This window comes from Pinus tabuliformis, chromosome 9 (assembly GCF_031772625.1).
Source record: "Pinus tabuliformis cultivar Carrire ecotype Pingquan chromosome 9, CPIR1, whole genome shotgun sequence".
Lineage (NCBI taxonomy): Eukaryota > Viridiplantae > Streptophyta > Pinopsida > Pinales > Pinaceae > Pinus > Pinus tabuliformis.
In genome coordinates this window covers 1591267789-1591339877 of record NC_142307.1, presented here as the reverse complement: position 1 = coordinate 1591339877, position 72089 = coordinate 1591267789, and positions in this window count along the sequence as shown.

Genomic DNA, 72089 nt, shown 5'->3' with positions numbered 1-72089 from the left:
ATACTGAATCATAATTCATCCTAAACAATACATCATTGACTAGTTCATACTGATTTGATTTCAATCTTAAAGATCGCTTTGTTTTATAATCAAGATGCATAGGAGCATATCCATGTTTTAGATAAAATTTCATATCAACATATTGTGATTGTGTCTCATTGAGGCTTACCTCTGATAATTGTACTTCATTACCTTGATCTTATTTTGGTGGTAACTGGGAAGATCTTGTTAACATCCTGCAAAAACCTTGGCCCCTGACAATTTTAGCTAACCATATTTCCACATCATAGTCTTGGAGTGCAGTTACCCAATTAGCTCTTTTCTCCCCTACTTCTCTTTGGATCAATAGTTGTCTTATTGTAGGGTAGGATACAATTATCTTTGTTTTAAGAAGAAAAGGTTTGAAATGTTTCAAGGTTTTAAAAACAGCAAATGCTTGTTTCTCTACAGTTGAATAATTTAATTCAGCACCTTGTAAGTTAGAACTGAAAAAGGAGATAGGTTCCTCAACATTTTCATCATTCAGTTGTGTCAAAACTATTGCATATGATGTATTAGATGAGAAAGTATATACTATAAAAGGTTTGAGAAATTCTGGGGTTGTCAATGAGGTAGCATTAATAATAGTATTTTAATCAACTCGAATGACTCTCTTTCATCCTTGTTCCATCTGAAAACTACTGTTTTTCTTATCATCACTTGAAAAGGAATAACAATTTGTGAAAAAACTGGGACAAGTCTTTTTATAAAATTTATTTGGCCTAGGAAATGATTGCAAGTTTTTCCTTTTGTGAGGGAAGGGAATTTTTTAAATCTCTTGGACTCTATCAAGATCAATGTAAATTCCTTTATTGGATACTATAAACCTAAGGAGTTTGCTTCTGGTAAAGAAAAATAGGAATTTTTCGGATTGAAGGAAATGTCATATTTCTTGCATCTTTTGAAAATGTGTTCTAGGTCAGCTAATTGATTGTTCCTATCCTTGGAATAGACTGTGATGTCATCCAAGTAAATAACCACCAATTTATTGATTAGACCTCTGAAAGCAATGTCCATAGCACGTTGAAATGTGGCACCCGCATTAATGAGTCCAAAAGGAATCTTCTGATAGGTATATGTTCCCCACTTGCTCCTGAATGTTGTCTTTAATCTATCATCTAGATGGAAAAGTATGTGGTTATATCCTGAGAATCCATCTAGAAAGGACATTAATTTAGAACCTGCAACTGATTGCAATATCTGTTCCATGGTGGGCAAGGGAAAATTATCTTTTTGGCAAGCTTGATTCAGGTTTCTAAAATCAATACAAATCATGATATCTCTATTCTTTTTCCTTACGGGTACCATATTTGATACCCACTTAGAATGTCTAATAGGGAAGATTATTTTGGCTTTTAGAATCTTGTTCAATTCTGATTTTATTTGACTTTGAAGGTTTGGATGAATTTTGAAAAGATTCTGTTGAACTGGCTTTTCATTTGAAGTCATCAGTATGGTATGTTGAATTATAGAGGCCCCATAAGTTTTGAGATCTACATAATCCCAAGAAAAAACACCTTTATATCTCTTCAACAACTTGATGAATGATATTCCTTCTTCAGATGATAGGCCTAGACCTAGGTTGATATTTTGAGGTTTTTCGTTTGACCCTAGGTTTACTACTTCAAATATCAAAATAGAACTTTGAGTTTTGGAGTTAGTAATTTTCTTAAATCTATCCTTTAGATCATAAAGATCTTCCATTTTAACCACAAAATTTGGGATTGGGTTATGATGATGGTTAAGTTTGATTTCTAGATCATGGTCATGTTCATCTATGATCTGTTCTTCATATGATCCCTCTGATGTAAGGAAATTAACTATATCCACATTGTTTTTGAATACTCTCCAATTTGTTACATTGTTGGGAATTGATGGCCTAAATATTAATTCTATTGAAAATCTGTCTGGGCTAAAATCTTCTGAGGGTATAAGCTTGGATGCCACATTATCAAGTAAGTGAGCACTTGTGTTTTGTAATCTAGGGACTGAAGATATGTTGAAAGAAATAAAATTAGAAGTCAATTTCTGAGCTAAAGATTGATAGTGTTTAAGGTGTCTAGAGACACAATGAATTGTATTTCTCACCTATTTCACAATTATCTCCGAATCACTATAGACTTGCAGGTATTTTACATTAAGATCGATGGCTTTATACAGTCCTTAGATTAGTGCTTCATATTCAATGACATTGTTAGTGCACTAGAATTCAAGTCTGCAGGCCAACGTGGTTTTCTCGCCTCACAGATTGATTAAAATGCATCTTGCACCTGCACCATCCTTTGATCTAGAACCGTCAAAATAGAGAGTCCAGAATAGAGAGTTATTAGAAACTTTATCTACTAAATTAAAGGATCCTAAAGAGGACTCAGCTGAGTAATTTCCAATGATATAATTTTTGAAAGCAATAGGTTTGTTGCTTCCCTCGAGGTCGGTAACCATATATTTCATGAATTTCTCTCAGTCTACCCTGATTTGGTTAGGTTTACCATTGTATGGCGACCACATGTGAGACCAATCAGTTGCGAAATAACCGTGTAGATTTTTAGACCAGTCCCTACTGAGAATTAAACCATAAAATTCAGGGACATAGACTACCAGAATATCAATTATTTGGGAAAATTTTGGATTAGAGGAAAGCCTAATTGAAACTAATGCTATTTCTCCAAGCACCCAAACATTTGTCCTATCTAGTTGAACTATGTGCACTGCAGATTTTTGAGGTGTAATGTTCAATTTAGTACACACAACCCTTGGCACTATATTTGAGGAGGATCCTGAATCAACAAGGCAGTTTTGAACGTTCCTGTTGAAAATTTCATAAGTGAGGAGAAACAGAGGAGCATGATAAATAGACCTATCACCAATCAAAACTAGATCTGAGGGATCTACCTTGTTTGAGGATGACAGAGGTTTTCCCATATTATAGGCAGCTCGAGTAACTACAGCAGATGGTAGAGGGGACAATAAAACTACTTTCAATTCCCTTAATAAAATCTTCTCATGTTGTTTGAGTTTAGTGAGCTCATGCAGCAAGATTTTAGCTCTAGTCTTTTTCATGTCTTCCACTATATTGTATTTGACCATGTCTGAGATTACCAATGTTTTTGAGGCATTTAAGGAATCTGGAGGGATAGGATCAATTTGGCTAGTCTTAGATTTATTAGTTATTGTTTTCTCCATTACACGAGTAGCAAATTTCTGCTTGTGATTTTTGATAGACATGTCAGGAGATTTTTTTCTTCTTGCAGTCACTGGCATTGCTTATGGCTCTTCTTTAGTTGGGGGAATAAAATCCCACATCCTACTTAGTTCAATTTCTTCTTCCATTTTTATTTCCTCTTCATTGGCAAATATTCATTTTCTTCATGGTTAGATTCAACATTTGAAATGGTGTTTGGGGGTTGTGATGTAGAAGAAGGGTTCTTTTTGAATGACTGAAAAGGTTTCTTAGGAGTAGAGGATTCTGCAATTTTTTTTTTTAATTTCGACCATTTCGTTGGACATTGTCTTTAACACATTTTGAAGACCTTCAAGATCAAAAGGGTCTTTTTAAGCCTTCTTCTTATAGTCATCCTTAGATGTCACTTTTTCGGTCTTCCTTTCATTTGTTTGTGATATTTTTTCCAAATATATGATTCTTATTTCTACAGACGTGGCTTCTTTCATTTTTTCTACAAGGGTAGCCTTATTGGCTCTATCTACAAAAATTACAATATTAGAAGGCAGAGATGATATATACCATTCTATGTGTACATCTACAACAGGCTTAGAGGTAGCTTGGAATTTGTTTAGCAATTTGTTAAATATGGAGTTGAAATCTTTGATCTTTTCATCTGGATTAGCTTTCAAATTACAAAGATCATTGATGAAGGACACTATGGTCCTATCATCACCAAATTTTGCAAGAAACACTTCTTGAAAAGTATCCCAGTCTCTAATTGAAGCTGTTGTGAGGGAAAAATACCAAGACCTAGTAGATCCTTGGAAAGTATAAGGAAACAGTTTGGTTACAACATCTTCATGCGCAACCCCATTGAGATTCATGTCTAACATAAAATTATTTAGATGTTCTTTGGCCAGGAGAGCATTGTCAAGATTATACTTAGGCAACCATTTTTCTGGGTTTGCTAGGATTGCATTTCGATTTGAACCTAGGACAACACCAGGATTTGTCCAAGTTTGATTGGCCATAACTTGAGTTGGGAACTAGGAAAATGGGAAGGTCAGTCCAGAAGTAGGTATAGATGGTGAAGGACTTACTACTGGATTAGTACTAATAATTGTAGTACTAATTGGAGAAGTGGATGTTTGAGAAGTCGTGGATTGGATAGAAGTGTATGAAGGAGTGAATGGATGGAAAGGTGATGTGATCTCGCTAGTATCTGATTCAGATGCTGACGAAGTGACCTTCTTATGTCATGGAGGAATGTGGAACTCGAAAGGGGTAAGCCGAAGTCTCTCACTTTGCAGTCTAGTCAATACACCATTTTTTTGTAATACAGAGGTAACACTCTCTTCAGATACTTCAGGTCTTTATGATTTCTCTACAGAAATGGATATCTTTTCCAATTTTTGTATCAAAGAATGAACTTCGGGAGACTTAGGAGTGTAATCTGGGAAGGTGGTTGCCTTACTACTTCAGGAGACAAGGGAGATGTTTCTACTACTTCAGACTTCTGATCAAGAGATTTTGAACGAGTTTGATAAGGGGTAGAAATGGTGGAGGGGTTTTCACTCTTATGAATGTTTCTCGAATGATTTTTAGCTTCATCTACCATTCACAACTAAATGCCCTCCTTCTAGCACCAAAATGTTGCGGCCTCATATTTCTATTGCCGAAACATGGGGTATAACCACCCAGTCCAGACCTTAAGACAACTCCTTTTCCATTTAAAGTGGTGGCTTCAACTGGGGATAATGGGACTAGTTTCCCAAAGTGGGTTTTAAGATAAGAGTGGCTGGTTTATGAGTGATTTACAATAGAATAATGATAATCTATGTGACCTATTCTACAATGCAATTTTTCTAATTAACTTATTCTAATATAAACCTGGGTGTTCTTGTGTGATATGCAATCTACAATGATATCTATTTAGCATGTGATAATAAAGATTAAACACAACTAAACAGAGATGATAACGTAACAGATAATCCCTTTGACTAAATAGTTAGTCAAAGGAATTTATAAAATATATCGCATATATGATGAGTTATATATGAAAATCACAACCTCAACTAGGCATCATACAAAAGTGTAATTAACGCTTAACATAAATAATAAATCTCACATATAATCCATGAAAGTAAAGTTCTTCCACTAATTAAATGTAAACAGAGTCAATCATACATGATAATAGTACCATATGTATGAAGTCCCGCTCATTTGACAAATGACATAGACCAACTTCTTTCTTCAAATCAAATTGTCTCCTAAGAATACAAAAGTGCATCAACAAAGGAAAGTAGTCTGATATCTAAAAGAAATGATCATGTTCCATCATTTCACAAAATCATTCACAAACTTACAATAGTGAATTCTTTGCAAATGTTTTTGATAAAATTCTGGACCCTTCTTTAAATGCATGAGAAGGTTATAAATATCTCTAACTAAATGTGAAAAAATAGATTATATAAAATTTGAGGATGTTTCAAACAACCCTCCTCCTAACTAGGTAACTAACTCCAAAAATAAACAGAGGCTAAACAAACAAAACTAAGAGGATGAATTATTGTCTACCAGCCTGTCCTTTAAATTGAAAATATCGTTCATCAGTTGAATTTGAGGAGGTGGCCCAAAATGAGTCCGGAGCTATCCAATGAAGATCATTGTTGGCTTGTTGGGGCCTAACCCAAGTTCGAAGTTAATTAACCAAACAAATCCCTGTACTACTGGCCTTTTTGGAAACAGTCTACAAAGTGCAGACTGAGGTCTCACTCGAAGTAGTATGGGGGGGTGTTGGAACTAGGTTTCTGCACCCTTGAGATGTCTGAGGGTTTGTTTTAGTTCAATTGTTCATCCCTGTGCATAGGTTGCTTCGTGCACTTCTCTGGCCTTCGCGCCCTGATATACTTGCCTTCGCGCAGCCCTAGGGGCTGTTGGGCTTCCGCACTGCTTCTACACTATTTCCCTTGTCTGAGATCTTACCTATCTTCCTACACCAGTTAGTTATCTTCTCGTAAATAGAATCTGTGTGTTATATTTATTTATACAGCACACACATATATCTTTGTGCAGAAAATAAACAATACACTTGCAATTTATACCCAATAATACATTAAATAGGAAAAGATACACAAAAATATGGTAAACTTATCTTTATTAACTCTTCCAATGGTTACAAACTTGATATACCCTGTGCACTCAGCTGCAAGGGTCTGCGCACTCAGCTGCGGACTACTAGGCCTCTGCACACTTAGCTGCAGAGCCTTCTCCTACTCTATGACCCAACGACACACTTTACACTTCGACTCAATCTCTTAGACTCATCCTGCTTCTTGTCTATTCCTTCTCTATATGTTTTTTTCTACTTAGAGCCTCACTCTATTTATACAATCCCATGGTCCGTGGACCATGGGTAGGTCTATGAAGCTGACATTATATTACAAAAACAAGGGTGGACAACCCTATGACTCTATTATGACTTTGCGCTCCACATCCCCAATTCGCAAAGCTTTTATAAAGGAGTTGGTCAAAACTTGGGCTTTAAGCCCAAAAACATGCCTTGGGGGGGATTCCATGCCCAACAGGTCCCCAACACAAACATCGTGACTCGCCCTCGAGTCACTCTATCGGCGTGGAGTCCCTCCAACTTTGTTTGAACTGCTATAAGGTCGACAACGCATTGAGCGGTTCCCTGCTAGATTTCCTGTAACTGCTTCTACGTCACCTGCATTTGTTTATAGTCCTGCGCCTTCGTCCCGATACTTGGAGCACGTAGACTATGCTTCTTCTGACTAGTCAAATAGCTGGGCCACCTATGTAGGCTTTATTCGGTTGCCATTCACTTTGCCTGGGAAAGGTTCTCCATTTAGCTTTACCAGCTATACCGTGCCTTTGTCTATGACTTCCTTAACAACATATGATCCCAACCAATGCATTCTGAACTTTCCCAAGAATTTATCGAACTTACTGTCATGCAGTAGCACTAAATCATTTACCTTGAAGGTGCACAACTTAATATGGAAATCATGCCAGGGCTTCTCACACTGCTTCTATACTTGTTGATGGAAACTAGCCAGGAATCGTTCTTCTTCAAGTTATTCCAACTGCACGAGCCGCTCTTCTAGAGCTTCGCGGTTTTTCATACCTATGAGCACTGCCATGCGCAGACTAGGCACAATATACTCCATTGGCATGATATCTTCCACAGCATAAACCAACCAGAAAGTTGTCTGTCTCGTCAATTTCCTGCATGTTGTCCTATAATCCCATAATACTGCAGGTACACGTAGGTGTCAATCACTTCGATGTCCATTGCATAATTTGGTCAGTGTAGTCTCCAATAGTTTTTCAAATGCTTCTACTGTCCCATTGGCTTGTGGGTGATATGGTGTGCTTTTCTGATGATGCACCTGAAACTCTTCTGTTAGCGCGTTGATGGTGCCTTTCAGGAAATGTGTACCGCGATCACTCATAAATATTTTTGGACATCCAAATTGATTCAACACGTGTTCAAACAAAAACATCGCAGCCGTAGCAGTTGTGTAGTCTTTGATCGGCTGCACTTCTACCCAACGAGTCAGGTACTCTGTCGCGGTGATAACATATCTCATGCCCACCTTTCCCTGCGGTTTGATAGGTCCTACAAAGTCGATTGCCCACTTTTTGAAGGGTTGTAGAGTCATTTGTGGATTCAAAGGAATCTTGTCCCTCCACGATGGTTTACCTATTCTTTGACATATATCACAGGCCTTACAGTGTGCTTTTGAATCTTGATGAAGTGTTGGACACCACAACCCTGCGTGGAGAATCTTTTGCACGGTTGGTCGCCCTGCACAGTGTCCTCGTACAGTGCCCCATGTGCTTCCATAAGGATCTGACTTCATTTAAATTTAGGTACATACCTTCACAATAACTCATCATTGCCCATCTTATATAAGTGCCCCGCGATGACAGAAAAATCAGCCATGTGCACCACCAGTTCCTTCTTCTGCTGGACGGAATATTCTTTCAGCATAGTACCCGTTGTAAGAAAGTGGATTATATCTTCAAAGTGGTCGTCCATTACATGCATAGAAAAGAGTTGTGAATCACGTAATCCTTCCTCCAAATTAGTAGGTTCTTGCCCATCTCAATTTGCGACAAGTGATTTGGTCCTTTGTTTAGGCGTCCAGGCTTCACAATGACCTCAAAATCATATTCTTGGAACAATAAGAGCCACCTACATATGCGCCCCCCCAAAACAGGCTTATTAACCAAGTATTTTAGCGTGGAATGGTATGTATACATCTTGAAGTGTCCCCCTAGCAAATAGTGCCAGTATTTTTGGAGCATGTACAGCATAGCCAACCCCTCGTGTTCTGTTGTGGAGTAGTTATTTTCTTCTTTAGACAACCTGTGACTTGCGAACGCGATAGGGTGATCCAAGCCCTTTCCACCCTCTTGTGTTAGTACCGCTCCCAACACTATACACAACGTGTCAACATGGACATGAAACTCCACATCCCATTTTTGGAAGACTAGGACTGGTGCAGAGGCCAATTTCTCTTTTAGTACATCCAGGCTCTTCATGCAATTATCATTCTAGCAGAACATGACATCCTTTTTCAACAGTTTCTCCATTGGCATGGTGATCTGGGCGTAGCTTTTGATGAACTTCCTGTAGTACCACGTATGTCCAAGGGTTGCATGCAACCGTTTAACACTTCGCGATGCTTCCAAGTTCAAAATCACTACAATCTTCCTAAGGTCTACCATTAGTCCCTGTTTGTAGACCACATGTCCCAATAGGCTCCCAAAGGGAATGAGGAACGTACACTTCTTGAGGTTCAACATGATTTGGTGTCATTGGAAAGTATCCAACATCAAGCGTAACCTCACTACATTGTGCTTAATGAATCCAAATACAATCCAATCATGCAGATAGACCTCCAGGAATTTGTGGATATATTCTTTGAATGCTGCAAAAAGTATGTCTGAAAAGATGGCTGGCACATTCTTCAACCCAAACGGCATAATGGTGTATTGAAAGCAGCCCCACTTAGTTGCGAAGGTGGTCTTGCTCCTGCCTTCCGGTGCAATTTTGATCTTGTGGTACCCTAAGAATCCATCCGTAAAAGAATATGATTCTTGCTCGCTGACATTTTCCAATACTTCATCTGTGAACGGTGTTGGGAATGGGTCGTGCAAACATGCGTCATTCAATTTTCTGAGGTCCACGCATATTCTTATCTCACCTTTTTGCTTCTTTTCATGTACTACCATAGGGCGTACCCAATCAAATTCTTCCATTGGCTCAATGGTTCCACCTGCAAGAATTTTGCCTAGCTCTACGCGGACCTTTTCCTTGTACTTTGGATTCAAGCGGTAAGTCCTCTTCTTAACCGGCTTCACTCAGGTTTTAAGGTGATCTTCATCATCCCTAAATTACCAACGATCCCCTTTAAGTCTATGATCTTGGTTGGGAATAAGTCATGGTACTCGCGGAGTAACTCAACGACCTTATCCACCGTTGCGTCATCCCAGTAGTTGTCAAGCGTTGCATACTTAGGTTCGACCTCCGTACCAATGTTCACCTACTTTGTCTTTACTGGTGCAGTTATGTCAGGGTCTTCAATCAATGGCCCTTGAACCTCGTGATAGCCTTTCATTTCTGGAATGTTAAATTTTCATGGATCTTCTTCATATTCTTTAGTATTCACGTTGTAACACTCTAGCGCATAGCTTAGTTGGGTCGCCCATTTAGGCTAAAGAACTTCCATTGGTTCCTGGGGTATTTTAAAGATAGCTGCTTTTACTGCTTGTAGCACATCATCAACAGTATCCCACCAACGATCCTCAAACATGAAGGTTAATAGGAATCCTTCACGCAAGATATCCCATTCATTCATTCCATGGTGGAGCTCCATCTCTATATACCAGTTCATGGGTATAATATGTAGGGTATGACAGAACAGGTGCACCCATTGAAGTTGTGGCTCATCCCTATAGACTTTTGTCCATTTGGTGAGTTGCGTGCGCGGATCATCCCATCCATCATACTTGTCTTCTAACCGCATCTGAGGCTTCCCAAACCACATGCACATCATCCTTCCACATTCACACTAGTCCTCAAATCTTCTTTGGTGTGTACCCCACCATCTCGGGGGCTTAGCGCGTAGTACCCATTTCAAAGCTTCAAAACATTTTTGTTCTGGCACTTCACTTTCAAATCTTTTTAGGAAGTCATCTACCTCACTTAACCCATCATACTAGGCAGATCCATTTCCTCCGTCGATATGCAGTGCAATGATCTCATCATCATGTTACAGTTCAATGTGGTTACCTTGTGTAACTGGTTATGCCATCGTTCTATGTTATGAAACCAACTCAAGAAAAGATAGAAAAGATAGATCAACGCCTTAGAATTCAGCCTCTTCGAGGGGGCAACCTCCTTTACATTACATAAATGAACAATTCTTGGATGATACAAATGAAAAAACCTCCTTTCTATAAATAGGAGTCTAAGGAGTCACAATATAACCCAGACGACCTAAAAATAATAATATAAAGCCATAAAAATAACAATAGAGGGATTCTATGGAGCACAGTAATAACAATATGGGGATAACAGGGGCACAACAATATTAATAAGGGATGCAACTACAATATTGATGGGGTAATCACTAGTATTATAGGGACCCAACATGCCCCTCTCCTTCAAAAAAGTGTTGTCCTCAACGCTTGAGTAGTTCTGGATGCTTCTGTATAAAATTTTCATCCTCCCATGTAGAATCTCCAGCCGATAAGTTCTTCCACTTGATAAGATACTCCGAAATTGATAGATTTCATAGCTATCGAGTTCTTGTTTATGTGACTGCTTCCGGTTCCAATATAATTTTTCCTTCCTCGTCAAGTTCTAGCAATATTTTTTGAATTGGGAGCTTGTCGCCTATAACCTTCTTTAAACATGAAACATGGAAAACTGGGTGCAATCGAGAAGCTGCAGGAAGCTCCAATTTGTATGCCATAGTACCAATCTTTTGCAACACCTTGTACAGACCATAATACTTTGGTGATAATTTATTATCCTTCTTAGCTTGCTTGAGGGACATTTGCTTATATGGTTGTAACTGTAGGAATACCAAATCATCTACATCAAAACTTCTTTTGCTGCGATGTTGATCTGCCTGTTGTTTCATTCTATTCTGTGCCAACACGAGGTTATCCTTTAAGAGTTGGAGGACTTGTTGTTGATGTTCGATGTGATGTTCCACTGCTTGAACCTTAGAATTTTCTCTTAAATATGATGTGATGGATGGTGGCTGATATCCATAAACTGCCATAAATGGGGTCATTTTTGTTGTTGTATGGAAGGAAGTGTTATACCACCATTAAGCTAGAGGAACCCATTTGACCCATTGTGTCTGTTTATCATATACAAAGCAAGGAAGATATCCTTCCAAACATTTGTTTACTATCTCAGTTTGCCCATCAGATTGAGGATGATAAGATGATCTATGAGCTAACTGAGTACTAAGACAAGAAAATAATTATGTCCAAAGATTTCCAGTGAAAATGGGATCTCTGTCACTTACAATTTGGGTTTCCATATAGCTTTTGAATTGTTTCCATAAATGCAGTAGATATTGTACTGGCTTTAAATGGATGTGATAATGCACAAAAGTGTGCATACTTGGTAAGTCTATCAACTACCACCATGATGACACTCTTTCCCTCAAACTTGGGTAAACCTGTGATAAAATCCATTGAAACCTCCTCCCAACGTTGCCTTGGAATGGATAAAGGTTGTAATAGACTCGAGGTCTTAATCATTTTAACTTTATTTTGTTGGCAAACCAAACATTCCGCCAAAAACTTTTGAATATCCGATTTAAGGCCATCCCAAAAAAATTCCTTCTTAACCCTGTGGTAAGTTTTTAAAAATCCTGAGTGCCCTCCTAAGGGAGAAGTGTGCAATTCCATAAGAATCTTTTGTTTTAGCTGGGAATTCTTATAGAGGTATAAGCGATCTTTGTACCATAAAGAATCATTTTTCCAGCTAAATGTATCAGACATACTGGAATCTTGTTGTAACCTTCGAATAAGTGCCCACACTTCTTCGTCATTTTTCCATTCCTCCCTTGCTTCATTTATCCAATCTGGTTGGATAATAGAAATGGCACACAACAATGCTTCCATGTCCTCATCCTTTCTTGAGAGTGCATCTTCCACCACATTTTGCTTCCCTTTTTTGTAGATGATTTCAAAGTCATAACCCAACATCTTTGTGACCCATTTTTGTTGCTCTTCAGAGGATAATCTTTGTTCTAAAAAGTATTTAAGGCTATCATGATCTGTTTTTACCTTGAAGTGTCTTCCCATTAAGTAGGGTTGCCATTTCTTAAGTGCATGGAGTATTTCCAACATTTCCTTCTCATAAATAGCTTTGTGTAAAATCTTTCCCTTGATTGGACAACTTTCAAAAGCAATGGGTCTTTCATCTTGCATTAAAATAACACCAATTCCATTTCCTGAAGCATCACATTCCACAATAAAGGTTTTTGTGAAGTCTGGTGTAGCTAAGACCGATGCTTGGCACATTTCCTCTTTAAGATGTTCGAAGGCCTTTGTTGCTTCTGGAGTCCATGAAAATGCATCTTTCTTCAATAATGTTGTTAGAGGTGCTGTTATTCTCCCATAATTCTTAACAAACTTGCGATAATACCCTGTCAACCTAAGAAATCCTCGCAAATGCTTTATGGATGTGGGGATTTTCCATTCCTTAATGGCTTTAATTTTGCTAGTGTCTACCTTAACTCCTTCATGAGATACAATATGAACCAGATATTCCACCTCTTGTACTCCAAAGAAACATTTGGATCTTTTTGCATATAATTGTTTCTCCTCCAATAGTTGTAGCACCGTGTCACCATGTTCAACATGATCCTTCCAAGACTTGTTGTAGATTAATATATCATCAAAAAATACTAACACAAATTTTCTAAGGAATGGTTTGAAAACGGAATTCATCAAACCTTGAAATGTTGAAGGTGCATTTGTAAGGACAAAAGGCATGACCAAAAATTCATAATGACCCTAATGAGTTCTAAATGCTATTTTTGGAATGTCTTCAGTCTTCATTCTGATTTGATGATATCCTGAACAAAGATCCAACTTGGTGAAGTAAATTGATCCATGCAAATCATCAAGTAATTCATCAATGACAGGAATGGGAAACTTATCTTTAACAGTGAGCTTGTTGAGCTCCCTATAATTCGGACACATGCGCCATGATCCATCCTTCTTGTGCACTAATACTACTAGATCAGAGAAAGAAATTTGACTTGGTTGAATTATACCAGCCTCTAGCATTTCTGCAACCATACGTTCAATTTCACTCTTTTGGGCATAGGGATATCTGTACGGCCTGATGTTTGAAGGAACACTTCCTGGAATTAGATGAATAGCATGATCATGATCACAAATAGGTGGGAGACCTTTGGGAGTCTGAAATACCTTGGAATGATTGTTCAAGACTTTTTGGAGATCTAGAGAAATAGATGATTCCAATGTGGAAACATCTAGTGAACATAATTGTGCAATTACACCCCTTTGTTCCTTTTTTAGAAGCTTTGTCATACCATTAGAGCTGATTATCTTTCCTGGTTTCCCTACAATACCCCTTAATTCAACTTCCTTTCCTTCCATAGAAAATTTCATGAAAAGTTCTTGAAAATTAAAAGCTATTGTACCTAAGGATTGTAGCCATTGGACTCCTAGTACAACATCAACACCTCCCAATGGAATGGAAAGCATTGGGATAGTAAATACATATTCTCCCATCAATAGATTGATATTATGGCACTTTCCAGAGCAATTTATTGTTCCTCCATTTGCAACCATCACTTGACACTCTGGTGTTGGATATAAGAAGCAATTCAATTCTTTTGCTACCTTACAATCAATAAAATTGTGGGTACTTCCTGAATCAATCATCACTATTACCTTTTTCTTCTTGATTTGTCCTTCTATCTTGATGGTTTGAGGAGTGGTAATTCCAGCCAATGCATTACAAGATATGGTCGGATTCATTTCTTCTTTATCTAGGCTTTGTTCCTGGAGTATATCCTCTTCTTTTGACCTTTCTTGCTCCTTTTCTTCTTCCTCTTCGCAATCTATGTAGAATAATTTCTTCTCAGCACACTTATGACCTTTAGCGTATTTTCTATCACAACTGTAACAATGCCCTTTTGCTCTTTTTTCTTCCAATTTTTTTGGTGTCAACCTTATAGGTTATGGAAGACTAGGGGAAACAACACTTCCATCTTTATAGTTGTGAGTGGTATGCTTCCTAGTTGCCATAATTTTGCTTTCCATTTTTCTTGCTAACCTGAATGCCTTCTCTAATGAATCAGGTTCCCAAAGGTGAAGATCGTGTTGGATATTATTCTTTAAAGACCCTATGAACACATCAATCCTATGCTCCTTAGGAATATTTTTTACGATGAACCACACTAGTTGGTTCGAAACGCATTGACAAATGATATTCTATGTGATTTACGTTGAAGAATCTCTCATAAATTGATATGGATCACAGAAGCCTCAATTCGACAATATTTTTTACCCTTATGTTCAATTTTTGGAACTCCTCAATGTGCTCCATTATTGAACCCTTTTGTTTGAGACTTATCAATTGGCTAAAAAAAGTGTTTCTTTTTGTATCCTCATAATGTGTTATCAATTCTTCCGTAAAAATTGCCCAAGTGATAATTTTTTTACGAGAGCAAAGCCATTGATACCACACAAACTGATTTGGTTCCAAATATAAAGTTGCAATACGTACCTTTTGTGTGTTTTGCACATTATTGAGATCGAAAAATTGCTCCATCTGTAATATCCATGTTGCGGGATCCTTGCCATCAAACTTCCTCATATCAATTTTTGGAATATGGTGGATCTTCAATCACACATTAGAGTCTATGAAATCATGATTAACATTCTTTTTGTTCACATCATGAGTTTCCTTTACAACCTTTTCACCATTAGTAAGTATTTCTTGTAGAAAATTTGTCAAATCTGCCATGTCTGTCTTCAAATATGTCTTCAAATCTATCTTCAAATTGTCCATCTTAGCTTCCATGCCATTTATCTTAGATTCCACACCATTTATCTTATCTTCTGTTAGCTTTTGTGAGCGTGACATTTGTTGCACTTGTTCTTGTAATTTTGATATATCATGTAGCATTTCTTCCTCTTCTTCATGAGTCATGCTAGGGCTTTCAGGTTTCTTACTAGGTGTTTTCATTTTATTTCCTCAGGGCATCCATTACCGATAATAATGCTCTACTATGCCCTTTGAATTCCTTCAAAATAAATTTTAAAACCAATCTTAAGCAAAAATTTAAAAGAATCTACACACCTTTTTTCACTTTGTAGGAGCTCGATATTGCCTCTGATGTATCTCTGTAATTTTGGATCATCCAGTTCTGAAATTGTGATCTGTAGTAGCCCTCTATGTTCTCTTTCCAATGCCACCAGTCTGATCCCAATTTGATTCTCCAAGGAAGAGTTATGTCAAATCTCCCACAGTGACCTAATTATAGACTAGTTCAGTAGAGCGAACTTGTACGACGTGCCATGTGTCCCTGTTTCTACCTTTGGCCCTGAAAAAGATATACAAGAAACTAAAGTCTGTCCTCTTACTATACCTTCTTACGAAATTTCAATCCGATGCTCAGAGAGAAAGTTATGATGATTTTCCCCAGGTCACCTGTTTGGAATGTAATTCAGGAGTCTACAAAAAGACCAACTTCCTCAGATCATATCTCTGCAAATATAGCGTGAAAAGATCTAAAATTTGGACCCGAGATTCAGCGTGATTTCTTCTCAAATGCATTTTTCTTTTTCAACTTCTGAAATGTTGCAAGAAGAAAGTTATAGCAAAAATGCCACGATGACCTGTTTGGAGCAACGAAACCCTAGAATCCAAAGCTCTGATACCAAATGTTATGAAACCAACTCAAGAAAAGATAGAAAAGATAGATCAACGCCTTAGAATTCAACCTCTTTGAGGGGGCAACCTCCTTTACATTACATAAATGAACAATTCTTGGATGATAAAAATGACAAAACCTCCTTTCTATATATAGCAGTCTAAGGAGTCACAATATAACCCAGCCGACCTAACAGTTATAATATAAAGCCACAAAAATAACAAGAGAGGGGTCCTATGGGGCACAGTAATAACAATATGGGGATAACAGGGGCACAACAATATTAATAAGGGATGCAACTACAATATTAATGGGGTAGTCACTCGTATTATAGAGACCTAACATTCTATTTCCTCATCTGAATCTGATGTGGTGGAGATTTCGTGTTCCCAGGAGATTCATCCATTTGTGGTCAGATTCACCCAGTCTTTATCTCTTGTGGTTATCTTGTAGATGCAGTCCAAGTCATCATTTTTGTCATAGTTGCACACCAGCTCCATGTAGCGTGATCCTTCTGCAGGGTCAAAAGGTACAACTACACGCAGAGACTTTTTCTCAAAAATCATCGTGTGCTTCTTCAAATTTATCACCCCATTCATGTTAGTGGCCCAATCGATTCCTAATAGCACGGGGTAGGGATTGATGTCATCAACAATCTATATCACCTTGAAATCTTCTACCACACTTGCTCCTCCAATATCTACTGTGATTCCCTGCAATCTCCCCATAGGTAGGATCTTCAGCTGGTTCGCCATTCGCAGTTGGATAGGGTACCATTGCAGTGTAGTCCTTCCCATGTGCTCCCATGTCTGTTTTGGTAAGACATTCGCATCTTATCATAGATCCAGAATCACTTGGTCCATCTCATATTTCCCAATCTATGCAGTCAATCTCATCTCCCTTCCCGTTCACGTCATGTGCTTTCTGAGCTTCCCGACTACACGCAGTTCTCCTAGTGTGGTCCTAGCACATCTATTTATGAGTTCCTACAACCCCTTTACAGCCTTGCTATGGTGCAACAGCTTCATGCATGTTTCTAGGAATGTTGTGAGCATCGATGGGTCCATTTCCAGCTTCGGTCTCTCTTTTCTTCCTGAAGTGGAGGCATCAACGAAGCTCCTCTTGGCTCCCATGAAGGTTTCCTTAGCGCGCTCCAAATCAAACTCTGGTTCCTTCATTGGAGCCTTGCGAACCCAAGTATTTTCTTCAAGCTACTTTCCTTTGTCATCCCCTATCATAATTCCACTTTAGAGCACAAAATTGACATTAGGGTCTTGCTCGCGTGGCTCAAACCTCATCATTTTCAGGTTCTAGGTTAGGGGTGGTTGGAGTGCTCCTTTATCGTGCAACCTTGCTATCAGGGTGGGACAATCCTCTATTTCATGATCAAACAATGTACAATATAAGCATGATGGCCACGTTGGATTTGTACACTCGTGGGCTCAATGCCTTGGCCCTCCGCAATTGTAACATATTAGTTGTCTGCGACCTCTTCCAGGTCCTCCTCCACCTCGGTCTCGTCTGCACCCCTAAAATATGGTTCGTGCCATTACTGCATTCTATTCAAGGGGCCATGTTTCAGCCTGAGCTCTATAGGTAGGAGTTTGATCCATCATCAGTTCATAACTTCTACAGGTGCACTCATCATAGCCTATTGATCTACATAAATTACAGAACAACTATTGCAAATTCTGTGTGTACTTCTGTAATAAGTGGTAGTTGTCTGTAGCATGCTTTCCTCCTATCTAAAAAATTGCACACCATAATGTAGGCACTGTACTCGGTCTTGCTTATACCTCCCATCTCTATGGCATTGGTCCTCCTCCTGTAAGGTAATTCGTGAACACTAGGTAGTGGTCCTTGTCATGTCCCTGACCCTTGCACTTTACGCACCATACCTCATCATCCATTTCTAAGCGAGCTAGCTTGTCTTGTTTGAAACTCTGCATCTCAAGGCACAAGCTTTTCAACTGCGCGTGAATCTGCTAGACTCCTAGGTTGGGATCCTCTATCAGGGTCTCATGCAATCTCATTTTGACCTCCAAGGCCTGGCCTGAGTTTTTAGCCTCTGTTGTGACAACGTGTTCCTTAGATGCAGTGTTAACGATGCTACAAACCATTCGCAGTGTTTTCCATCCGTCAACATCATGTTAGCTTCACGAATTGTGCACTTCATTCTCTAATCGAACTCACAAGGGGTCTTGCTTGGTAGCATTGTGATTTCCTTGAATCCAATGATCGACTGCACCTCTAACTTCAACCTGCTAAATTCTTTATTAAGCACAGTTTGAATATCTACAATCCCCACATTTGGATTATCATTGGAATGCTTAATGTACCAAGTCAGCACGTGATCCTGCAAAGCACTTACCAATGTCACTTTCTTTATATTGTCATCTGTGACTCCCTGCGCTTCCCATACAGTTTTTATCATGAACCAAAACTGGTCCAAATCTTCATTCCCTACTCCCTTGAACACTGGCAACTTTAACCCGCTCGCCATATTGGTTCGCGGTAGTGGTAGAGGTGGTATGGGCAAAGATGGGGGTGAAGATGGTGAAACTAGCGGTGGTGTGGGTGGGGGTGGTATGCATGGAATCCTTTTCCTTATCAAATTGATCACACTTCTCGATGAGACCTTCGTGAGCTCTTCTTCAACCCCTTGTGGAGGTGAAATCATGGGGCTGATTTCTAGTTTTGTACTACCTTCATTTATGTATATTCTCCCACTTCACGTAGCCCCAAACATCAATTTATTCACATAACCCATTTTTCACACAGTAGCATTTTAATCCAAGTGTTCAAAGATTTAACGTACTTTCTTCACAACCCTTTGAGGAAGCATCATTCTGCCTTGCTATAGCTTACTGAAGTATCTATCGCGAACTCGGTGATGAATCCTCCTATAAGTCGATCGAGCTAGTGATCAACAATGGCACGATCTTATCCTCCAATGCTTATAATCTGCGCACCAATTCTGGAGTCCACATACTAGGTCTGTCAAGCTTACACCTTCCTTGGCTATCTGCTAGCTTTGCGATCCACTCGTATAGTTCAGTAGCGAAAGATGCGAAGAAAATTTTGTGGATCTATGTGTATAGGTAGCATTCTAACCACTCTTCTTTCGATAGTCATGGATTCCTGTTTTCCTATGTCGCAAACTTGTGAATCTTTCTATCCAACCAATCTTCAATTCCTTTCTTTGTTGGATTCTAGTGATATGACATCAGACATCTCTATGAAGATCTTGGTCCCGGCAACAGAACCATTTGTTGGATTGTTGGGGCCTAACCTAGGTTTGGAGTTAATTAGCCAAACAAATCCTTGTACTACTGGTGCTTTCGGCAATAATCCGTGGAGCGCGGATTGAGGTCTCACCTGAAGTAGTATGGGGGGGGGTGCTAGAACTAGGTTTCTACACCCTTGAGATGTCTGAGGGTTTGTTTCGGTCCAACTATTCATCCCTATGCGTAGGTTTCTTTGCACACTTCCATGGCCTTTGTGGCCTGATATACTTACCTTCACGCAACCCTAGGGGCTATGGGGCTTCCGTGCTGCTGGAGCAGCGCTCTGCACTATTTCCCTAAGTCACACCTGAGATCTTACCTATATTCCTACACCAGTTAGTTATCTTCGTGTAAATAGAAGCCTTATGTTATATTTATTTATACATCACACACATATAAGTTCACATAACAAATAAATAGTACACTTGCAATTTATACCCACTAATACATTAAATAGGAAAAGATACATAGAAATATGGTAAACTTCTATTTATTAATTCTTCCAATAGTTACAGACTTGATCTACCCTGCGCACTCAGCTACAGGGGTCCACACACTTAGCTGTGGACTACTAGGCCTCTGCACACTCAAATGCACAGCCTTCTCCTACTTTATGACCCAATGACACACTTTACACTTCAACTCAGTCTCTTAGACTCATCCTGCCTCTTGTCTATTCCTTCTCTATATGTTTTTTTCTATTTAGAGCCTCACTCTATTTATACAATTCCATGGTTTGCAGACCATGGGTAGGTCTATCAAGCTGACATTATATTACAAAAACAAGGATGGACAGCCCTGTGACTCTATTATGACTTCGCGCTCAACGTCCCCAATTTGCGGAGCTTTTACAAAGGACTTGGTCAAAACTTGGGCTTTAAGCCCCAAAACATGCCTTGGGGGGGATTCAATGCCCAACAATCGCATCGATGAGTGGCGGCAACATCCTTTGAGTTGTGTGAAGGGAACAATTGAGAGTCATAATATGGCTATGTGGCTTAACCAAATACTACCAATACGACTCCCAGGTGGTCATGGTCAGTTTCGCAATTGCCTCTCTCTAAATCCCCGCCTTTTCTTGCCAGTCTTTATAAAGAGCAATTAAATCAGGCATTTCTTTCATATTGCCTTCCTTGATGAGATTGGTGGTGAACATGATATGGTTCATTTCTTTGACAATGTTCTTCGATACTCCAGCTGCCCTTGCAACTACTAGCTCAACCTGTTTAATTTTGACATCCCAATCTGTAAATAGAATTTTTTTATGAGTTTCTTCAATCTTTGGTAGATTGGCCTTCCTTCCATCTTATTTTTCCTACCACTCAATGGACTCAGAGATTCTGGTGTTTAAATAATTAAACTCCATTCTCTAGTTGATTGCCTTGTCTTTCAGCTGGTTGCTAGTAGTCAGATAGGGAGTAATATGTGATATCTTTTGGAAAAAATACTCTTGTTGTCTCACCAGAAAGGAATTTAATTCCAAGGCCTCTTTGATGAACTCCTCAGTAGTGGGAACGTCCTTGTATCTTTCCACAGATTGTTGCATTTCCTAGAGTTGCATGTTTTTGGCTGATATATAGGCCTAATGGTTTATTTTCAGGACCTCCATGTCTTGCTACAGTTGCTTTAGTTTCTCCACCACTTTCCTGATTTCACTTGCTTTCTCTGCCTCGAGCTCTTGTTCGAGCTGTGCAATTCTCTCATATTTATCCCTTAGTAGAGTAGATACCTTGCTAGCATTGTCCATAGCGGCTGATGCGTATGCTCCAGTGAACTGTGATAGTCTAGTCAACTTCTCAGCCACATTGAAAGGAATTTCCTTCTAGACAATGACCATGGGCTCATTTCCCGATGGGAATTTAGGCGCATCTACCCTTCTCCTTTTTCTCTACCTTCTAACTACAACCTTATGGAGAGGGCTATAAAACACATCAAGTGGAGGTATTTCAGTCACTTTGAGAACAATCTCCAATGTGGGTAGAGTAGGGATAATTTCAATATGCTAGGACATTGTTGCTTGTTCCTCCAAAGGTGTAGATTGTTTGTTGACAGACTTGGGCTCTGTATCTTTATGAACATGTGGAGGAGTTTTGAATTCCTCTATTTCTTAGGCATTTAATGCTTTGGGAGTGCCTTGCAATTTCTGATTAAATTGATCCCACTCCTGCTCCAAACTACCACCTTTGGTCTCTGAATCGATTTCTATAGCCATGGTGCTCATCACTTCCTTCTCAGCTAACTTCCTGTTGGACTCAGCTATTTTGTCAGCATCTTGAGGTTTCCCTGTGTCTGGTGTCTTCTTAGTGTTTACCTAAGAGTATATTTGAGAGCTAGGGCCTCCACTATCAATAGTGATGCTTGGAGTAGACTTATCCTAGGGTTTTAATAGATGCATTGGGATCAATCAAAGCCTCTCATCTCTAAATTCCTAAAATATTTGAAAATATTCAGCTTTTAGATTCGCTTTTTCCCATTTGAACTCTTGTTCGAAGGATATAGCTGACTTTAACAAATCCTCAAAATGGTTATCATCATGGTTGTATGGCTTTGGTTTAACTCCAGTAGTGACATTGTATGCCACTTTGTTTGGATCAAATTGCCTCTTAGGCAATGAATGAAGCTTGAGGGCTTCCATATGTGTTGATTCCTTAGTGGCATGAACAAAATTGGCTTAAGCAAAAGAACCACATTTGACAAGAAAAATGGGCCATAATGACTTCTTGTCGTCTTTGAGAACTTTAGTCAAGCCCTTTCCCACAGTCTGGTAGGAAATCTCTTTTGCTAATAAATTATCAGAAACATATAAAGGAAGGACATGTGGATCAGCAATGCCACCAAAAACCCTAATATAGGTGAACTACTTTTCAATAAAATACTTGCCAACAATAAGTAGGTTTGTTGCAGCTTCTTGGGAGAACCTATGGGCTTTCTTATTGAAAATCATTTGATGTAGGGGTAACAAAACATCATGGAATATCTTATAGAAGTGAGGTATGTAATGTGACTCCCATATTTGTTTATGACTGAGATGGATTGGGTAAGGATCTTGTAAGGTCCATTTCCAACCCATGGTTGGAAATGTTGTGCAAAAAATAGATAGCATCCATAATGTAGGCACTAAAATAGAAGTGATGGAGGTTATCTGAAAAGGAGGCTTTCCTCTGTCGATATTCGGTAATGGTGGTGGCTAAGTTGTCAGATAGGATGGAATGCCAATTCATGATATGGGAATTAACATAGGAATCCATTCTATTGAGAACTTAGTATTATTGGGTAGCCCATAAAATCTACATAACATGGTTTTTGCATAATTGTAGGGATTTTCCAAAGAGGCTATAGCATAAATACCAAATTTTTCATACTTGAATTTGTTGTATAATACCCTCCAACCCTGAATTAACTTGAAGGGGTCTGGATTTTTCTTTGTGAAGTTAGCCACAAATGTGATGTCATAGATATCCCGAGGATCAAGTATGTGGTACATCTTCTTCAGATCCTTTGCTCTGAACAACTGTATAAGCTCCATCTTTGAATTATTGAACTTCCTATCTTCAATGATAAGGTTTTCAATCCCCTAGCTGATCATGTCTGGATATTATCCACTGCTCCTATCCTATGAAGGAATGAACAAGAAGCATCTCTACATTGAAGTTCTGAAGGCCTTCTTGGGTCATTTGTTGCTCTCATAAGAGTGATTTTAGGACGCTCGTCTTCTAGCCTATTGTAAATTACTTCCCAAGATGTTGCGCTCTAGCAGCATCACAAACTGTATTAGAAATGATAGGAGCCAACTCTATAAACTCAACTTTAAAAAAGGTTTATTTTCTCTGTTTCTGCATCACCTTTCTTAGGGACATGTCTTTTGTAGCTTTCCTGAGATAGAAAAGATATATCAGTGCAGACGATATCTAGTAATTAAGATTGAAAGCTTCTGTGAAATGACTTTGGATCATGATTAAGGTCTTAATGAGATACTCGATTATAACTACCCATAACCAGGAAAATAACTATCCTTCCTCAGGCTACTAAATATTTAATAACCTGTCAACTCATTTGTTTTATAATTTTTAAAACATAATTATTCCACACGTTTTACCGGACTGAATCACCCATCACGGTCTTAAGAGGGATACAATATAACATTACCAGATTCATTAAGTGAAATGTGATTGCGAAGATAGCAATATCGTATTTTGCAAATATTTTGTGTTTGTTCTAATGGCTTGGTCAAGTTTCTCGTGAACTATGCGAAGTGCAAAATGTGATTAAAAAATGACAAGGTGATGTTATCGCAGCGGGAGACCTAATTTCATATCTCACTTTTGTAAATGTTTTTTAACATGGTCATGTGGAAAAGTACGATTTGCGATCTGCGATATGGATTTTGTCATCAACTAGTTTTGCAAGGTTTTGCTAGGAATTTTCTTAGAGTTAGGGTTTTATTATCCTAAGCCTAAAAATATAAAAGGGTCCCCATTTACAATTCTAAGCCTAGCTATTGTTTATTATAAATGGGGGGGTTGTTTTGTAGTACAACACACTGAAAGAAATGAACAATGCGCCTTGCTTGACAAAGTCATGAACATGCGACTGAACCTTGCTGCATTATCCCTTGAATCTCTACTTGCATTATTGTAGGGAGTCACGGAAGAGCTCAAAATAAGAGAGCAACGAGCACTCACTGCTATCGGTGAAATTAAAGTTAATAACTAGGAACGGTTCATTGGAAGGATGTAGGATCTAAGGGAAAAGGAGGTGTTGTAGGTGCATAGTTCACATCTGGAGACAGCAGTAGTGGAGGCATGTAAGACAATGTATGAGCTTTACATCCTAGAGGAGCACAACCAGAAGCCAAAATTAGAAAAATCTTCATGGAAGGCTAAACTAGACGTTGAACGAATCATTTTCGATTTCAACATGGAGATTGTAGAGCTGCAATTAAAGTTGTAGCCCACAACTCTGCCTAAGGTTCGGGAGTAGCGTGGAGTCGCGAAAAAGGAATGCATGTTTACCTTCAATGCCACAGTCACTGACTTTGCATCACTATTCGATCAGGCTATGCAGATAGTGACCAATCTGCAAGAGGATACGAGCCTGTAGATGTTGAACATATAGGTAAGGGAGTTGCAGCACCAATATGATGAGTTCAGGGTGACTACAAACTCCTTAACATCAGCACAACACCTTGCCAAGTTACAGGAAGGAAAACTACTACTGGCACAGGTAGAGGACACGCAGAAGAAGGAGGCCTTACTAAAGGCCATGTTGTAGCCCTGGTTGGAGGAGGCTTATCAAGTCATGAATACCATTCAAGATAAGCTTAAAGGACTGCAATAGACACAACACAAGATGAGGCTGATAGTAGAAGGACCAACCACTGAGAAATTGATCGAGGAAGTTAAATAGGCAGAGACACAGAGCACTACTAAAGTTACAGTAATCCGAGTTGACCTGGGTGGTATTTGTAGTAAGATCATAGTGCCAGTAGAGTGACTCAAGGGTGAGTCATAGTCTTTGAGTCGGGGGCCTGTTGGGATGGGGTCCCCGGGGTCAGTTTTGGGGTTAGGATAACCCAAGTTTTGGTACATTTTTTGTAAATAATGTAAATTCTCTGTGATTTGTGGATGCAAAGCGTGTAGATGAATATGAGTCAAAGGGATTTAATCCCTTGTTTTCTGTAAAGTTTGAGTCAGTTTTGAGATTCATCCATGGTCCACGAACCATGGCATTGTATGAAAAACACTATAAATAGGTGTGTCTTAGAGAATCTAAGGCAGTGATAGGGAGAAGAAGTGGCTAAGATATAAGAATAAAGGCTATACAACTGAGTGTGTAGAGGCCTAGGTAGAGTCTGCAGCTGAGTGCGCAACCCATACAACTGAGTGTGCAGGGTAGTTTTGAGTCTGTAAACTTGAATTGAAGATCAATAAAGACAATTTATAAAGAATTCTTGAGTAATTTTTTTTATCTCTATTAATTTTATATATTGTCGATGAATGACTTATTTATAAAATATTAACTAAATGTTACGTGATTCTCTTGAATAAATCTTAATAATGTACACAATGCATGTTTAAGTACTTTTGCAAAGACTCTGAGGAATTCTCTGATGTTTATTAATAACTTAAGTAAATATGCGTGAACACTAGTTTAGGACTGCTCTATGAGGCACATAAGTAGAGAAATTCACTGTTAAAGGTCCGCAAGGACTGATTGTAGACCTTCACAAAGGTCTAAATGTTGTTGTAACAGAGTTGCAACAACGTGCCCTAAGAGTGTATCGATCTACACGAAGGCAAATCTGAGGCACTAGAAGGCATGACACTAGTCTCTCGATGGATAAACTTGTTTCTTGCATCCCCCCATACTTCTTCGGCTGAGACTGCAGCCTTTGCAACGTAGGTTGTTGCTAAAAGGTCCAGTAGTATAGGGTTTTGTTAGTTGGCACAACTAACTCTGAACCTAGGTCAAGAACCCCTAAACCAACACTTACCCAGCATCTATGTTCGCTGAAAGAGCCAAACACATAATTTCCATCATTTCTTCCTTGTTAGGCTATCAATTAGACAAATGGGTAGATGAAGCTATCCTAGGATATCTATCTATCTTTTCCAAAGAAAATAAGCTTTCCTTCATGTATAACTATAATCAATTTTTTGCTGAAGCTATGCATGAGAAATTGATGAACCTCACTACTAAAGAAGTGTTTAAATACTCGTATATTCTATTTCATATGTTTATTTTTTTAGCAGGGAGACAGGTTGCCTATTTTTTTGCATAAGTAGGATGATCAACAAGAGAATCAATCAATTATTCATTGGACTTCATTTATTAGAAAGAACTCAACTGAGTTCAGAATTTCTGATTTCGTAGACTATTTCTTTCACCCAGTTCCATAACTCCTCAGCAGTCAGAGTGAACCCAGGATTAGCTCAGAAATTAAAAGGATTCTACACCTCAGTGATCAAGTCATAATAGTAGATTGGTACCTTTACCAGAACTAAATAGAGATATGGGTATATAGCTGCGAATTGGCTCCATATTAGCTGCCAAAATATTTTCCAATGAGAATATTTTCTCTCGAATATATTAGGAAGATGATGAAAATGGATGAAATCCATTTCATTTCAGGGAAAAGGAGATCATAATTTAAGATAAAGGCACAGGTGGGATCGTTCATTTATAATAGCAGATCAACTGGTTTAGAGGGAGTTTCCAATTTGAAATAGATGGATTTCTAACCTAGCTTTACCTGGTCCTACGATCCATTCAACATTATTTCAGACTTAAGGGTGGAAGTCAAAAGCATTCCTTCTAATGATACTCCTAGGCTAGAGATTGTGAAGTCTAGAAATCAAGAACAATGGGAAGAGAATACTATTCAAGAAGCAAAAGAACATGTTTTACCTCCTGCTACTCTTCAGACTCCTATTTCTCAAACTAAACACGACAAGAGGCCTTAGGAAGGATCATCATCATCAACAATTGGAGAGAAGGAATTCATCCATTACTAGAAGAAATCAAGGATTGAATCAAAGGGCACTACAACTACTACTACAACTCAGGGTCAGAAGGAGCCTATCATCATCAATTTGGATGATTCACAGGTTTCTGTAGGGACAAAAGAACCTGTAATTACTACTCCTTATTCTTCTTCTACTTCACATAATTTGCTGGAAATTACTCAATTAGCAAGAACAAGTGAAACAAAGGAGTCAAATGTTTTCACTAACTTCCTTGAAATCAAGCAGAAGAATGAAGCTTTGAAAGCTAATGTTTATGCACAGTTTTGGAAGCAGACTTCCACATCACAACACAGGTTGTTGACAGCATTTGACAGTGAGAAGGGAAGAATGCAAATGGCCTTTCTGTAGGCTCAAGTCCCTTTTCCTAAAGGTTCTTTTGATTATAAGAAAATTGTATTTACATTTGATGCAAATTAGATACATCCAATTGATCAAATGGACATGCATAGGTATTCTGGTGAGATGTTGTTCTCAACCATGACCAACACTAGTATGGCATTGCCAACGCCTAAAAATTCTCTATCAAATTTTCAGTCACAATTGAAGATTGAGAAAATATCATCTTTAGCTAAATACAACAGGGTTAAGTCATTGGAGGAATTGGTAATAAAAATTGGATATGGTCCTAGTGATGTCAAAGTTGTTGAAGATTTTATCAGGTAGAAGAATACAAACATTGAATTATTGAGAAAACAGTCGAAACTACCTTCTACAAAGGACCCCAAGATCAAGGAGATAGCAGAGAATGAGCAGCACAAGGAAGAAATGCTCAAACTGATAATTGAGCAGAATGTATAGATTCAAACCATGGAGTAACAAAGTCAGAAATTGCTAAAGGAAAAAGAGCAATTTACTCTGTTAGCTATAGCTCCCATTACTATTATTCCTATTACAGTGTCCAGAATAGCAGGGGAATCTACATTAGCCACAGGGGAATCTTCATCGACAACACAGGATTTGAACAAACTCTCACAGGAGCTCACTCACCAGAAGCAAGAGAATGAAAGATTTCATAAGAAATTTCAAAATCTAAAAGCTTAGAAAATAGAGAATCATAGTTTGTATGTTGAGGAAATGTAGAAAGCACATAGGTTGAACAAAAGAATTGAAGATTTGTAGATTCAGTCATTGATGGCTTAGACCTTGGCCCAAGCCAAGATGGGTAGATATCGGTCAGGCCATGACTAAGTATGGCCTTCCATTCAGATAATTTTTGAGTAGGAGGAACTCATCAACAGATGTCGGGTAGCCATTGATCAAGTGAAGTATCTACTCAAAGATAAACCAAGCGAGGTTACAAACATGATTAGAGTTCTTAACTCAAAAACTAGGGCCAAATTGGAGGAGATTCAAATTCAAGAGAAAAGAAAAACCATCTTGGAAATCAATAAGGTGTTTCAGAGGAAGAATTTGATGACTTAGTTAGAAACCAAGTTTCAAAACCTTGAATACTTCGGTCCAAAGGTTTCATTTTAAGTTCAATTCACTGAATCAGAGAGGACTACCAGGATTAGTAGGCCCAAATGACAGGATGATCAGTCTAGAAGAATACTGCCAGAAGCTTTATACCATAGCTACCGATAATTCAAAATTGGTAGGTATAAAGGGGCATATTACAGGGAAACAAGCATTATAAGCTTTAGATTTTGATTTGACCATTAAGCATGAAATTAAACATCTTTTTGTAAATAAGCCCACTTTTGATAAATACACCAAGGTTGATGAATTTTACAGAAAATTGGTAAATCTTGCCATACCAAGTGAAGACTGATGGGATCACTTGTGTGAATTTATTGAGTAACTTTCATCAACAACTGAAGGATAACTGGGCAGCACTTTTTGGGGACCACATCATCAACAGATTCCTAAAGGATAGTGCCAACACTTAGTAGTTTTCAAATTCCTACAATTTTGTACTATTTTTGTAATTTTTTTTTTTTTAATTTCTAGTAGAAATTTTTGTACAAATAACTCCTCCTTCGAGTTATTAAGGGTTGAACCCTTCTATGAGCTTTGAGAAAAGAATTGTAACCGAGCTAGAGATTTGCAAAAGCTAATGAACTGATTCTGAGTTTTCCTACTATAGTTTTGTGTTCTTGTAAGTTTTCATATGTGCTTATTTCATTATGTATTGCTTCATATATTCAAGTCTTTATGCAGAGATCTAGGTAAGATCATACTGAGTATCAATCAGCCTTAAATCCCTTGTGAAGTTATCAACAATAACTAGGGACTAGCTTATAAGACTATTTTTTATTATAAACTCCCCTATATCAATTAATTGTCACACAAATCTACATTCGTTTGAATATATTTTGTTCTACAGGAAATTTTTTTTGACTGTATTCTTTGCTTATAACCAATGACATATTTTGTTTGAATATTTGGCAACTTATACCATAAAATATTTTTCTATTCATTCACTTTAAATTAATTAACTATAGCTAGACAAATAGAAGCCCTTTCATCTAGCTTAGTAATTGTTAACGCATAAGCACTTGTTTTAAATAATTCATATCATTGGTCATCCATAAAATTTAAAACCAAAAAAATATTTTAGATGCTCTAGCATGACAAACTGACCTGGAGCCATCTCAGATGACAATAGGACTATTCAAAAATCACGAGAAATTAGTCAGTTACGACTACCTCTCATGGAAATGGTCATAGATGAATGATTTACTTAACATAGTTGAATCCCAAAAAATGGTATCTAACCAAAATCATTTTAATAATGTGTGATAACCTATTAAAATAACATAAAAGTGATATTTATAGGATACATAGAAAATTTAATTATATGATTAGTTCAAATTTTGATATTAAATAAAAATATTTAAGATAATTGAGGAAATGGGTGATAATAAAAACATAAATGGAAAGACAAACATAAGATGTAAATAAATGTACCTACCAAGAATTATTTTCCACCATTATTTATGTTTTTCTCAACATATATGTTGTAGTAAAATTGTGAATGTGTAGATTTAATGGTGATTACTACCTACCAAAGTTTATCCACCTTACATCTCAATTTATTAGTTTTTTCCAAACCAAGCCTACAAGATTCAATTTTCTTATTGACTTCCATTAATTTAGTATTAACCAATGTAGGTTATAAGTTTTTATGCAATTTTTTATAGAGTGTAATTTCTGACTTGAGTGACAGAGACTAAACTATCTCGCCACACTTTTACTATGGTAATTGAAATATTTTACTTGTGGCAGATAGTAAAATATAAATTTATTATTATTAATATATTTTTGTTTTAAATAGTACACATAAATTTAAAACAAAATTAAATACACACCACAAAATATTAATAATGTTATTTTCTCTCAACTCCATATTTAGTAGTGAAGAAAGAACTTATCTTCCTCATGTTGGAAAGTTAAATTTTTTTTCATTTACTTTATCTCTATAGATGTAAATTAAGGTGAAATTAAAGTATTTTATATACATCTAACATTAATTTTTTGTTATCAATAATTTTAATTTGTTAATGTAAGTATTATTTTATGATTTTTAAATGTCACGCTACGTGTCAATATCTTCCCCATATTTAGCTACGGAGCACTTATCAGCGCAATAAAAAATGTATATTAATATAGTCATATATATTTACTTTTTCATTTTTTTAAAGATATAGAGTATATAATTATTTTATATTTATATCAAAATATTCATATATTTATGTAGTATGAAGTTTTAATGTACATGACATTACATTAATTCAATTTTTTAATCTTCTTGATAAAGGAAAAAAATCATTAGAAATATTTTCATATAACTTAGAGAAAAATTGTATTTTCATGATATGTCAAACATATACCAACCTTCTAATGTGAGACATCACTTGACATTGCAATTGTTAAAAATTGAAGAATCAAATTTATTAATTAAACCTAGGCAGCTCACAGGTATGGAACACCACCTGGAGACTACTTGATCCAGGTGGATATTGGTGGCCAACTACCTATTCCACTTGGACCCCCAACAATGTCTCTTTCAATTTTTCAGTTTCTTTAATTGTAGCACAATTTATTATTTTTGACATTTTTTTGGGTCCTAAACCTCCGGAACCATTTTGAGGCCCTAAACGTCATTTTTAGGGAAAATAGAGAGACCAAACACATTGCAAATAGACTTGCCAATTTGTTTTCAGCCTTCTCCTCGAGATATTCGATAAGAGGTATTATTATAGCCAAACAGAGATCGTATGCCAAAGTTACGACCCCGAGAAGTTGATGTACCAATTTACCCAAACAGGGCCCACAATTTTGGTGCTTCATCTACTAGGGTTAGGTTTTTGGATGTTTAGGGTTTTCCATTGTTTCTCAATAATAAATAGGCCTTTGAGCCTCATTGTAACACAATTCAGAGGCATGTAGCCACCACATCTCTACTTAGAGACAAGCTAACATCACCTAAGCTATCTTATTTCCATTCTATTTATAAGCATAGTTTAGTATTTTTCCATTAATGAAATGAAGTGCTTTTCTTTCACATCTATGTGTTTATGATTATATCTGTAAGTTGTTGTGTTCCCATTTAAGTTCAGATTAGTGCTACCAAAGCGGTATGCTCTTTCTCTATTTTTCTTTGCATGTCCCCAACAAGGTCAGGGTATAAGGAATTAGGGCTCAATCTACTTGAACCATTGCAGGATTAACCACACAAAACCCGACGACCTCCCATGGCAGTAGAAAAGAAATACAAGGGGGCAGGAGATCCTTTCAAAATATTGGTCAAAGAAGCTCTCGAGTGACAGAGGGACGTGATGATGGATAACTTTGCCCAAATCCTTCGACAGCTACCCATTGGCGATGCATCTTCATCCAGAAGCCACTCTAGAGGCGCCACTCCTTTTAAGGTACAAGTTAACTTTGATATTCCCATATTTGAAGGAATGATAGATGCAGACATCGTACATAAATGGTTAAATCTTTTAGAAGGATATTTTTCAGTTCATGACTTTTCCAATTGGGAAAATATTACGTCTGCACTTCTCAAAGCTACCCCACATGTCAAGTACTGGTGGGAAACCTATTGTGAACAATAGGACGAGAGTGAACCCTCGCTATTTTCAACTTCACCCACTTGGAATTCTTTCTGAGATGCCATCAAGGAACAATATTACTCTGTCAGGAGCTATGAAAATAAATACATAAAATGGATCATGCTGCGGCAGGGAAGGGACCAAGATGTGTTGGAGTTCACAAATACTTTCCATACCCTTCACACAGAGCTGGGTATCAAGGATACTGAGCGTAATTTGGTGCTCAATTACCATGGCTATCTACACAAGTACATCAAGGATGAAATGTAGTTCTTGGACATTTCCTCTCTCGGCATGGTGTATCAGTCCGCTATAAAGTTTGAGCAGAAGTTTAAACAGAAGAAGTGGGACTTTGGAGTTGTGAATCTAAAGAAAGAAAAAGGTGCCCCCAAACCACAAAACAAGGGACCAAGCCAAGGCGGGGATAACCAGGATAGCCCGCTGAAGCCGCAAGCAAAGAACAAGACCACAAAGACGAAGAAGGACACAAGAAAGTGGTGTGAGTTCCATAAGAGCTCCACTCATAATACAAGTGAGTGTTGGGCCAAGCAGTCATTGGTCGTTGAGGTGAAGGCTTCTGAATTAACGTAGGTTTCGACTCTGAATCAGAACCCGATAAGGGAACTGAAAAAGGGAAGCAGATCATTGATGCAGAGCCTAGTGCCATCGTGGCCACCACAAAGATCTAGAAAATTGAGCCTGAAGATCCAGAGGAGGGGGAACGCCTCTGCCACTCACAGATGTGAGTGAAGGGTTATCCAGTGTAATTCATTGTCGATAATGGGAGCTAAATTAACCTCATTTTAGTAGAAGTCGTGAAGTGGTTGGGCCTAAATACTATTGCACATCCAAAACCTTACACCAATGGGTGGCTTCACCAAGGACGAGATCTTCGCATCAGCCAGCGGTGCCACCTTCCCTATAGAATCAAACCCTTCACGGATGAGGTATTGTGTGATGTTGCTTGTTATGAATAAATATATAGGACATAATGTAAATCATAATGATTAGTAATACTTAGTTAGTTAGTAATTAGGCTGAACAGTCATGTCTAAATGAGACATGACTCTCCATGAAGAGGCACCGGCTTGGTATATAACGAAGCCTCTCGTTCTCATTGTAATCATTCTTATTCACACATTTAATATATAATATTTGTATCCTCATGGGTATCCTTATATTCCAAGTCTTCTGGAGTATTTAACATGAAGAATAAACTTTGTTCGCTTCATTTGGTATCAGAGGAGTTCGGTCCTCTAGGCTGCTTAACCGCTGCAGAAATCGTGTTCTCTGATCCAAGTCTTTAACCATCGAAAATCGTCAATCTTGTTGTCATCATGACTAAAACATTTGCTACACATTTGGAGTTTCTCTTTCATTGATTCATCAAAGGCCCTCGGTAGTTGCTTCCCCCTCCACCAACACTTCCCCACTTCCCATCGCGGTCAAGTCTGCATATACATCCCACCACACAACCGCCACTCCTCTGAGACCGCGGTTGTCCCTAAATGTCCATATCGTATTCACAACAACTTTCTCTTGTCCATACGAATCCAATAAAAATAAAAAAAATTGGTGTTTTTATGGCATCCACAGTGTGTCCATCTACCATTTGTAATTTTCATCCCTCTCATGATGACAGTCTAATACACCCAATTCCCTACACTGTAACCCTACACCACATCGAAGAATCACATTTTTCAGCGTTCTTCACCATTCCACCATCATTTAAGTTGCTTCGACTCATGTCCACTACAAATCCGATGACTGCCATAGTTGCCACCCCTCGGCTCTAACCTATAGTAAACCATCATTGGCCATCAATCGATCAGGAGCAAACCATAGTTGCAGGTACAATAGTCGGCCCCTTCCTAGCACTAGCGACCACCTAACCATGCTCTGTCAGCAAGGTTTTTTGTAAGGGGAGATTGAATAAGATAGTCGCCACTTTTAAGGGCCACGATCAAGCAACGTGACTTAATTCAGACGACTATTGATTAGAGAAAGTGTAGATCATAAATTATATAAATAATATAATTTAATTAATTTATAATCAATATAAGTTAATTTAATTAATTTTTATAATAATAAAAATGTCACAAAAACAAAAGAAGTGAAGATAAATAAATAAATAATTCAATTCAAGACGAGAAAGACATTATTAAAAAGCCCTAAAAGTGATGAAATTGTAGTCAACTAGTGAAGAAAAAAAAAGGAGCCTAATAAGGAAATGAAGGCTAAAAGATTCACAGAAACCTTACCCAAAGACAGTAAAGCACTATTTAACATTAAAGGAAATCTCATAGGAAAAGATGTTATTATTTATATTTCTCTGGAAGAAGATAAAAATTATATAACACCTAAAATCACAAATCAATTAGTGATCCCAGACTCAAATATAAATGAAAAATTAGACCCTTTTGGAAATAAAAAATATGACATAGCCAATCTATAGTTAAACATTGAAGATTATATGTTTGTATCGCAATTCTCAATTCACACCCTATGGAACAATCAAAGCGAGATTATTTTGGGATCACCCTGGATGGAAACAGTAGGATCTGTCATCTTAAATATGAAGAAAAATTCTCTAACATTTTCTTACAAGAAGAATAAATTAACACTCCAAGATGTTACACTGAAACCAAATTTAGTAACGCCACAAGATATATCAAATATTTCAAAAGTAATTTCTCAAGAAGGTAAAAAAGTATTACAAAATATGCAAAATGAAATTGACAAAATCACTGTTGAAAAAAACGAAGAAGCTTCTCAGCTTAAAAACCATAGTGAAAAGTTATTGACACAAATTAAGAAACTTAAGAAGGATAAGAAGTCATTAGAAAACATGGTACAACAACTTATCGAGAAGGAAGCATCAAATGTAGGAATTTAAGTTGACGACAAAACAACAGATACCGATCTAGTGAATGTCACAACTCATGAAGAGGACAAGCAAGTTGAAGAAAATACAAACTTAGATGTTGCATTTCAGACAATGAACATCCCAAGTGAATGTTCTATAACCAAATCAACAACATCTTCACTAGAAGAAAATAAAAAAATTGCCACACACCCAATTAGGGAAAGTCAAACTAAAAATGTTCCATATTAGCATCTGAATCATGAGAGTAGACAACTCAATCAAGCTATGTATCAGGACCATTCAGAACAAAAACAAAAACCTGATGTTCTAGAGAATAATGACGTAACATCAATCCAGTCTTATGATGACAAGTCGTTACAAAATTCCAGTGATCAGAAAATGACACATAAGATTAATCTAGGATTGTCTGATCCTTTCTCAGTGTGATAGTTTTGTTTGCCACGTAGAAGATCATATCAGCTTGTATCGACAAAGATGACTATTTCGGGACAGAAATATAGAAAGACATTCGAAGCCAAAAAAGAGATCAAGCCTTTTTTCATTAACAAACTTTGAGGACAAAGCGTTTTAGGAAGGCAATGTTATGAATAAATATATAGGACATAATGTATATTGTAATAATTAATAATAATTAGTTAATTAGTAATTAGGCTGGAGAGTCATGTCTAAATGAGACATGACTCTCCATGAAGAGGCACCTTCTTGGTATATAAGCAAGCCTCTCGTTCTCATTGTAATCATTCTTATTCACACATTTAATATATAATATTTGTATCCTCATGGATATCTTTATATTCCAAGTCTTTTGGAGTAATTAATTTGTAGAAGGAACTTTGTTCACTTCATTGCTCCTCTTGAAGTTTCTAACGTATTGTTAGGACAACATACTTGTGGAAGCGACATGCTATATATGAGTGTAGACCTCACTCTATGATTATTACTTTGGCTAATAAGTCTTACAGGATACTGGAGGTAGCCCCACCTACCACCCTCTCTTTGATCACTGCAAAGCAATGTAGTAAGATCATTTCCGAGAATAGGAAATTCGTTTTCCTTATGATTTTCCCCAATGAAAGAAGAAGGTTGTGGTCATGACTTCCATGCAGGGCTCCTCTGCACAGTAGCAATAGATGAACAAGGTCATGGACGAATACAGGGACATTTTCGCCTCACCCATAGGGGTACCTCTGCACTGTCAGGTCAAGAACTTGATCGATCTGACCCTGGGTACGCCACTGCCCAATGGACCGATCTATCGACACTTTGTTTTAGAGAAGGATGAGATCAAGAGGCATATTCAAGAACTACTATAGTAAGGGCACATCAAAAAAATCTCATTAGCTTGTGGGAGCCTGATTGTATTCATACAGAAGAAGGATGGGACCTAGAGACTCTAAGATTGACTATCAAGCACTGAACAAGATCATTGTCTAGAATAGGTACCCAATCCTACGGATTGATGACCTTCTGGACTAGCTCAAGGGGGGCAAATATTTTAGCAAGATTGACTTGAACTTAGGTTATCACCAGGTTCCTATCAAACCATTCGATGTGTGGAAAACTTCCTTCAAATCAAAGGAGGGCCTTTTTGAATGGTTGGTCATGTCATTCAGATTAATGAATGCCCCTGCAACCTTCATGAGACTAATGGATGACATCTTGCGGCCCTTCAACAATGAATTCATGGTGGTGTATCTAGATGACATCTTTATCTTCAGCCAGAGTTGGGAAGAACACCTCCACCATATTTGACAAGTGCTTCAAATCCTTCGACAACACAAGTTGTGTGCTAACTTCGAGAAATGCACCTTTGGCCTGACCCAAGTTCAATATCTAGGATACATCATGATGAGGTGGGTGTACATCTGGACCCATCCAAGATACAAGTCATTCAAGATTAGTCAGCACCAACCACTCTAACAAAGCTCCGCGACTTTTTGGGTCTTGCCAATTTCTACCGCAGGTTCGTGTTGGGGTTCTCTCATATCGCTTGGCCTTTAAGTCAAGTAACGAAGGGCGGAGCGAAAGCAAAGTTCTTTTGTTCAGAAACCCAATAGCGGGCGTTCTCCAAGTTGAAGAATTACCTATGTTCTACACCACTGCTCACTTTACCAGACCTGCAACGACCATTTAAGCTTGAGACAGATGCCTCTGACTATGCTATTGTCGTAGTTCTTACTCAACATGGGCATCCAGTGGCTTACCATAGTGAGACACTTTCAGACACAGTCTGAAAGTACCCCACTTACGACAAAGAAATGTATTCCATTGTGCAAGCCTGTCATCAATGGAAGCATCACATTCTAGGGAAGGAAACGATCATCCACATAGACCACCAACCTCTACATTTCATACAGACACAAGGGAAATTGCAGAATGATCACCATCAGACCTATTTGCAATAGTTTGATTTGAACATTAAGTATAATAAGGGTAGAACCAATCATGTCGTTGCTTTCCTTAGCAAACCACCGATGATAATGCTGATCATTGTGCTCGACTCTTGTGAGCACTAAACATCGGGGTGGCCACATGTTTACAAGAGTGATCCAAAATTCGAAAGCATATACCAAACACTCTTGGAAGGGAAGAAAGTTCCAAATTTTCACCTTCAAGATGCACTGTTATGCCACTTGGGACACATATGTGTTCCTTCAAGTGAGCGTGCCAAGATGATGTGGGAGGAGCAGTACAGTTAGGTCATTGGAAATTTTGGAGTAGAGAAAATAGTGACGGTATTGTATAAGTATTTTTATTGGCCGAAACTTCGTCAGGATGTTGGGAAGTACATTAGATCCTGGACCACCTTCATCATTGTGAAACCAACCATCAAGAATCAAGGCCTATATACTCCTCTACCTACTCCTAGCCGGCCTTGGGAATCTATCTCCATGGATTATATGTTAGGCCTTCCTTCTACCAAGCACGACACTGATTGCATTTTCATGGTCATAGACAGATTCTCTAAGATGGCCATCATGGCAGCCTACATGAAGAGTAACTCAGCAGAGGTCACTGCTAAGCTCTTCTTTGAGTGTGTGTGTGTAAACTTTAGGATCCCACAATCCATTATCTCATATCAGGACAATAGATTCCTGATTGCATTTTGTTCAAGTCTTTAGTCGATGCTGGATGCAAAACTCACTAAGTCCGTGGCTTTCCATCCCCAAACTGATGGCCAAATAGAGGTTGTCAACAGAATGATTGCACACATTCTGCGCATGTACAACTCGAAGTATCCACACAAATGTGATGAAAGTCTCCCCTATGTCCAACGTAGCTACAACAGAGCTCTCCATAGCTCAATAGGCCATAACTCCTTTCAAGTAGGGTTGCGATTTTAGCCATTATGCCCCATTGATGTGACCGTACCATTTACAACCACTTAGGTAGATTCGGCTCACATGTAGTCGAAAGTTGGAAGGCTAACAACTTCATTGAGTGCATTAAACACATCCACCAACATGTCCATGATATATTGGATATATCCAATGCTAAGTACAAGCAACGCCATGATCATCATCGAGTGCCGCACAAGTTCCAGGTGGGTGACAAAGTTTGGATTCATTTGCAGAAAGAGTGCCTTGTTGGTCCATGCACCATCACCAAGGTCATCATTGACAATACCTTCAAGCTCAGCACCCCACTGTTCCTTGGCCTTCACCCAGTGTTCAATGTAGATCGCCTTCGGCCGTACTTCCCACCATTGTTAGACACATCTAACATTGAAAAAAAACTCACACCAGCAAAGCTAAACCCAGACTGCATGGAATAGGCCACCACTGATTGGATCATGGACACATAGATCAATAGCACTCACCAGCAGAAGATCCAACAATATCAGGTTGTCAAAGTTGGCCAATTCCTTCACCAAGGCAAGTGGCTCACCAAGGACAAAATTTAGTAGAAGTTTCCCCATTTCATGGAGGTACTCAATGCAATGGGGACCATTGCTTCCTAAGGGGGGAGGAATGATCCAGGTGGATATTGGTGGCCACCTGCCTATTCCACTTGGACCCCCAACATTGTCTCTTTCAGTTTTTTGGTTTCCTTAATTGTAGCACAATTTACTATTTTTCGCAGTTTTTCGGGTCTTGAAATTTCGGAGCCGTTTTTCCCTAAACAACATTTTTAGGGAAAATGTAGAGACTAAAAATGTCCCAAACTAGCTTACATATTTTTCTTTGGCCTTCTCTTCGAGATCTTCGAAATGAGATATTATGATAGCCAAACGGAGATCGTATGCCAAAGTTACAACCCAAGGAAGTTGATGTACCAATTTACCCAAACGAGGCCCACAGTTTTGGCACTTCATCTTCTAGGGTTATGTTCTTGGATGTTTAGGGTTTTCCATTGTTTCTCAATAATAAATAGGTCTTTGAGCCTCATTGTAACACAGTTCAAAGGCATGTAGCCCAAGCTATCTTATTTCCATTCTGTTTGTAAGCCTAATTTAGTAATTTTCCATTAATGAAATGAAGTGATTTTCTACCGCATCTATGTATTTATGATTATATATGTAAGTTGTTGCATTCTTGTTTAAGTTCAGATCACTACCTCTGCCGAACACACTCTACCATCATAATCATGACATGAGAAATATATAATTTACACAGAATTAGGGAAGTTGAAACAACACCCTAGAAATCAGGAACAAACTCCTAATGTAAGATTCGGTTTGAACCGTCACTCCATTAAGACATTTCATAACTAATCTCAACAATCCCCCTTAATGGAGAAATGGATTCACACATATGCCTAACACTTCCCTAAGCAATTCAAACTTGATTCTACCAAGAGTTTTGGTAAATATATTAGCAGCATTGGAACAACTATTACAATATTCAATATGGATTTCTTTTGACTAAAATTTCTCCCTGACAAAATGATCGTGTATTGATATGCTTTGTGTTCTTATGAAATACTGGATTATTTTCAAGTTTTATGGAGCTCTGGTTGTCGCATTTGATCACTGTTGCAACCTTCTATTCTTCTCCAGTATCAAGGAGAAGTCTCCTCAACCAAACTGCTTCAAATGTTGCTACACACATAGCTTGATATTTAGCTTCTATAGAAGACAATGATACTGTGTTCTTCTTTTTACTGCTCCATGTAATGACCCTGAATCCAATTCTAAATGCATAGCTTGTTATGGATATTCTGTCGTCTAAATTTCTAGCCCAATTAGAGTCTGAAAAACTTGTCAATATAACATCACATGAATTAGTAAAAAAAATACCAAAATCTAAGGTTCCATGGAGATACCTTAAAATACCTTTTATTGCAACCAAATGGCTCTCAAGGGGCTTTGACATAAATTGGCTCAATGCATTGATTGCATAAGCCAAATATTTCCTTGTTGTAGTCAAGTAGATTAGACTCCCAACCAATTGTCTATACAAAGTCGCATATGACTCCTTAGATCCATCATCATTCTGAAGTTTTATATTCTGCTGTAAAGGTACTGCTACAACTTTGCACTAATCCATTATGAACTTTTCCAGTAAGCTCCTAACATACTTACTCTGTGACAGAAAAGTTTGTCCAGAATCCCTCTAGACTTCCAAACCCAAACAATAATGTAGCTCTCCAAGGTATTTCATCTCAAAGACTTGTTGCATATGCTCCTTGATTTGTTTAATGAGATTATCAACATTCCCTGTAATGATCAGATCATCTACATATAAAGAAATCAAAACAATCCTTCCTTCTTTATCAAACATGGTATAAATATTAGGGGAATTTTTGCTTCTTTTATAACCATGATATAGGAAATATGAATCAATTTTGTTATACCATGACCTGGGTGCCTATTTTAGTCCATACATCTCTTTCTTCAACCTGCAAATTAAATGTTCTTCACCCTGTTTGACAAACCCCTCAGGTTGCACTAAGTAGACTTCTTCTTTTAAATCCCCATTTAAAAAGCAGATTTAACATCTAGCTGGTGAATCATCCAATATAGTTTGGTAGATAAAGCAAGTATCATTCTAATTGTGTTTAGTTTAGTTACAGGGGAAAATATTTCATTATAATCTATGCCTTTGCTGCAAATACCCCTTTGCAACCAACCTAGTTTTATATTTGTCTATGCTCCCATCTACTTTAAATTTTGGCTTATACAACCATTTGCATCCTATGGGTTGTTTGCATTCGGGTATTTTAACTAAATCCCAATTTTTATTTTTTAGGATTGACTCATATTCCTCTTCCATAGTAGCCCTCCATCCACTATATTGACTAGCTTCTTTATAACTAGAGGGTTCAACAACATTCATCATACTAGCTATAAAAACATTTTCCCTATATCTTACTGGCAACTAAATATTCCTACCTAATCTCGTGAGAGGTGGGGTAGCTTCAAACCTTGTCTGATCATCCTTTTGTGGACTTTGCTTGACAGCTACATCATCTTCTTCCCCTTCCTGTTGCTACTACTATTCATTGTTGTCACCTGATTCATCACTTCTTCCACCAACAAGGGCATGTGCCATTCTTCATTAGCACTCTCATGGCTTCCATTATTAACCTACTCATGGAACACTACATCTATGCTCACAAAAACTTTATGAGTACAGGGATTAAACAATTTGTAAGCCCTGAATTCTGTACAATACCCAACAAAAATACATTTGATGGCCTTTTAATCTAGTTTCTTTATATCTTCCTTTAGGACATGAGCAAAGGATTTAGAGCCAAAAACTATCAAATGTTTGACTGTAGGCTTATAGCCAAATAAAGCTTCAAAAGGAGTTTTTAAATCAAAACTTATTGTTGGACTCCTATTCTTTAAACATACTGCAATATTAATTGCTTCATCCCAAAACCCATTAGAAATATTCTTACCTTTTAACATACTGTGAACACACTCCACAGGGTTTTGTTCTTCCTCTCTACAACCTTGTTCTATTGAGGAGTGTGGGGTACTGTAAATTGTTGTTGTATCCCATGATATTTGTAGTATTTGTGGACACAAGCTTTCTTGTACTCTCCCCCTTGATCCGAGTGGAGAATCCGAATGCATTTACCTGTATGCTTTTCAACCATACTTCTGAACTCCTTTAAGTATTCAAAAGTGTGGCTCTTCTTCCTGAGGAAATACACCCAAGTAAATCTAGTACAGTTATCAATAAACAGTGAAAAATAGTATGCACCACCTAATGACCTTGTCTGCATATGCCTACATAAATTTGTGTGTACCAGCTCAAGTATATCTCTCCTCCTCCTATCAGCATTCACAAGAAATTCATCTTTGTGCATCTTTCCAAGTGCACATGCATCACAATCAATATGGACAACCTTTAAAACAGGAGTGCCTTCGACCATACCCTTTTTTTGTAAGAGCAATAGACCATTAAAGTTAATATGGCCAAACCTCTGATGCCATAAGTCCATTGTAGTCATGGAAGATGATGTCAATCCCTGATGTGGTGCGCTTTTGACATTTATCTTGTACAATCCTCCCACATGAATACCTGATGCAATAGGCTTCATATGATCCAACATGTCTTTAATAACACAATGTGATTTATAAAATTTTATCTTCAGATCTGATCAGTTATCGTAGAGATAGAGATTAGATTCTTTTTGATCCCGGGTACATACATTACATTATGAATATGTCTAATATTTCCATCAGGCAAAACAACAAGATTATTACAATAACCTTTGATCTGGTACCCGCTATCATTGCCAAGAAAGATGTTTTCTCCACTATTGGTCGCTTTGAAGTCTTCAAATCACTATTTGTTCCCTGTCATGTGGATGGATGCACCCTAGTCCACAAACTAGGTATCTGCTTCATCATCCTTAGCCAAAAACGCAGACTTAGATATGAACAGTCTGAGGTTCTAACTCTATTCGTCGTCAGAAAAATGACCTGCATGTTGTTTATGTCTCTTCCAACCTTCATTAGACTTCTTCTTCATGCAATTTCTGGCTATATGGCCGGTTCTATCACAATAAAAATATTTGGTTGTAGAGTCATTTCTATTGAAAGACATACCTTGAGGTACATACATCTTTCTCTGTGCCGTTGCACTGCTCTTCTGTGCTGCATTTGGCTTTCCTCTGAAATGCTTCTTCTTCACTATTAAGGTAGATCTAAACTCTAAGGTTTATGAGTCAGCCTCCTTTCCTCCTCTTGCATGAGGATACCTGTCAATTGTTCAAACACAGGGGATTTTTCTCTTGCATTCAATCCAATGATGAACATCTAATACTTGTCATTCATACCATTCATGGTAATCATGTATCTAACACAACTTCACCAATGTCACCCAGCTTGTTCTTGAGCTCCTTGATCCGTGAAATAAATGCTACAATTGTCTCATTCTCCCCCATCTTGATGGAGAAAATTTTTATCTTCAAGAAGAACAAGTGATTGGTGTTCTTGACCTCATGGAGATCCTTGAGCATATTCCAAATTTCTCATGTAGTCTTGCAACCATGGATACGGGGAATAATGTAATCTTTGACCGACAATTTTAGTAGCATTCTCACCTTAGTCTCCCACTTATCCCAGTCTTGGATTGTTGCTATTGTTCCTCCTGCAAGCACGTTCGGCTTCACCTCATCATTATTCACAATTGCCCATGTATTGTGTCCTTCAAGCAGGGTCTGCAGCTTAAATTTCCAACCAAAATAATTTGATCCATCTAGCTTATTATTCTCATTAAGGTATGCTTATGTTAACTGATTATTCATCTTGAGTAATAAAAAACTTCAACCCCAACAACTAAAAAAATAAAAAACAACCCTAGATCTTAAAAAATACTGCAAATGCTAGATCCAATGAAAAATTCAATCAAAAGTAAGGCCAGATCGCTTTTTTTAAGATATCACTCCAATTCCTTCTTTTAAAAAAATAAAACGCCCCCTTTATCAAATAATAAGCCCCTTTTTTAATTAAAGAATTAAAGAAACTTTAATTAAAATCTTAATTTTAAACTTAAACTCCACTCTAATTCATTAAAATCAACACTTCAACCCCAAATAGGCATCAGTCTCTGCAGCTTGCCATAGGTTCCTTATGTCACTTCCTATTGAGTCAATATTGAGGTGGAGGTTGAGTTGAGAGAAAATATTTCACTCTGAGATAGTGTCCCCGAGAAAGGGCTTGCAAGTTCAACGCAGCAACGTTATCACTGGAATTGATAATGCGTAAATTGGTAGAGTTACTAGAGTTATCACTGGCAAGAAGGGTGAAGAAAAAAATGTTGTTGCAACTATTTCACACTAGAGACATAGATCGGGGTGAAGGAAAAAATGTTGCTGCAACTATTTCATGCTGGAGACACAAAACAAGGTGAAGGAAAAAATGCTGCTGCAACTATTTCACGCTATAGACACAGATGAGGTTGATGAGTTCTGAGAACTGGAGTCGCAGCTTGAAGAAATTCTTCTGTAGTGCTCTACGGTTGTCAAGGGTAGTGTATGCGAAGATCCAATCTACCTCCTCATCCAAATCTGCCTTGTCTCAGTCGGTCTCAATCAACCTCTCTAGCCACAAATCATCCTTTCAAAAAATGAGAAACTGCATCGCCTCATGTAGAGTCAGATATGGAGACTCCTCATGCAATCAATCACAGCAGCTTCCTCCTCTTTACCTTAGACTTCATCCCAAACTCCAACTCATAGGCAAACTTCACCATAGACTCCACCAACAGAAACTTCACCACAAACTTACTCCTCTTCACGGTTGGCGCTCTTTGAGTATGGTAGAGCTGCGCCATTCCGGAAATTAAAAAATGTGCAAGGCAATCACTGTATTAGTGCGACTAAGGCACTAGGTCCTGCATTGATCGATACTCAATTTCTTTTAAAAAATGTGCTTCCTAAATCTACCTCTCGGGCATGTAGATCTTCCTCCCAGCCTTCAATATAACTCCTCCACTCAGGGTTATAGGTAGTCCTCAACTCTATAGCTCTGATACCATGTTAAAAACTGAAGAATCAAATTTATTAATTAAACATGGGTAGCTTACAGGCGTGGAACACCACCTGGTCTAGACTACCTCTACAAAACACACTCTACCATTACAATCATGATATGAGAAATATATAATTTACACACAATTATGGAAGTTGAAACAACACTCTGGAAATCAGAACCAAACTCCTAATCTAAGGTTCAGTTTGAACCTTCACTCCATTAAGACATTTCATCATTAATCTCAATAGCAATGTGACGAAAAGATACATATGTTGTAATGTAATGAGCATTTCATGATGTCAAGATGCAATGAACATTGCATGATATCATTATGAGGAAAATGTTAACTAACATTGTAACATAATGAACAAACATTTTAATGTGAAAAACAACACCCAACATCACAATGTGACAAGAATTAACCAATATTGCTATATGACTAACATAACCTATCATCATAATGTGATGAACATTATCGAACATTGCATTTTGGTGGACATTGCCTAATTTTTCAATTTTATGATCATAACCCAACATTGTTATATGACTAACATTACTTGACATCATAATGTAGCAAATATATACTCGATGTTGTATTATGACGAACAATACCCAAAATATGGTGGTAATTATGTAAAATGTGATGAACATTACATAAGGTTGTAATGTGAAACATTACCCAACATTGCTATATCACTAACATTACTTGTTATAGTAATCTGACGAACATTGGATGACATTGTGTGAGGAACATTGTTGGACATCACAGTTTGGAAAACATTTTCTAACATCAAAATGTTATGATAGACCAATGTTGCAATGTGATTTTCATTACCCAATGTCATAATCTACTAAACGTTGCTCAATGTTGCATTGTGAAAATCCTTATTCGACATCAAAATTTGAGATACATTTCCTAACATGACTATGTGGTAATCATAAACCTATGCCACAATTTATTAGCATTACCCAATGTTGAAATGTGAAAAAAAAATATATAGGAAATCATTACCTGAAATTTTGAAAAACATTACCGAACAACACATTATGATGAACATTTCTTGATGTTGTAATGTGACATACATTTCCCAACTTCATAATGAGCCAACCCTTTTGTGAATGTCATAATGTGATGAAAATTTCTCAATATTGCAATGTGACAAACATATCGTAATGTCACATGTGACAAAGATCACTTGAGATTGCATTGTGATGAACATTTCTTGACTTTATAATGTGCCAACCATTTTCTGAATATCACAATATTGTGAACATAGCCCGATGTTGCAATGTGATGAACATAGCCCGATGTTGCAATGTGATGAAGATCATGCAACATAATAAAGTGATGAACATAGCCCTATGTTTCAATGTGATGGCATCACTTAACATCATACCATGATAAATATTAAATAATTTCACAATGTCATGAACATTAGTCAATTTTGTAATGCAATGAAAAAATCCATGGGACATAATCTGATTAACATAATGCAACATCACAATGTGATGAACAAAACCTATTACATGACCAATAATATATTATGTCGCAATGTGATGAATATAACCCAACATTACAATGTGACAAAAAAAAATCATTATGTGATCAACAAAACCTATTATCTGACAAACAAAACCTATTATATGACCAACATTGTGTGATGTCACAATGTGATGAACAAAACCCATGACTTGACGAACAAAACTCCTTACAAGATGAACATTGTCTGATGTCACAGTGTGATGAACATAAATCACCATCACAATGTGAAAAACGAAATTTCTTATGTGACAAATGTAGCTCCCTTGACATCACAAGTGATGAACATTAGACAACATCTCAATGCCATGAACATTAATCAACATCGTGATGTATGAAAAAAACGAGATGCCATAGTGTAATTAACATTTTTTGATGTCATAATGTGATGAACATAATCCAACATTATTTGATGAACATAGCTTAACATTATGACGTGATGAACATAACCACACATCACATTTAACCATGGTTAGCCATGGAAAATTGTAATCAAACATATACCCTCCACAATCAAATGTAATCATCCACCAAAAACCATAATCAACCATGATCAATAATGTTCAACCATAGCTAATCATATTCTAGCATAGTCAACAATGGGAAACATTGTTAACCATGGTCAAACATTTTTAACAATGGGGAATCATATGTAACTATAATTTTTCATCATAACCATGATTAGACATGGTTAAACATGGTCATGCGTAATCTACATGTTCAAAAATGGTCAAATGTGATGTGCCAAAGACAACTTTCTTAAGAATGGTCAACCATGGTCAACGATAACCATAGTGAATAAGGCGAATTATTGATAGCACTAACAAACATGGTCATCCTTGGTCAACCATAGTTTACAGGAGATGGTATGATCAACCATTGTCATCAAGGTCAAACCATGGTCAACATGTTAGACCATGTTCAACTATGTCGAACCATGGTCAAGATGGTTAACAATAGTCAACAACGTCTACCATGAACAAAATGTTTAACATTGTCAAACATGGTCAAACATAGTTGATAATGGCTTATTATGATGTCTGTGACTGACCACGGTTGACCTTATCTTATCATAACACACCTAGTTAGACATGTCTTTCATTGTCAACATGTTCAAAATAGTAAAACCATGGACAACCATGGCCAACATGGTAAAGCATGGCAAACATGTTCACCCATTATCAGCTATACTCAGCCATAATCTATATTTTCATCAAAATAAAACTTTTTCAACCATACTTATGGTCAATGTGGTCAAACATGGTCACTTATAGTCAATTATACTCAACCACAATATATATTTTTAACAAAATAAAACCTTTTCAACTATAATTAGAGCATATACAACCACAGTAAACGTTAATAAACCATATACAATGATGGTCAAAATGGTTTTCTAGTCCTTCTCACACATAATTGTGGTCTACCATGTTAACCAATAGTCAACCATAACTTACCACTATTATTAAAAAAATTCATACATGATCAAACATGTTGATCATGGTCATAGATGGTCGCCAAGTCCAACCATACTCAACCATTTCAACCGTGCTTAAACTAACTCAACAACGATCAAACATGGTCGCCATCATTGTCCATCGTCAAACATAGTCAACCATGATCAACATTGCTGGACTATTTCATCTATAGTTAAACATTCTCAACCATATTTGGCCATAGAGAACTATGTTAAAAAAATTTCAACAATGGTCAAATATATGTGGAAAATCATGTAGATTCATAAGCTCATGCAATGTACTAAATAATAGGACAAGCATCTTCTTCTACTTTCATTCAATGGAAGCCAATATATTTGATGAAAAGAGTAATAAACAAGAGGAAGATATTCAATGACACATAACACAATAAGATTTCCCTGTGAAAGAAACAACTCAAAACCCCTACTATGTATATTGCATTAATCAGAAATCCAAGATGATAGTACAATGCTTGTTCTCACAAGAAAAATCTCATCACTCAATAAAATCAATCTCCAGCTCAGAAGCAAACTCTTGGCCAACACTTAGCCAATTCTCCAACTCTCTAAGACCCTATTTCCTTGTGCAATTCCTATGGTTGATTAGCCCATCTTAAAGGGAAATTAGTGCGTTGAAAACTACAATCCCTTCTAGGTTCAGTTTCTAATTGCATGCACCGTCTGTACAACTCAGAAAAGTATACATATGATAGTACATTGTTCCTGCACTCTAGTCTCAACTGGGTCTTTCTCAGAATTGACATGCATGAGTTTCTAATGAGAGAATCTTTAGTGAACTGGAGTAACACTAGTTAATGCATTAGTGTAGCAATTGACTGTTAACTCACTATTAGTTCCTCAAATATTTTGGAACTAATTAAACTTAACTTAACTCAGTAAACTAAGTTATCTAATTACAACTCACAATTAACTCATCCTGGACCCCTATAATATATGGAGAACATATACATGACTTCAGAAAGACTTCCAACTTGAAATTCTTAAGTTAGCTAAGTCAACACACCTTAGTTAACTATTAAAACTTGCTATGAGAATAGAATTTGATTTTAATTCACAGTTTAATTCAAGGACAAATTAAACTATAATTTATGGATTCTATTTTTATCATTTCTTGTTGCTATTTTCAATACTCCCTCTCAACAAGAAAGGAATTCAACTCGATCCCAGTTCTAAAACTTTGGAATGTTCTGCATGCAACACTTCTCTCTAGTGTTTTTGCTCCAAGAACTATAGAAACAAGAAAACATCCAACCTAAATCAGAATGATGCCTTTGTCATCAAAGTCTCTGACTGTTATTTCCTCAGTCGACTAAAAACTCCCTGCTTCTCTTGCCTCTACCTTTCTACATTTTTGTCAACCCTTATCTACACTCTTTAGTATCTGACTTCTCTAGCCTCTGTCACTCTGATCTCTGACTGCATCAATCCCATTGATTCCTCCAACTTCTATGTATTTTGGGCTCTTGTAGCAAGGTACGCTCCATGAGATAAAACCTCTCAATGGACCCTACCCAATTTCAACCCTCTTGGTCACTTCACATCGCCCCACCTCACACCTAGATGTATGGCTGCATGTGATCCCTCTACCCACTTGGCTCGAAATTCCCCCCTACTGGAGGTCTCTGCATGAATTGATGCCTCCACTCAGTCTCCTCACGGTTTCTCCAATTGTGGCTACTCCACAATTGTCTGAGACTACTTATTCTCTACTTGAGTGGATCTCTCAACTAGGTTTCCTCTCAACTTCTATAGTTGTGGCTACTCCACAACTTCCTAAAACTTCTTCAGAGGCTTCTTCTAGGGCTGCATGTTGAGAGGTAATTTAATCTCCCTCTCAACCACCAAGTCTCTAACCTTTTCTCTACTCCTCAAGGCTTTACATGCATCTTGAACCTCAAGAGCATACAGGTTCTTCACCCATGCACCAATCTGTTTCACCTATCATGTGCTGATGTGTCTAAGAAAAACCTTTCCCTTACTAAATACCAAATCATAACCACGGTCTTCTAATACTGTGAGTGAAACAAGTTTCTCCTTTAGTCCTGGAACATACATCACATTTGTGAGCCTGAGAGGGGAGCCAAACTCCCTCTAAAAGGTAACGACACCGATCTTGGTAGCTCTATACCTCTCGTCATCTCCAAACTCTATGCTCTGCTTGATATCTTTCTCCTCAAAATCACTAAAGATATCACTCTTCCCCATCATGTGTAATGAGGAACCATTGTCAAGATACCACACACCTCCCATGGAAGTGTCGACCATGCATGCAATGACAGTGAAATCAAGTTTAAATTGTGAAGTTAAAGCTTCACCTGCTGTCACTACTATCGAATTCTTCTTGCTTTCTTTTTTCTATGGGTAGTTCTTGGCATAGTGTCTGTGCTCATGATAGTGAAAACACTTGACTTTTGTCAAGTCCATATTGATTCTACCCTCCTCGTCTTGGGACTTCTTTCCATTGGCCTTCTTTTCCTTACTCGCTAAGGAAAAATCCTCTTCCACTTCCTTGGAAGAGGTCCCATATCTAGTGTTCCTTCTGATCTCCTCCTACATCAAATACGACCACAGTCGTTCCCAATCTGGCAGCTTCTCCTAACCATTGAAAAAGTCCTAATAACTATGCCAACTCTTTGGGACTCCTAGAAGAGAAAGACTCACCATATCATCCTCGAAAACCATGATTCCAACACTTCCAATTACATCACGACATTCACTGAACTTGGTCAAGCAATTTGGAATTGAGTCACCTGCCTCCATCTTGATTTTTTGAAGTTCTTATTTTAGTGCCAACTTCCTTTGGTCACTTTTGTTCTAGAAAAGTTCCTTCAATTATTTCCACATAACATGTAGAGTTTCCTTTCCATGGAGACTCGAGACAATGTGGTCTTGAACTCCCTCAAGGATTATCCACTCACCCTTGCCACACACTTCTTCCATTTGATTACATTCTGAGCATCTGATGATGGTGGTTTAGGAATGTCCTGATCAATGAATTACTTGAAGCCATTATCCTCCACATGGCCTCCATCCCATCCTTCCATGCTATATAATTCAGGCTGCCATCTAAGGCATACTCGAGCTGCAAACTGTAGAATGACATCTATCAATCCTGAAGTATGTATTACAAATTCGAATTTCACTTGTAACCAAAAACTCAAAAATTTGATATCCCCTCTAGTGTATTGTTCTTATCTCTCATACCATGTATAAAATCCTATAGATTCACAAGTTCATGCAATGTACTAAAGCACAGGACAAGAATCTACTTCTACTTTCATTCAACGAAAGCCAATAGATCAATAAAAGCAGTAATCGAAAAGAGGAAGATAATTAATGGCACATAACATAATAAGTTTTCCAGGTGAAATCCACATCTCAAAGCCCCTACTATCTATATTACATTAATTAGAAATCCAAGATGATAATACAATTCTTGTTCTCACAAGAACAATACTAGAACTCGATCAAATCAATCTCCAACTCACACGCAAAATATTGGCCAACACTTTTCCAATTTTTCAGCTCTCTAAGCCCCTATTTCCTTGCTCGATTACTATGGCTGATTAGCCCATCTAAAAGGGAAATCAATGCATCCAAAACCATACAATCCCTTCTGGGTTCAGTTCTTGATTGCATGCACCATCTGTACAACTCAGAAAATTATACAACTCATAGTACATTATCACAGGACTCTAGTCTCAAGTGGGTCTTTCTCATAATCGACATGCATGAGTTTCTAATGGGGGAATCTTCAATTAACTGGAGTAGCACTAGTTAATGCATTAGTGGACAAACTGACTATTAACTCACTATTAGATCCTCAAACAGTTTGGAACTAATTTAACTTAACTTAACTCAGTAAACTGAGTTATTTAATTACAAATCACAATTAACTCATCCTGGACCCATATAATATAGGGAGAACATATACATGACTTCAGAAAGACTTCCAACTCGAAATTCCTAAGTTAACTAAGTCAAATCACTCTAGTTAACTATTAGAAGTTGCTATGAGAATAGAATTCGATTTTAATTCTCAGTTTCATTCAAGGACAAATTAAACTAGAATTTCCACATTCTATTTTTATCATTTCTTGTTGCTATTTTCAACAACATAATAAAATAAATTCAATCATTATCAAGCCAACTAAACATTGGTCCATCATTGTCACCTTGACCGTCCATGATCAATCATATTTAACCATTTGAGGTTTTCCACCATGGTCCACTACTACATGTAGGGGGCTTTTAAGACAATATTTGAGTCAATTGTATTAACTTAAGACAAAAAGAAACTTGTGTATTGTCCTAAATATTGTCTGTAAGCAGGTGCCTCAAAATTTACTATCTCAAAATTATTGTCTTAAATTTTTTTCTCTATAGAGACAATATAGAACACATATTATTATTGTCTCTATAAAGACAGGAATTACTATCTCTTAAGAGACAATTATATTTGTCTCTCTAAAGACAATTTCATTTGTCTTTGTAGAGACACTTTCATTTTTGTCTATTTAGAGAAAATTAGATTTTTGTCTTTTCAGAGACAATAGCTGAGATTAGAAACATATTGTATCTATAGAGACTATATGTCCATAACTCAAACTATTGTCTCTCTAGAGACAATATAAAAAAATATTAAAAAATAAATAAACACAATCATTTTAAATGTTCTTTTAAGGTGGTTTTGACGTTCAAAGTTCCCAAATAGTGATTTTAATTACCTTAAATCTATGTTGTTTATGGATACCAACAGAATAAAAAATAAAATTAATTAAAGAAAAAAAAATCAATTATTTTTAAAGCTAATAGCAAATTCATTTTAGATCTAACTGAAAAATAAAAAAAAAATAAAAAAAAATAAAAAAAATCTAGAAAGCAGCATTGAAATTAGTAAGGAAACACACCTATATTTACTTAAAATACACTCATGTCAGTTGAACATGCATGATCCTCAGTCGGAACTTCATTATAAGACATATTATGAGGCAAGATAAAAATGTTCTAGATTTCTCCATCCTAAAAGAGGGTTTACTGTCTAACATATAAATTCAAAGCTTGAATCACATTAAATGGTGGAAATTAAATTCATATCCAATTGTTAAATCCATAATTTCAAGACTCTTGTATAATAGAAATTAGCTTCCTTGATAACACAGAATTATAATATGTATATGAATTTGAATCTACAATTGATTCCCAATTTTGTCTTCATGAAGGTTTTACAAAAGATGGGAAATTGACATAGGTCTTGGTAGCATGATATAGTCCAATTCTCAATCTGTTGGTGACCTATAAAGTTTTCTTCTCCACTACTCACTTTCATAATTATAGTTGGCTCCATCTCCTATTTGCAGCCTGAGAATTGCTGCAATTGCTATCCAAATTGTTGTTGATCTAGTTCCTGAGGAAGCTTCATATCTAATGAATCTAATTTAGGTAATGAACCATTCTGATCGACTTCATAACAAGTTGTAGTTGCAGAGAAGTCTCTATCACTAGTTTTTTTCTGTGAAATTAATCATTTCTTGGAGGCACACCAAACCACCCATCCTTCTTCCTATTAAGAATAAAATAATAAATTCCTATAAGGAAATTTTTATACCATTTCTCAACCATTTCCAAGAGAGCTACTTACTGAAATAAAATTAAAAAAAAATATAGTGCATACCTGAAATAGAAATGTGTGCACTCTTAGTATTTCTTCATTATCACTTGCCTTGCCTTGCCTGATTCCCCGAAGCACCTACAAATGCAAGAGTAGAGTCATTTCCAGGCTACCATGGCAATATTAGTTTTGAGATATATGTTGGGTAAGTGTCATATCTATTCACAATAAAGCCTATTTAATCTTATATACAATCCATGTTCAAAAATTGAAATTAGCATATGAACATAATAGATTCTAGGTTGATCTGAATCTGATAAATAAACAATCAACTATGTATTTATGTGAAGATTAAGAAGAGAACCAAAGGAAGAGAACTTTTCTACTATTTTTTAATACATAATCATTTTACACTAAAAACTAATATAACAAGATGGGCTGCATAGCAGCTAGTCCCTGCCTTAGGCAGGGAGTGAGGGCGGGTGGTTGAGTGGGTTGGTCAGTTACAGTTATATTTAGTTTTTTACAGTTTCAATGCATTTAGTTTCTTACAGTTTCAATGCAGTTAGTTTTTGTTATAGTTTCAATGCAGTTAGTTTTTGTTTCTGTCAATCGGAGAGGCTACATCTAATGGCAGAAATTCTATAAATTCATACTTTTTTGTTCCTAAAGAGATGAAGCTTAGTCTGTAGTTGGTAAGCATTAAAAATAGTGGTTCTGCCACTGTAGTTCTAATTTCATAATTGTGTGTATATCAATATATTGAGGCAATTATTATGCAAAACAAAATTTGTTTTGAAGTGATCAATAAAATTGGATGCAATCCGTCAAGGCAAAGGCTAATAATGTCCTCACAAGGATTTCACTGGTGTTAGATTAAAGAAATTCATGTCTTTTCACTGGTGTTAGATTAAAGAAATTCATGTCTTACCTAGGCTTAGTCTAAGCACTTAGCCGGTGTTGCCTTTAAACTTGGAATGCATTTACCCAACTTATTATCCAAAACTCCATTCACTACCCCACTTTCTGTAATAAAACATCCTACGTGATGATATCATAATTGAAAAACTCACATGCATATTTGACTGGCATCAACAAAGAATTAAATGATGATATAGATGATCCAGTATCCTTGAAAGTTTCATGGACTGTAGTTGCTTATGCTCCACTGATTGTACAATAGGAAGGGCATGGAAATTATTTTGGGGGATACAAGTTTTATGTAGATTCGATTTAGAGACCCTTGGTTGATATCAAGGCATAGACCATGAAAGCTTGCATGAGCTATTTCTTGTCCCTGGAAGTGGGATGAGGATATTGCTGCATGGGGGACCATAGCATTGGAGGCAGGGGGTAGAATTTGTTGAGTCTTCAAGTGTAGTTTCTTATGATGGAAAAACCCAGGTGAAAGAGAGCATTCTTATTACTCAGTTGAAAGAAGTTGGAGGGAGACAACAATGGATTTCATGCCATTCTTTGGGGAATTTTGTAGGTTTTACAATAAAACCCACATTGTCCTTCATGTTTATTGTTTATCCTTGAGTAGAAATTTTATTCAAGATATTCAAAACAATTCCAAAATAATGAGATTGACATAAGATACATATCTAAAACACCTTTTTTGTTTTCATTTGCTTGGATAAACACTTACATTTCAATGTGGTAACTTAATTGGAGAGGATCATCCATTACCATCTATTGAAAATGTTGAATTGCCTATTGTTTGTAGAATTCCATCGTTGATCATAGTAATTGCTGATGAACTTGGTATGTTCAAATTTGAGAAGCATTATTGTTGTATATTATTAAATTATTTGTGTAGAAAAATCTTTTTAGGATGTGACAGTTAAGTCTTTTAACATATGAAACAATCCTTTCAACTACATTCTCATCTTGCACTAACTTATTGATTTTGTTGTTCGTTGTCTAGCAAACATATTGCCTATAATTCGGGCTACATCCCAAGATGATCATTTTGCAGACCATGTTCATGTGACTCCCATCACTGTGACTAATGGACGTACAATCCATGTACCTTTCATTGGAATTCATCATTCTGGAAATCCATTTGCCAACTCGTCAACATTCTTGCTGAATTTGGAACTCAGTGGTTGTGAGCAAATGGCTTATTGGGATACTAATGATAAAGTTGAAATAAAGATAGATGTTGGTTCTTAGGAGAGGTTCCTTATTCTTTGAAATGTATCAGGGAAAGTAAGTGGAGTCAAAATCAACAATGAAAATATGCTTCCTTTTTCTCTCTCAAGGTTTTAGGCTATCCAAATATTCTAGTCATGCCTTACCTTATTCCAGTAAGTATTTCAGTTCTAGAACTGGAAGCAGAATATTACGTACAAAGTTAGTACAAGGTTCCAAAAAAGCCAATGGTGGTGCCTTACCAAAAAGAGAAAAGTTGCTACTGTTGAGGGTAGTTCCTTTCAGATTTTTTTCTATTTTGAGTTGGTGAAGCTCGGGGCTCAAACATAATTCTATGCTTATTAGGCACCAACGTTCTTCCCATGGCTTGGAAATTATGCACCAGAAAGTGTTTGGGTTTTTTCTATTGACATCCAGATTTGTGTAATTGTGTTAGTACTCCAACCCCTCCTAAAATTTCTCTTAGATTCCCTACACATCCTGAAATCCTTTTTAACAGTCAAATAATGCAAAAAAACTACAAGATATGTGACCATCATTTAGCCAAGAAGTGACTGGATCTTCTACAATTTTTAACAAATTTTGCTAAGGATTTTTTTTTTATCTGGCGAAGAGCGCAACTCATACACAACTATATCGATTGAAGCACCCTTTTCCTAACCATAGCTTGGAAGGTTCCAAAAATGGAGCATACACAACTCAAAATATTGCACTATTCAAGGCCACTATCAGAATTTATTTCAATAGACTAACTGAAGAAGGGTGAAATTACAGTCAAATAAGATTCTAACAGAAAATGAAATGTCTGGAAAAATGTCATAGATTGGAAAGTATCCAAATCTAAGAAGCATCCCTATGAAAAATCTAATGTATTGTAAAGCTTCTCTCCAACATAATATTGACTTAAAGGTCCAAGAAGACAATATTTCTCCATCAGTCCTCGATAAGGACCATAGCTAAGATCGGAATTCCTACTCCCTCATATGAAACCCTAACTCATCCTACAAGAAACTTTCCCTAACTTTTGAGTAGACATTCATATGTTCATGGTTTCAAAATGGTTTCAAAATTTATCATTGCGTAAATATGAATAAGTGTTTTAAATATTTCATTTTCCAGTCTTTTGAAAGTGAAAACGTGAAAAAGTTTATAAATAGGTTTAGGGTTAGGGTGTATAGTGTAAAGAAACTTTTGAAACTAACAAGATGGGCCAAACCCTTAATTTATCCGAAGAAGAGATTTTTCATCCCCAATTTCCCACAAAAGCTAAGAATTTGTGGGAAAGGATCAGAAAAATACATAAATTAACACTAAAACCCTCCACGGAACCCCAAATTCAAACTCTGGAATGCAATTCCCAACTCAAAATTCAAAATCTAATGTTGGAAATTCGTAAGAATTTTACTGTGGGAATGAAAGGCATGTTGTTCCTGCTATTTGCACCATATAATTAATATTTAGCAGGCACTACAATGTAATTCCGAGGCGAATGAGTCTTGTTCTAAACATCTCAAATTTCTCACTAAAAGCATCCAGGACTTAGAGCTTCGAGATTTTCCTCCTTATCCTCGGCCTACAGTCTCTCGGCATATACTATTAAAAGTGGCTGGTCATAAAGGGGGTGAGGATGGGATAAATTGAACATGTTTTTCTCTTATACTAATCGCTAGAAAGAAAAAGCCTTAATTATGAGCATTGTTCACAGCCCAAAGTTGAGAGTGGATTTCTGGAGCCTGTTCACTACCAAGAAACTCGAAAGACAAAGTACTTTGGATCAGTTCGTGAACAGTGCGGTGACACATACTGCATAGGAATTGTTTTTGGAGGTGTTATTGCAGTAGATAAAATGAATCCAGGAGATGAAAATTTGCTAGCAGAACAAACTGCCTTCATAATCTCTTACATGATAATATCTTATCTACTTACAAGGGCATCCAATGCAATGACAAATATATGCTTTCTTCTCCTAAGAAGTAGTTTCCCTGAAGAACCTAACATATGGAGGAAGAACAAATCTATCACATAAAAATAGACTCTATCATCCCCATATCATTAACAAAACTATATAATCTCTTATCTCTGCATGCTTCAAGACTAAATGTTCAAGTTCTGAAGTGTTTTGATGAAGCCTTGTGTGGCAATCATTCCTTATCATTATTGCACAACAAATGTCCCACTTTTGGCTACACTATTAATGGATCAAGTGTCTACTAGAGATTCTTCCTAAACCCAAATCTCACAAATGTATCTAATAGAGCTGAGATTAGGGTTCCAGTTTTATGGGGTTTCTTTTGTAATCTAGTATACTCCTGTATTAATATCTTAGAAAAATGGTTACATTCATGGTTGTCAGGGGCCTGTCAAAGCGGAAACCAGGCCTCAGACAGTTTTTAAAGCTCAACACTATGCTGTCTGGGAAAGTCCAAGTGTATCTGCTATAACCTAAGACCTTTTGCAAAGCATCCCTATACTGTAGAAACAACAATACTAACAAGTAAAAGCAGAAAGAAATTGAAGCCAACAAAGTTAACTAGGAGGTGGTTTGGCTAGCCCAACTTGGCTAGAGATCTCATACAAAGATCGAGTTGGAGCTTGTTCCTAGGGATTCAATAGTGCCTACAACCACAACTGAATTATCCTTAATGGAAGGGTCCCAATCCACCACCTGAAACAGAACCCAAATGCTTCTCCTTCTAACCCCATGAGTGCTTGATTCCAGATTATTCTTGGGTGTTTGGTTAGCCATGGAAAAAGTGGTGCCGAAAATGTAAAGGTAAGACTACAAACAGAGTGTGTGAGTGTGTGTATTTTCAATTGGGCCTAGCCCAGGCAGTTGAGAGGAGTGTTAATTTTGGAGATCAACCGTGTCAAAGTCAGAGTAACTCATTTCAGCCTAAAAGTCAACATTACAAGTCAAATGATTTATTTGCATTTGGGCTTAATGTTAAATCAGTCCAGAGCTTAGGCATGGTTTTCAAAGATGTATCCCTATAGTAGCAACATTTTTTTTTGAACATTCAAATCTTTGGCATATCAAAAGTACTCCAGATATTATGGGCTTCAAAGTCAAACCTTTAGAAAGAAGGATGTCGAAATTTAAGAATGAGGCGACCCTCTAGAGCCTCAGAGCCTATTTGTAATGTAAATATTTTTAGCTATACAGGTTACAGTAATATAATTATTTTATACCAAAAAAAAAATATTAAAAATAAAATAATAACCAAAAAAGAAACATAGTTTTAGACTTTTTACTAGACAAACACATGTTGATTGTTTAATTGTAGAGTATCAAATTAAAATATTCAATTGTTTGATGTGACATCCTAACTACGATTCTACAAGAGAGACTATGAATTTCACATTAAGTGAACTTGAAACGAATAGAAAAAATTGGGAAAAGGTCATTATATATCTGTTTCAAGAAAGCATGAAAAACAATTATCACTCTACTAAAATTTCTTGCACAGCAAATAAATTTAACCATACTAAATTATCACATATATCTCAAAGTAGATGACTGGAGCATAATAAGGATTCTCTAAAAACAACCAATGAGTCAATTTACAGAATCAAAGAAGGTTGTCCATTACAACACATGTTCAAAAAACAAAAAAAAAAAATATGGGGTTAGCTTATAAGTTATAACATTGCATCCACCAACAATGACACAAGCAATCTACAAAATAAAAAGCATTGGCATAAAATAGAAATTCAACATGGAATCCTTCTAGTGTGATGAGGAAACAAATTAGAGGAAGGGGAGAAAGGGGCATGTCAATTAACCTCCAAATATTTTCATTTTTGAGCTATCCATTGTTTGTTGTCCACTCTTCTACCAGCCTATACACCATACGGGACTTGTATCGTGCTACAAAATCAAATTTAGTTTTAGATCAGTGGTTGATTTACTCTCCCATTATTGCTATTTACAATTGAAAGTTACATTTTAATAGCAAGGGTTGTTTAATGGTGGCACATATGCATGTAAACTATGTAATGTATCTTGAGAGCTAATATATATATTGAATGCTTCTACTCAAAATACTACAGAACTAAACATATGGTCATAATATTAAAACTTGATACATATGTATCTTCTGGATTTAAAAGAATATCATTTCTTTTTCATTTAAGCGCATGATATATGAAAGACTGCTTCTATGACTGTTATATTTTCTTCTAAATAGCGTTGCAATCTTGAAAAGTTTTATCTTGAAGATCATAATAAAAAACAAAATCTGGTCAAGCTACCTCAATGAGAGTCAAACAAAAGGTTTCCACCAGGGCCGAATTAATAAAAACACATTGCACACATCCAATATGATCAATGATTCTTACTTGTTCACAGCTGATGTAACCCTTATCTACTAGTTATAAAATCATACTTCAATGATACTTATGGTATTTTCTCTATGTAATCACTAGTTATAAGTAGTTAAAGCAAGCATGTCTTTAGGTATATAAGTAATAGTCACAAAGGCAGGATAAAAAATCATAACTAGTACCATAAAAATATTTCCTTTCTCCTTTCATGAGCACCTACTAGCTTTGTACCTACACTAGGCTTTGCTGCACCAGGCTTTATTTCCTTCCTTTCATGAAGCCCTTGGCGATCGATATAAAGATGTTCCAGATCGTGAGCGATACCCAGCCAACTCTGCAACAATAAGAATTAGCTGAAAGTTAAGGTCCACAAAGTCATTAAAGTGCTTCAGAAAAATAAAAATAAAAAGAACTCCATGGACCATGTGGGCCCTCCCATGAGCGCCACATGCCTCACCTCCTTCTCCATAACATAGCATGTAGGGCGTAAACCATGCCACTTAACATTGTATAATGGTAATATGTCTACTAATATGTCAATATGTCAATACAAGAGGCAGAAGGATAATCCAACTGCCCACTACAGGTGCACCAGTTTCAACATTATCGTCTTCTGGCATTTTATAACGATAGGCTTTCCTATTCAAACATATCAAATCTGCAAGATATGCAAACTCAACTGTGTCTAATTGTACCACTATATTTATGACATTGTGCTAAGAAATGAAAGAAAATATGAAGAAAAAGAAACTAGAAGAAAGTCGATCAGACCCTCATATCTGTTCTCATATAGTTTTTAGAAAATGATAACTCACAATAAATATAATCCGAAACATTTTTCTTTTGTAACGTAGGACATTGAACAACACAAAGTAACGTGGGAGAAACGACTTACCTGCGATGGTGCTGAAGAGTACTTGGACATGGAAGAACACACCCTAAACAACTTTCTTCCTTACCAATGTTCACCACAAATGTTCGCCACGTCTAGTCCTCCAATTTCCTATGCTACGACGTTTGGAGGCCTCTCGTCTCTTCATCTGCCAATCATATAAATTTAAGTGTTCATAGATTTGGATAAAAGAAAAGTTGACAGGCATCATTTTGAAGCTAAATTCTTACTAGAATGATGATTAAGACATTGTCATGACCACTTAGAATGATATTGTCATAAATTAATTTTAAAGGCTTAGCATAATAATTGTGACATAAAGATAGGATTGGGTGTTGTGTTCTAATTGAAGCTTAATGGAAGTTGATAAATTTGAATGTTAAGGGACATAGAAATATAGGAACTTGTTTCTACATAGTTGTCTACGAGATGGATCTATGAACTACCAAAAAATGATGTGTGATTTGGCAATAGACAGATTAGAGCCAACAACAAGGGAAATTTTTATAATAGTCCAGAGACTAACCATGCCTTGTTTACTTGAAATGAAAAGTAAAAAAGAAAGAAGATAAATACAATTAAAAGACAATAAAATAACTCCTTGGTGTTTGTTTCTCCTTTAAGAAGACTCTTTTAACACTTGGATTTGTTATCCAAATGATTTTGTTGATTTTGCAAAGAAGAGAGGGCTTGTTTGCTAATCTAAAATAAATCTATCGTACATTAGAGAATATGTTGCAACAAAATAAGAAAAAAAGAAACAAAGTAAGCACAGACACATCTGTTGAACATGACAACTAATGTTGATGATGCTCCCATAATGCAAACACCTTGCAACTACTTAAACCCACTAAAATTTTGATAATGAGCTATAACGTTTCTTCTCATATAGCTTTTAAGCAATGATAACTCACAATAAATACAATTCAGAACATTTTTATTTTGTAACGTAGGACGTGGAACAACACAATGTAATGTGGTATAAATGACTTACCTGCGATGACGCTGAAGAGCACTTGGACGTGGAAGAACACATCCTAAACAACTTTCTTCCTTACCAATGTTCACCACAAATGTTCACCCTGTCCACTCTAGTGTCCTATGCTTTGGCATTTGGAGGCCTCTCGTCTCTTCATCTGCAAATCATATAAATTTAATTGTTCACAGATTTGGACAAAAGAAAAGTTGACACACATCATCTTGAAGCTAAATTGTTACTAGAATGATGATTAAGGCATTTTCATGACCACTTAGAATTTTATTGTCATAAATTAATTTTAAAGGCTTAGTATAATAATTGTGACATAATTATAGGATTGGGTGTTGGGTTCTAACTGAAGCCTAATGGAAGTTGAGAAATTTTAATGTTCAGGGACAGAGAAATATATGGACTTGTTTATACATAGTTGTCTATGATATGGATCTATGAACTACTAAAACATGATGTGTGATTTGGACACAAACCCATTAGAGCCAACAACAAGCGAAATGTTTACAATACTACAGAGACTAACCATGCTTTGTTGACTGAAAATGAGAATTCCAAAAGAAAGAAGATAAATAAATTTAAAAGACAATAAAATACCCCCTTGGGGCTTTCTCCTCTTTTAAGAAGACACTTTTAACACTTGGATTTGTTATTCAATTGATTTATACACTTTTGCAAAGAAGAGAGGCCTTGTTTGCTACTCTAAAAATAAATCTATCGTACATGACAAAATATGTTGCAACAGAATAAGAAACAAAGAAACATAGTAACCACAAACACAATTGACCTGAACAAAAGTAAATCAGATGAACATGATAAGTGATGCTGATGATGCTCCCATTCTGTATAATGATAAAACCCCGTGTGTGAAATAATTACCATTGGTGAGTGCACAACAATTTTTAAGTTATGAAAATCTACAAGCCACAATGCAGACAACTTGCAACTACTTAAACCCACTAAAATTTTGATAATGAGCTATAATGTTTACTCTCATATAGTTTTTAAGAAATGATAACTCATAATAAATATAATCCGGAACATTTTTATTTTGTAACATAGGACATGGAACAACACATTGTAACGTGGGAGAAACGACTTACCTACGATGCTGTTGAAGAGTACTTGGATGTGGAAGAACACACCCTAAACAACTTTCTTCCTTATGAATGTTCTCCACAAATGTTCACCATGTCAAGTCCTCCAATTTCCTATGCTCTCGCGTTTAGAGGCCTCATGTCTCTTGATCCGCCAATCATATAAGTTTAAGTGTTCACAGATTTGGACAAAAGAAAAGTTGACATGCATCATTTTGAAGCTAAATTGTTACTAGAATGATAATTAAGGCATTGTCATGACCAATTAGAATTTTATTGTCATAAATTAATTTTAAAGGCCTAGTATAATAATTGTGACATATTATAGGATTCGGTGTTTGTTTCTAATTGAAGCCTAATGGAAGTTGAGAACTTTGAATGTTAAGGGATAGAGAAATATATGGACTTGTTTCTACATAGTTGTCTATGAGATGGATCTATGTGTTAACACCCAGGTTGTTCCCTTTGACTCCTGAGGGAATACGGTCGGGGTAACCACTAACCAAGCTTTGGATCACAGGTTCTAGCCGACCTGTAATCAGAGAGGGCTCTCTCTTTGATTGTTTAACTTTGTTCTTAAGAAATCTTAGGCTAGATATGAGGTGAGGGTTTGGTTTGAAAGATTTGGTTGAATGATGTCTCCCAGTACCTAAGGTGATATCTTCATACAGTTTTAGACCATTGGGCAATGGAGTCTGTGGTTACAGGTTGTTTGAAGTGTTGAGTGGGATTGTCTAAACTGCAGGGCCATTTAAATATTCCATGAAACAAACTTTAAATTGTGGTGATGAAATATGATTAGCCAGTGGAAGGCAATTAAGAGTTTTCCACTAAACTGGTGGTGTGAGAAAGAGATGTATTGACCAGGAGCAGGTTTGAATTCCTGAACGATAATCACTGTGAAAGGTATAGTTTGGAAGTGCAGCAATTAAGAATTACACTCTTATAACTATAACTGAGGAAAACATACATAATAGCTTAGATTGAGTTCAGGGTATTCTATGAATAAATCCTGAAACTATTCTTTTTCTTTGCCATTAAACTTGTGAAACAGAACATGAATGGATTATGAAGGAAATAACAAACATAACGAACAGGTTAAAGAAACTTATTGTTCCATGAAATACGCAGGAATCCTGTAGCATTCAGCAAGGACACCAAAACGCATCAGACAACACAGAACTTTGGAATTTCCATCAGCTCTTTGTATTAAAACTCTGAACATTTACAACATAGTATCTCCTGAAGAGAAAATCAACAACCCCTGCAAGCTTATGCGAGGGGGAATATATACAATCGGTTATACAAAAATATCTGAACCGCTGAGTCACTTGATAGATAAATGCGCTTACCAACTTTACAAAATAGCAGATAAGGAAGTTATTACTGCTCTAAATACAAAATGAATACTCTTTAATTCTGTTAGAAGTATTTTTGACCTTTGGAGGCCACTGAGTCGGTTGAGCGTTCTGCATTAATGCTGAATGATGTGTCTTTATGGCTTTGTCATGCTGTAGCTTTCTCGGCCCTGTCATCTGTAGCTGTCAGTATTGCTTTAGTGGCCGAATTGGTTTGCTGAGCTGGCTCAGTCCATTCTTCTCCAGACATACTGAATGCATTAAATCTTTCTGATCCTGATGACTTATGTTTTTGATGAAAAACTTGATGAAAGCCTTTTGTTTACAGTAGCAACTGTATCATTTTGGTCCACCATTCCTGTGTAGGCAGTTGATGTCTCAAAATTGCATCTAAGGTTTCATCTACCTCTGTGTATTTGTAGAAGTTTGGAGGCACTTCAAACAAATGTTTGATCTCATTCATAATGAAAAATAAGTTCTCTACTCTGTCATAGAGACTTTGCCCTGATGCTGGCCCTGTTTCCTCTGAGGTACTTGATCCTGCAGTGATCTGATTGGTGGCAAAAGTATTCACCCTCTTGGCATAATTTTCATGTGAAAGTAGCCTCCCTGCACTGTTCAACAAGCCAGGAAGGCCTATGCTCTGTAATGCTGCAAACTTATCCATGAATCTGTTTACTTCTGTTTGCATGTCCTGGCTTCTTCTATCCAGTGTTTGTACCAGGCTTCTCAATGTAAGGACCCTCTTTATCAGCAGGATGGTTTCAGTTCTATTGGGGATCCCAATTGCTGCCAGCTGAGGACCTGTGCGGTTATTGAGAACGTTGATCATTTTATTGGCTATCTCAGGCATATTGCCTAGAGATGCCCTTGCCCTTTGGACTTCCCTGTGTGCCTTGGCTATGAGCTCCATTTGCTCATGAATAGTCTCTATATATTGCCACTGATCTGTTATTGATTGGCCAATGTTGGCCCATAAAACTGTCTTGACCTCAGCTACAACCTTATCAAGGGTGAGCTCTTTCTCCAGCTCCTTTATCTTCTCCTTGAGAGCCTTCACTTCTCTGCCCTTTTCAGCCACATTTTGCTTAGACTTGTCATATTTTTCATTTAGCTTAGCTAAATTCTCCTTGGCCTCATTTAGCTTTGCCATTTGGGCTTCCAGGGCTTGAATTTCATTCATCAGCTTCTGCATGTCAAGGCTTGGAGCCAGCTCTGATGTTGTTGCTGGTGCTGATGTTGATGGAGTTGTCTCAACTGTTTGCATTGCAGGAGGAGTGACAATTTGAGGGGGATCCTCAAGGTTGATTACTTGTGGAGGGGGCTGAACTTTTTGGCCTCCTTCTTTCTGCTGTAGGGCTGCCTGCAATGCAGCCTCTGTTTCTATTAATTTTTCTTCAGTCTGCACCAACTGTTTGTGCAGTGTTACCAGCAATGTTGCTGTATCCTGGTCTTTCCTTTGCTGGGCAACCTCCTCTGTTTGGGGGTGAAAGGTTGCTGGGATCTTTATCATCTTCCTTAGAGCTGCAATATCTGCATCTCTTTCTTTTAGTAGTGCCTGCACAGCCTTGGGATCCTTTGGGTCATGCCCAAGCTCTATGATTATTTCCTCCAGAGACCTGATCCTGTTGTCTTTAGCCTGGGAGGATGCCTTTTCTAACTCCAATTGTGCAGTGGTGTTATTCAAAGAATTCTGCAATCTATAATTTGTCAATGTATTATCAACTAGGGTAGCATACACCATCTCACCCGTCTATTTATGCAATTCAATTTGATCCATTGGGTGGATTTCCTTGGACAGGATTTCCAAGTTTGTTCTTATATAATCAGCTGCAGACTGTGGCTGCAGCGCTGTGGTCTTGAAATGGCTCATTATCATTTTTCCCTCTTGCACATCATATGCAGACATCAACCTCTGCTGGTTTGTAGGAGCCATTTTCAACAAGTGGTTGTATAGATGTAACCTCAATGGCTCATTTCTGGTCTTGATGTCTATGAATTGTTTCTTTATGCTAGACTCACCCTTTCTTTGTTGCCCTAAGGAGCTGACCTCTCCTCCAAGTGTTATTTGCTGCTCTTGCTGTAGTGAGCTAACTGATACCTCTGTGCTGGGGGGACCCATCTGCATTTGACCAAAAGGCATCTCCTCCTCTGAGAAAGGATCGAGCCTTTGTCTCTTTTCCCCTTGCTGTGATGTTGCGGTGCTAAGGGGAGTCTGTTCCTCTCTGTCTCTCTTCTTACCCCTCTCTTCATTTATAGGGGTTTGGAGCACCGAAGTCTCCACTGTAACATTCTGCACTGAGGCCTCCTTTTCTTGCGTTTGCTGATCATTAGGACCAGGAGCCTCTGCCATTTCTTCCCGCTGTTCAGGATGATTTTCAGGCTGTTCTTCTTGGGCTGATTTCTGTTATGTTTCCTTGCCTTTATCCTTGGCTGAAGTCTCTGCTGTGATTGGGGCTTGGACTGTCTTTTGTGGAGTTGTAGATGATGAGGCAGCTGCTCCCACTTGAGTGCCTGGCAGAGAAAATACCTGTGAACAAAGCTCCAAGTCAGCCAACTTTTGGAGATTTCTCATTCCTCTTTGAGCTAGTTCTTCTTGTGTAGTAGCTCCTTCTAAGGTGCCTTCCCTCCATTCTAGTTGATTTGCATATTTTTCTATGTGAGGCAACCTTACGTGACCATAACTGGCTAGCCTATATCTGATCCTTCTTAAGCTTATGAAATGAGTGGGGTCATATGGTTTCCAAAGGAAACTGGTCTGTAAGCCAAGGCTTTCCAGCATTGTATCTGCCTCTTGCCAACCTTCCTCCCTTTTGTTGTAAATAAAGTGGCCTAATTGGTTCCTAACTTTAAGCTGTGCCTTCTTGCCCCTGCTTGAAAAATGGAGTACATCAGCATTCCCAAATTACCTTAAGTACTCGAGGGCAAACACTCTCATGGGCACATATCCGGGCAATCTGTATGGGGGCAACTCACACCCATATATTCTGATGACTGTGTGGTTTTGGTAAAAATACCAATCCCCAATGCTGTATACCTTGGACAACTAAAGAATCCTCTGCATCTCATCAGTTAGCCTTGGAGGAGGTGAGCTCAGAAGCAGAGACATGACAGGGTGGATGAAAAGGTCTATAAACTCACAATAAGTGTATGGGGAATAAGATCTGTAGTGGAAAGTAGAGGACCAATAGACCACTGACCTTGGATTGCCTTGTGCATCCACTCTTTTCATGGGAAAAGGAAATTTCTCATGCTGATAGTATAGGATTAAATGGTAGACATAGGAGGTGTATCTGAACACCCTTTCTCTTTCCAAGTCTATCAATTGCTCATGTATTTTATTGGAGATGTAGGTGGCATAGTCATAACCGATTGGGGGCTTACCAGGGGAAAACATGGCCATCATTACCAGCACATTTTCATCAACAAATTCTATTGAGTTATAGCCTAGTATGGGACTAATCATATCTGCAAGGTCTCTGCCCAATTGATTTAGGTATACATGAGAAATGGGAGGGTACTTCATAGTCTCAGAGGTTGAATCAATGAACAATTGATTTATCTTAGTGATTTGAGCATCTTTCAGTCTAGCTCCTTGTTTTATCAGATCCAATAGTGACAAAGGGACTAATTTCTTATCAGTCTTGAAGTTCAGCATCTCTCTGATGGCTTCAGGGGTGACATAAAAAACAACTGAGCCTGAAGGGTCAAGCACAGCCCTCTGAGTGGGGTCATAGTAGTCAGCACATCGGTGGATTAGGTCAGGGAACCGGTTGACCTGAGGGAGCTTGAAGATGGGGAGGAAAGAGTCCCAAATGCCCAATATATCCATTCCACTGTCATGCTTGAGTTTCAATTCATTTAGCAAGTGAATGTGATACTTGCTATGCATTAGCATTTCCTCTGATATTTGGTAATCTTGATCTGCTAATGGTTTCCACTCCACTTCACTCTGAGGGGTATTCAATGGAGCAACATTCAGGGCAACTGGTGCTACTGGTGTATCCATGTTTTACCAGTGAATTTGGTTTGAATTTCGACTATTTCTGGGAGAAATACCGTCCTGCGCGGTAGGTTAGGTAATTTGCTGAATTACAGTCTGTTTCAGAGCAACAGGGGTGTAATTGGGCACAATTGGCTGGTTTAAAAAGGAATTAACTTAGTTTCAAGGTGTAGCAGGCCTATTTCTCAGGTGAAAATGGTCAATTTCCTGGTTTTTAATCAATGCAGGACGTAACAGAGTGCGCAGTCGGAGAATTGGTAAATACCTGGTGTTATAACGATGGAGGAGCTTGGTTGCAGTCAAATGCTGAGCGGCAGCAGCTCTGGAACGGTCTTGGTAGGTTGGCGGCAGCAAAGGACGTGAAAATGCATGCAGGAGGCAGAGCAGAAAAACATATGAAAATGCACAAAAACGGAAAAATTCGGCCAAATATGGACTTTTGGGCGTTGGCGCGAAAATTTGGATGACGTCAGCATGACGTCATCAGGTGGGGTCAGGGTCGGGTGACGTCAGCATGACGTCATCGGTTGACGTGGCGGTCTGTGATTGGTACACGGGGACTGCGTAGGTGGCGTGACAGCTCGGAGCGATGCCGGGCGGGGGTGCTGATGCGGCGGTGAAGTGGCGTGACACTGGCATGACAGGATAGCTGAAAACTGGGAGTGGTAAGCGGTATGATATCGCACCGCTCTTCATACGGAAGCGGGATTGTCAGAAGGCGGCCCGATAAGATTTGGGGACGATGCGTGGCAGAGGCCTGACGTCACCTTCTGACAAATTTCGGGAGGTAACGTCCGGTCTTCGGGGCCCGTCTGATATGGATGTGGGCCGTCGGATGGGAAAGCCTAGATCCGACGGTCGACGAGTTGATAAGGTGCCAGGACAATATGGCAGCGGGCGAGGAATATTAAATTATTTTTCTAGAAACGCGCACCCAGGCGGACTTTTGGACTTTGGCGGGTTTACGGGTTTTTTCACTGTTTTTTCGTAAAAGAGCGCATTTACAAATAAACTTTGGATAAAGGGTAAAAGTGGGTTTTTACAGGGCTTCTTTGCAAATAGAGTGGGCAAATGATTTCAAAGGTTTGTAAAGGGGGACAGGGTGTAGCTTAGGTTATTAGACTGACCAAGGGTCAATTTAATCCCTGCTTTTGGGCATATGGCTATAATTGCCAGGGGGAGGGAATATTTATACATTGCTTGGGGTTTATATACCATAGTGTTTATAATAGTAGGGGAAAAGGGGAACATAGGGGATTTAGATAATAAGAAATTAGGAGTTAATATGAGTGGAAGAGGTGGATGAAGGGGAAAAAAACACTAAATTCTATATGGAATCAACCTAGTTTAGGAAGTAGATCAAAATGAAAAGAATTTTATACAAGAAATGTGGCTTTTAAAGAGATAAGAATCAACAGAAAAGTTAGACTTTCTTTCATGAACATAGGTAGTAGTGGGATGTTAGCAATGAGTGTGATGGGGGATGATCTGGAAGTTAGACATGCTTCATTGAGTTGCTGTAAAAACTGCTGAATAAGAGACCTGCACTGGCACCATGTTTTTTCCTTTGCTTGAGCCAGTGACAAAGGAAACATGCTTCTGCAACCCCTATCTACCTACCCATCTACTGCCTAACATTTTTTGTTACTTCAAGGAGGGTGCACTTGGACTTGCAAACCCTTATGTACATTTTTCTTTTCCTTTGGCTTTTTCTTTTTGATTTTCTATCTACGACTAACCTTATTACTTCCAAGGCCCCAGATTAAGCAGTTGGGAACCTTAATTCTCTACCTAACTACTAGCCTGCCAAGATTAAACAGTTTGGATAGGCTTCTTTCTCTATTCTAATGACAAGAAATTGAAACATGGCATGATCCAAATTAGGCTATTGGACCATCCTTCCAAAATTCAGTGAACATCAATCTATGTACACATATTGCATTCCCTTGGAAATATGGGATCTTTGCATCACCAAAGCAGAGCATATTTGGAACTTTCTTTGCCAATCATGAAATATGAAACCTATTGGTATAGGTATCTAACAGTGGCTCCACATGGGGATGGTTTTTCTTCTTGAAAGACCAAGAACAGCAGGTCAGAATGCCTTGGCCCTTGACTTCTTTTTACCAAAACTTGGAGTTTTCCTCCTTGAACTCTCAAAATTGTGCCCTTTCCATCTTGGTAGATCTCTGAACTTATTTGTCTTCTGCTGATAACTTACAAAACTTGGGAAGCTGCCTTTTCTACATGTTAACAGAAAGTAATATATACACCCTATAATGTACAAGGGAAAGTCAAACTATATACATGGGAAGTAGTCAAAATAGTGCTTCAACATCCTGCCATTCACAGGACCTTCATCCAAGTCAGTTTCATCCAGATTTTTTAGGAAGTAAGTGTTGTTTCCTTGCACTGCTTGGATAACAAATGGTCCTCTCCAAAGAGAATCAAATTTTCCATGTTTTCCTTTATCTTCCCTTCTTGAATCCCACTTGAGGACTTTGTCACCCATGTTGAAATCTTCAGCCTTAGTCCTTCTATCAAAAGCTTTCTTTAACTTCTCTTGTAGGCCTTGAACTCTGTTAAACACCTGATCTCTAGTTTGCTGCAAACATATTATTTGATTGATCCTTCTTTGCATGTCATTGGGCTCAGCTTGACTTTCTTGAAGTAGTTTCATAACAGGAACCCCTAGTGATGAAGGAAATTTGGCTTCTAATCCATAGACTAACTCATATGGGCTGACCCCAATGGATCTTTTAGTTGTTAGTCTATCTGCCCATAAGGCATTCACCAGTTTCTTATGTCAATTCTTCTTATTTTCTTCCAATACCTTCTTTATGATGTTTACAAGGATTCTATTTGATGATTCAGCTAGGCCATTTCCTTGAGGGTAGTATGTTGTGGAATGGCCCAAAGTAATATGAAATCTGTGGCAGAAGTTCACCATCTTCTTGGATCTAAAAGCAGCAGCATTGTCTGTTATAATTTTGTCAGGACAACCAAATCTAGCAAGAATATTAGTCTCCAGAAACTGAATAATAGTAGAATCATTAGCTTGTCTACATGGAACAACCTCAATCCATTTGGTGAAGTAATCTGTGGCTGTCAGAATCCATCTATGTTGGCCTGAAGAAGAAGGATGAATTTCCCCAATGAAGTCCAGGCCCCACTGCTGAAAGGGCTTCTCTGTTGCAATAGGCCTCAAAGGAAGGGGCAGTAATTTTCTCTTTCCCTCAAATACTTGACATTTGTGACATGAAGTGGTAAATTTTTTAACATCAGAGAACAGGGTTGGCCAATAGTAACCTACCCTTAGTATCTTGTCCACAGTGGACTTCCAGTACAAATGTCCACCACAATCACCTGCATGAAATTCTTTCATAACATTATCAGTTTCATCCATATTCAAACAGTTCAGCAGTATACCCTCATGGTTTTTCCAAAGCAAATTGCCATTCATGACACAAAATTTTGAAGCTTTCATTTTTAGGAATCTAGATTTGGTTCTGGACAATCCTGGGGGAGCACACAGGTTTTGCAACACATAACATATATCAGAATACCAAGAGGATTGTTCAAAGGCTATATTGATCTTTGGAGTCGCCAGCTCCGGTTCATTGTCCAGTTGGTTAATGTCCAAGGCTTGAAAATTTGTTTCAGACATTAATTTAGCCAAACCTTGCCCTTTTATCAGTTTTGTAGGTCTTATCTCAATATCAAATTCTAAAATGTTGGCAATCCATTTTCCT